This window comes from Akebia trifoliata, chromosome 12 (assembly GCF_017979445.1).
Source record: "Akebia trifoliata isolate Shusen 1 chromosome 12, ASM1797944v1, whole genome shotgun sequence".
In the NCBI taxonomy this organism is placed as follows: domain Eukaryota; kingdom Viridiplantae; phylum Streptophyta; class Magnoliopsida; order Ranunculales; family Lardizabalaceae; genus Akebia; species Akebia trifoliata.
In genome coordinates this window covers 26,221,680-26,293,768 of record NC_141386.1, presented here as the reverse complement: position 1 = coordinate 26,293,768, position 72,089 = coordinate 26,221,680, and the positions used below count along the sequence as shown (strand labels likewise).

At 34.9% G+C, this 72,089-nt stretch overlaps 4 protein-coding genes across 6 annotated transcripts in view; 2 read left to right on the top strand and 2 right to left on the bottom strand.

Moving 5' to 3' along the window:
* Nucleotides 1–4,151, bottom strand: part of LOC147389176 (aquaporin NIP6-1-like) — a 5,300-nt gene extending 1,149 nt beyond the window's left edge. The window contains exons 1-5 of one of the 2 annotated variants that reach the window (XM_086419038.1): nt 3,305–4,151; nt 2,780–3,004; nt 2,499–2,693; nt 2,172–2,233; nt 470–1,193 (exon numbers count right to left, since the gene is read on the bottom strand). In XM_086419038.1, the coding sequence (XP_086275164.1) occupies nt 1,142–1,193; nt 2,172–2,233; nt 2,499–2,693; nt 2,780–3,004; nt 3,305–3,529 (759 nt within the window). In that variant the 5' untranslated portion in view covers nt 3,530–4,151 and the 3' untranslated portion in view covers nt 470–1,141. Of the gene's footprint in view, nt 1–469; nt 1,194–2,171; nt 2,234–2,498; nt 2,694–2,779; nt 3,005–3,304 lie in introns of those variants that run through there. The other variant, XM_086419037.1, reaches the window with a different exon arrangement.
* Nucleotides 4,152–14,924: 10,773 nt separating this feature from the next.
* Nucleotides 14,925–16,388, bottom strand: LOC147389175 (RTF2 RING-finger protein). The gene has a single exon (XM_086418415.1). It carries the CDS (start codon nt 16,264–16,266, stop codon nt 15,133–15,135), a length of 1,134 nt encoding a protein of 377 aa, XP_086274541.1. The 5' UTR covers nt 16,267–16,388; the 3' UTR covers nt 14,925–15,132.
* An 11,816-nt stretch (nt 16,389–28,204) lies between these two features.
* On the top strand, nt 28,205–53,097 carry CLPB4 (casein lytic proteinase B4). The gene is made up of 10 exons (XM_086419949.1): nt 28,205–28,601; nt 38,338–38,556; nt 38,633–38,870; nt 39,452–39,647; nt 47,051–47,105; nt 47,447–47,597; nt 49,127–49,435; nt 50,001–50,266; nt 50,476–51,405; nt 52,418–53,097. The coding sequence occupies exons 1-10, from the start codon at nt 28,335–28,337 to the stop codon at nt 52,724–52,726; spliced, it is 2,940 nt and encodes a 979-aa protein (XP_086276075.1). The 5' UTR covers nt 28,205–28,334; the 3' UTR covers nt 52,727–53,097.
* A 3,053-nt stretch (nt 53,098–56,150) lies between these two features.
* On the top strand, nt 56,151–63,684 carry LOC147389173 (small ribosomal subunit protein eS12-like). Of its 2 annotated transcripts, none has more exons than XM_086418441.1 (5): nt 56,151–56,260; nt 57,038–57,085; nt 62,643–62,925; nt 63,123–63,188; nt 63,298–63,684. In XM_086418441.1, the coding sequence occupies exons 2-5, from the start codon at nt 57,078–57,080 to the stop codon at nt 63,355–63,357; spliced, it is 417 nt and encodes a 138-aa protein (XP_086274567.1). In that variant the 5' UTR covers nt 56,151–56,260; nt 57,038–57,077; the 3' UTR covers nt 63,358–63,684. The 2 variants fall into 2 exon arrangements, with proteins under 2 accessions (XP_086274567.1, XP_086274565.1); XM_086418439.1 differs by lacking the exon at nt 56,151–56,260 and adding an exon at nt 58,091–58,229.
* The last annotated feature ends 8,405 nt before the right edge of the window (nt 63,685–72,089 follow it).

Below are 72,089 nucleotides of genomic sequence, written 5' to 3'. Positions count from 1 at the left end.
CAATAACTTTATTGCACATGATCCGAACTAAAGTTGATTAGATTATCAAAATTCCTAGTCGAAAATAAATGTTGAATTTTTTTTTGTTTTTATCCGTCCAGGCTGGGTTTGGTACTGTTTGTAGGGTTGATTTTAGTTTTTCTATCCCACAAACCTTTCTTTTTTCCCCCCAAAAAAATGCTAAACTGATTTACTGTGACACTACACTGTGCATTGTGTTGATATAGAGGTGTGCAAAGGACCATAGATTTTTTCCTTGATATACGAGTGAGAAGCATCTATAGTTCCTTGCACGCTCGCACGTCAATGCAGTCTTGTAGGAAGTTAGTATAGACACAGGCAGAGCTAGTAAAGAGTTGGTGGGGGCAATTGCTCCTACAAAACTTTGAAACACCCTTGTATTTTCAACTAATTACAGGTCCCATTTGTCCCCACTCCCTCACCTCTCTCCCCATTTGCCCCCACACCCTCACCTCTCTCCAATTTTTGCCCCAATAGAATTTTGAGACACCCCTATATTTTCAACTAATTACATGTTCCATTTGTCTTCATTCCCTCACTTCTCTACCCATTTGCCCTTACACCTTCACTTCCCTCCAATTTTGCTCCCATAAAACTTTAAGACACCCCTATATTTTCAATTAATCACATGCCCCATTTGTCCCCATTCCCTCACCTCTCTTCCCATTTGCCCTTACACCCTCATTTCCCTCCAATTTCTACCCCAACACAATTTTGAGACACCCCTATATTTTCAACTAATTATGTGCCCCATTTGTCTCCACCCCCTCACCTCTTCAATTTCTTGTTGATGACATTATCTCTTGACCTGGACTTCTCAAATATTAATTGGAAATGATTTAAATATCATTTTCTTCAATTTCTAATTAAAAACCTCTTAATTTCTCCTTAAAACCATTCATCTTCACTAAACAACTAACTATAGTTTACCCCCACTGCAGGAAAATCCTAGCTCTACCCTTGAATATAGAACAGCTCTTTTTCCATAAAAAAAATTAGTATTTGGTATGCACTCAACGACATCCAAATGCTGCAAATTACATAATTAAAAGAAAAAAATTTTGCTCTCAGAATGTGGGATCCACCAATCACATGAGTTTACTTGTATTAAATGACACTCCTAATTTATAAAATTACCCTCATTAGACTTGCCATGGCACGAGCTAGAGAGTCTGTGAGCAATGTAACAAGAAATTATGTGAGAAAAACATCACTCAAACTAGAAGGGCAAAAGTCGAACCTTTTGGAATAGCTTTCGGATCTAGCTTCTATGAGAATGTGTAAAAATAAAATAAAAAATCATGAAAATAACCGTAACTTGAAAAATCATGCTCTTACCCATGTGTATCTAGGGATGACTTATCAAACTTTTGATAAAGACATCTTTTAATGTTTTCCGACGAAGGAATATTTTAACATGAGTTGAGAGCTTTGTCACATCAATCTCTTGATTCGGCATTTAAGGTAAAAAATTTGTAGACCCTTAGAATTGTCTACAGTCATACACTGGTATAAGAAGCTATGTTTGACGGGTCCAATCTTATAGATCTATAAGATGATTGTAACCACCTGATCTGGACTGATCAGGGGCGGATTTACAGTGGGGGCAGTGGGGGCAATTGCCCCCACAAGAATTTCTAAAATCCATAGGGAGGCATTAATAATTTTCAATTTTTTTTTAACATTCTACTGCTTTGCCCCCACAGAAGTTTTGAAATTTTTTTTATTTATAATTTGCCCCCACAAAATTTTTTAACATTCTACTACTTTGCCCCATAGAAAATCAGAAAATTTTTCTATTTGTAATTTGCCCCACGAAAACAAAATCCTGGCTCCACCCCTGGGACTGATGGTTACAATGGATCAAGAAGGTTAATCTTTGACCTAAGTGGGCGCCATCAAATGGAAGATTCATCAATCATCATTAAAAAATAAAATTATTCACACAAAAGTCAATCTAAAATTTATCTTAGATCAACAAATCACACAAACTCACTTGTATTGAGGGGATTTTCAAATTATAGAATTACCCTCATTAGATTTTGTGGGATTTGAGATTCTGTGAGATTTCGAATTGACTCTTTTGTGAGTCAAAAATCTCTTTCTCTCAAATTATCATAAGGGTAAAATTGAATTTTAAAATGTTATACCCTGCAATTAGTATGTTGAGCATGACAGTGGCTCCAACAGCAATCCCAGCTAACTCTCCCACCTGCATGCAAAGAAAGACTCGTATGTCATTGTCGACTAATATTTCAGTTTAATTACCAAAATGCCCCTGCCTACACAATTCATGGAGAAAAAACTAGGTCTAATGGAATGGGGACACTAGAAGTGTGTGCACCATCAGCCTGTGATTGTGAGATCCACCTTTAAGTGGACCCCATCAACGCATGACAATTTGGAATAATCTAGAGAAAAAGTCAATAGATCTAATGGCTATGTTAGCTCAGTTGAGGGTGCTTAGAGATACTCACTGCTCTAGTGTCGGTGGCCACTGCTGTGACAACAAACATGAGGTTAAATGAGATGATGAACTCCAAAGTAAAAGCCTGACCATAACTTCCAGAAGGAACAGTAACTCCACCACCCATGAAAGGATGGAAAATTTCCTTGAGTGCAAATGAAGCACATAGAGAAGCCATCACCTGTGCTCCAATGTACATGGGTACCTGCCAAGTGGAACCCACTGTCATTCTAGAAGCTTCTAGAAGGATCTAGAATCACACAGACAAACACACACAAATTGATACATTACTTGTTTCCATGGGAAGTGTTTGAGAGCTGCAAAGGCAATGGTGACAGATGGGTTGAGATGGGCTCCTGAGATGTGGCCAGTAGAGAGTATGACTATCATGACAGCAAGACCGGTAGAGGCGGCGAGGCCGAGAAGTGTTTCGGATCCTTGTGTCTTTTGGTTCACAATTCCTGTGGCTGTCCCTGCAAAGATTAGTATGAATGTGCCTATGAACTCTGCTCCCACCTGATTTTACCACAAACCCATCAAGAAACACACATTATAGAGAAATGGGTCAGTTTTCATTTTCAAGATCTTCATATAAGAACCCATGAAAAAGTACATATAATAGACTACAAATGGGTCAGTTTTCAAGATCTTGATATAAGAAGATATAATAGAGAATTGGGTCAATTTTCATTTTCAAGGTCTTGGTATATGAATATGGGCAAAATCACATAAACTAACAATAAATAGAAGAAGAGACTCAAAAAAAATTTACAAAAATTCTTAGAGAAATTCTAGATCTACGTGTGTGTTGTTTACCTTTCGAGCAAGTGAGACCGGCGGTTGAGGCAAGGCACAGATTGTGGAACCCAAGCTTCCTTCTTCCATGGTCCATGGTTCTACACTGAAACATTTACAGCTCTTAAGAAGTGATCTTCTAACATACCCACTTCTCTCTGTCTTGAACCCACCAAAGAGAGGAGCCCCAGGTGTGCCTGGGGTGGCAGGAGTAGAAGGAGCTGATGCAACATCTTCAGACTCCATGATCACTCCAAAACAAATGGAACTAAAATAACAAAGCTTAGGCTTTAGTCTCTTATTTGTCTTTCTTTCTTTTACTATGAAGCGTAGTGAGCTTTTACAGTTATATAAGGTGTTTGACTTGAGAATCCCAAGAAAAAAAAAAAGGAGAGAAGAGAAAGTGGCTAGAACTGTGTGATGGGTGTGAGGGAGGTACTGAAAAGTGGTTGGTGGGGGCTGTTTCTGAGAAAAAGCTATTGCATTTGGGGAGTTTGAAAGATGCCTTACCTAGGAGACATGAATCGTGGTTTTCATGTCTTTGCCACTAAGTTTATACTCAATGCCGTCTCATGACTTCCCCCAATAATAGACTATACCACTCTCACCATCTTCGTCATCATCATTGTGAAGGTCAGTTTTCCACATAACCCATCCATTGTACAAGTGTCACTTTGAGATAGATTATCATGACCAATGGTCAAAGTTAGCAAATTCAATGATCAGACAGCAATATTGATCAAACCAAGAGATATTACCTTGATTGAAGACACTTCAACCCTTAATAGATCGAGACACTACTCGTGGTGTGTGTCTTACCAGTATTCTTCGCGTTGTCGCAGAGTTTGGCGCAGGGACATATTAGAGCTTTGGAGCAGGGTGGGCATTGTAGAGGATAAAATAATTATGATACTTGACACGTGTCACATATGTGTTGATTTGTGTCAAAAATCAACTAGTGAATCATCTCCTTGTGTTGTGCTTAGACTATCTATTATATATGTTGTGCTTAGACTATTTAATAGCCTCTTCTACTAATGTCCTCACTATCGTCATCTCTCGAAAATATTGAACTTATCATGTGGTAAGGTAAAGATGAAAAAAAAAAAACTATATCCTAAAAAATATGCAAATAATTTCTACTTTTTAACATGAGAGCTGCTATTGCCACACCAACTTTTACTAATGTCATATCAAATCCTAAAGAATTGTACATAGTTGGTGTGGCATTACTAAAAGTTGTTGTGGCGATAGTAAACCTCTTTAACATTGAAGAGACAAGAGGGTATCTCTCAACTTTTATGTTTTTATCAAGAGATTCTAACGCCACCCCAAAATTTATGTTAATTCTTTGGTGATTTACATATGAATTGGGGTGGCATTAGCAGAAGCTGTTGTGGCAATAGAATCTCTCTTTTTTGCCGGTATATGTTTTTATAACAAACAGTAAAACATCTTTTCATCTTAAAATATTTTTAATTACATAAGATATTAAGAACTAATGAGCATTAATCAATTGATGCATTGAAAATAGGCTGATAAGTGGACTAACATGCCTCGTGGAACCAAAGTACTCTAAAATGAATTCAACATTAATATATTTTTCCAATGTGAGGATGAGTTTTTAATAAAGTTTGGATCTTATTGTACTCTATAGTAGGGTTTGACTAAAGGGTATTCTATAAAAGAAAAAAAAAAGGTGTAAATTCTTAAATAATTATAAAAAATTTCAATATTTTCGAAGTGTTGTTAATGTTGACAAAATTATCATATAATGTTGACAATTTGATAATATTTTGTCAACATTATTTGGTAGTTGTGTCAACACATGTAACACTTTCATTGTTTTTGAAAGCTTCAATAATTATTCCGGAATTTACCCAAAGAAAAAGGCTGAATATTTTGCAAAATTTATTGAAACAGTTATATTTTTTAATATTTACAAAAATGATAATTATTTATTTATTTTTATCAGAACAATTATATATTTTATGGTTACATTAATTTACTATTTACCCTTCTTGAGAACCTGCATCCAACTGAAGGAAATAAAGGTTAATTCAATCGAATTGTCCTTAAGAAAACTGTACATCAAAACAAAACAAAAAAAATTGTTAAATAAATAAATAGAAAATCAGATATATGATGATGATTTTCATAAATATGATTTAATTCAATAATTTTGAATAAAATATATAACTCTTCTTAAATAAATATAGGCCCATCCAACCCAGACTAAAGCATAATTACATTTTATAAGAATGAAGATCTAAATTTCATGGTAGTTTCTTGCTATAATTAATGTTATAAAATTGATTGAGAAAGATCATTCAGAGTTGGCACAGATTCTCGATCTAATGTGAACTGGAATGGCTTTTCTCCTCTCTCTCTCTCTCTCTTGTGCTTTTAATGCTCTTTTCTTGGTAGGATTAGCAAAAAGTAAGTTGATGGTTACAGGTTATAGGTAGGTAGAAACTTGCTTTAATCACATGGTCATGTTATTCTAAAGGATTGGGATCCGTTGACTCATGAAATGATACGAAATCTTGACTATTAAAACATGAAATCCAACGGTGGGTTGTATCTTAGGAATATTTGATATATCCTTGAGATACATGTTTTATCCTCACCATTGGATTTCATGTTTTAATTATGTGTCATTTTTACTCTGGTCTTGACTATAGATTGGATTGTCAGTAGGTCGGCCCAGGTCGAGTTCGGGCCTCAAAACTTTAGAATAAACCTGACTCATCCACTGGTCATGCCAGGCCAAATAAAAATGTCTTGGTCGAACACCAACCCACACGTGACGTGATCAGACTGTCCATACATCGGCCTAGCTCTCGAGCCCAAGCCCATTCATATACTGTAATCAAGCCCGAACCCATTTAGTAATAGTAAATGGGCTTTTTAACACAAACCAGGCTCAGTCCACGTCAAGTGGGGTAAACACCTGACCCATTGACAGCCCATAAATGAATGATGACCAAATGCTGAAATGAATGGGGATTCATCTTTCTCCGTAAGAAAACTATTGATTGTCCTAGTCCATAGAATAATACTTTATTTAAGTGGTGGACCCCATCTAAATTCTAAATAATAATAATAATAAATAATATTAAAATGATAATTTGGTCAAAATGCCTTTTTCATTTGAGGAGACCTAATCTATGAATATAAATTTTATCATTTTATGGGTCCAAGAAGTTAGAAGTTAATCAACTCTAACCCATTTGATCAACTGGACCCTAACTTAAGAGTAGCCATGTGACGAGTCTAAATCCATGGACAGGTTGGGCCTAGATTTAGGATCTACATACCTCATCTCCAACTTTATTGCACACGTGGCATGCCCTCAAACAAAAGGTCGGCTATTGGCTTTTTCTTAATGTATAGCATTTTATACTTGTACAAGGAAGATGGGATCCACTTCTAATACAGCTTAGGCCCAGAGAGAGAGAGAGAGGCCATATAATTCATACTGACACATAGGTTCTCCACGAGGAGATATAAAAAGTAGTTGATTTTTCTTGGTCATCAGTACCGAGAAGCAAGAGCGTTTTTCAGATCCAAATTATAATTTGGCAAATATTTGAGTGGCCAAGAAAATTCGTGCTAATGCTTCCTTCAATTCTTATGTAAGGAGGGTCATTTGGGCACAATCCATCTTACAGAATCCATTTTTAACCAAATGATAATTCTAAGTAGGGGTGTCAATGGATAGTCGAAATCCAAATTCAAATTTGAATTCAAAAAATCAGATATTATCCAAAATTTTCGCATATCGAATTCGAATTCGGATGTCATTTTAAAATTCGAATGAGTTTCGGATACAAATTTGGATATTGCGATATCCGATTCGATAATATCCACTCTAATATAATATATGTATTATGTATTTATGTTTTACAATAAAATATATATATATATATATGTTATTATATATTCTTATTATATAACAAAAAAAAAAAATTTTAACTTTATCTTCTCCCAACCACTTTAATGGCTAAAACGTGAAGAACCAATCAACGGTGGGTTTCGATTGAACTTCGTAACCACACTTTAATCTCAAAAAAAAAAAAAAAAAAAAACATTTAATAATGCCCTAATTCTATGTTTCTCCTTTTACCCCCCTTTATAACACATGTTCAATCAATTTCAATAGGCGTTTACTATTATGATTAGAATTGGCACCCCAATTTTTACTTATTCTCACTCATTCATAATTGGGGTGTAATCAGAGCTTAAAATGGTATGGATTTTATCTGAAATCTGAGTGATCCGAATCCAAATTTTAAGGGTTTGATTTCATTAAGTATATTCGAATCTAAATATGATTCAAATATGGGTTGATGTTTCTTGACCTGAGTTGAATTTAGATCGGATACGATTCCATCCCAATATCTACCAAGATCCAAATGATATATTACTTTGCAAGTTGTATTGTTATATTTTTTAAATCATTTTTCATCAACCAAAGTGTAATAGTCAAGGCCTCTTTTCAAAATAAAAAAAGAACCATTTCAATAGTATGGGTGTTATTGTGCCTCTTAACACGACCATGGAAGTAATGAAAAAGAATAAGTTCTGTAGTTGGACCATCTGCTCTATCCGTTCGATTTTCGCTTCTCTAGAGAAGATGAGACGCTAAAAATGAAAGTGTTCGCAACGCATACCGAAAGGATACCAATTAAGCCGACCATTAATGACTAGTTCGAACACCAGGAGCGGTCTGATCCCTTATTTGATAAGACCGCTCAACAAAAAATGGAACAAAATCAAACTGAAAAGGTTCAAAAATTCATTCGCACATTGGCGATTGATGATGTGAATTCGACAGGTCATCTCACCTTCCTACAGGTTCCCTTACTTGACACACCAACCACGCCCCTTCCCTTTCCCTAGCCTGATGATCCCTTCATTTGTCTTATGGCTGTAGTAGCCTTTGGTTTTGACGTAGCCCTATTGCTTGCTCAACCAGAGGATATGAAACAGAGCTAACTTGACCAACCCTTTCTCTTCACCCAAGGCAAGCGAAGGCTATCAGTCAAAGTACACTTACTAAAGAAATAGGGGAGGTTGTGTAACAAAGAGATGAGTTTGTTCTGATAGGCATCAAGGATATGCAATAGAAGAGAGGAGATGAAATCACTTTACCAAAGGTGAAGGAGATAAGATCACTTTGTTCCAATAGGGACGACGAGTCAATGTAATATGAGGTTCCATTCCCAGGTTCAACATCCTTCCTTGGATCCTATGCGCTAGGATTGACAGTCCTCAATTACATCAACCCTCCATATTCTAAAAATCAAGCAAGTATCGGGAATGTCATTCAGCCGCTCCAGCCACCTTTTGCACTTTGATGAATGAGCTCAATTACATCGACCCTCAATAGCATTTCCTGAAGTAGCATCTCCATTCGAATCTGAATCGTAAGCTAAATCAGAAGCCATTTCAGGTGTTGAATCTTAATTAAGAAGAGTTTCATCCGCCAAAGACTACGCATCTGGAGACGTATCAAAGGAATAGACACAAGAGAACATTGAGAGTAGCTGAGCTCTAAGGAACAAAGGGTCAATGTAATTGAGTCTAGACTTACAAAATACCCTATATTTTCTGCAGATCCAGATGCGGGAGAAACTGGAACTGCTGGTTCGAATGCTTCTTTGTATGTTTCAGCAGACTACGCTTCTTCCCTAACGTCCACCAACATTCCCAACTGCTCTGAATGGGTTCATCTAGACCACTAGGGATAGGATAAATATCCCTGCGTCTAAAGAACACACCCGCGCAGTCAATCAATCCCAAATTGGTTGACCAATCAGACAGATTAGGAGAGCTTACTTCCGCCGTCATGACCCTAAACCAGTCATACGGAGCAGCTAACTCCGCTAAAAACGCTTTCCAAGCGTTCTTCCCCCATCTACCTGAACCCGAATTAGGGACTGAGGATCAAGTTGGCCTCCAGCTCCAACCTATCAGTTCAAGTCACCAGATATATGTGGGAACAACATTTCTGGCTTTGAGCCGAGACCAAAACAGCAGAAACCTAACTAAACCTGGACTGCTTTGCTGAAACTAGTTCTAGTTAAATATTTTAAGAAGTTAAAATGGTGGTAAGCATATAACTCTTTATTAGAAACCTACCAGCAAGAAAAGCTAATGCTGAATATCTCCAAGGGCTACCCAAGACAAAAGAGTACTGTCTAGAGCCCCTAGGCTAATGACAAATCCAATTTTTCCTGAAGGTTCTTCCCATGAGAGACTTGTTGCCAACAAAACTTGTCCCCCTTGTAAAGTTTTATGTTACCCTAGCTTTTTAATCCAGGACCAATTGCAAATTGTTCAAGAATCCTACACAAGATCTTACCACCATAACCACTACAAAATCCACCTCATGGACAAGCAACTCTCTCCGGCCCACAAGGATAGAATCGTCCAAGAATTGAAAATATGCCTTTCAAGATGGTATTTCTCTCTCACGGCAGGGTTCCCAAGTTATCACTTCCTTAACAAAGCCATGCTAAGAATCTCAAAGGGGCCATCGATTTCAGCTTATAAATAAATTCCTTCCAAGGTATCAGCTCATGCTCCACTTCTGCACCCCAAATTTTTTAAAGAATTCTTTCTAGTTAATCCATCTGTCAGTAACTTATACTCCATAACTAATCAATCCGAGTATGATTAACTTTGCAAAGTTATTTCCCCAAGGCACCAAAAACTTCACCATGGTAATCGATTCTCCATTTTTAACATAATGGCACCCAAACAATTAGCAGTTAGACTACCCCCCAGCTTGCATTAAACTACAAGATTATCCTGGCTTAAATGGTAAAACCACGGTTACCTAAGTCTACAACCCCCTCCTTTTCACATCCCCCATCAAACCTCTGCTAGCTTAACTAACTCGATCATTAAATAGTTGGGTAATACGTTTACGTATCATTAAAAATATATATATAGTTGGGTAACACATAAACTAGTAATAATCATAACTCACCCAATAAAAGGATACTCAGCCATGGAAGTGGAGAACATCAAAACGAAAAGCTTTGCAATAAGAGTTAAAAATGATGATCATGGGTCAATCAGAATAACAGTTGTACGAAAATCACCCCCACACACCCACTTAACACGTGAAAAATAAAGGAAGAAAAACTGCAAGAAAGAGAGGAGAATAAAAGGAAAGGCGTGCACACTAACACTTACATACATGCACAAAACGCACAAGGGCATACGTTCCAAGTTAAAGTATCAAAACAAGGAACCTACGAAGTAGGTACTTTCAAACAGAGGGATGTGCTGCTGACTGAAGAAGATAAGAATAGTTTCCACCATAGTTTCTGCAGAATATGTCATACTTGACAATGATCCCTGTTCAACTCAATTGCTAGTTTAGGGCAACCATTAAAAGCATCCATCAACCAACAAAAATAGCACCATCCACCCACTAAAAGGATTATCACTACCTAAAGGAGGCCATTGAATTTCAGAAAAAACATGCAAAGCAGAACCCAACCGACTAGAAGCCTTGTCTTACCAAAGAAATCTGCGGATCTTGTCTACCATTTGGCACTGAGGAAAGTAATGCTCAAAAAATCTAAATTTTGTACTTTGTAATTTCGTGCAATAGCCAATGACTATGTTAGATGTGGAAATGCATGATAAAGGCAAAATTGTCTTGGCAAATTAAGATGTTCCAGGCAAGAACAACTATGCTGGATGAATGGAGAAATATAGTAGTATCGATATAGAAGAGTATACAAAGCTGCACCAACCATTTTCTATTGAGACATCAAACTTAAAGAGTCACACTATGAAATAGAAGTCTGATGGAATAAATATTTTAAAAACAACAAAATATGAATGTCAATTATTGAGGCAATCTTCTTACTAGTAGGACAAATGATCGAGAAATTTGGAGAGAAGAGGAAGAATATCTAAACAGTTTGTTCATATAAGGAAATCATACAATATGGTACCTAGAGAGTTAGTGTAGCAGGTGCTATTTTTTTATCAAGACATGAGGGAGAGTGGCATGTGGTAAACAAACATTGGTAAAGGAGTTCCCAGTTATAGTAGATTTACACCAAGTATCAACCCTGATTCAGTATTTTTTTTTTTTTTTTTTTTTTAATAAGTTTAGAATTTCATTAATCTAAAAGCTGGAGGATGAGAGGGCCTCCGAAATACCCAAAACATACGCACACACACACAAAACCTAAAGAAAGTGAGAGAAGGGAAAACAAAACCAAAAACCACCCCATAACTAAGGGCGCCTACATAGAATAAAGCTCGACCCAAACACAAAATCCTTGAAGAACACCCCTTCAAAATCTTTATTCAACTTTTACCAATAGAAAAAAAGAATCAGAATCTCCAAAATCACTTCTCTAGTCAACTGCTCCTTTCCCTGAAAAATCCACTTGTTCCATTCCTTCCAAATACCCAACCAATGACAATAGAAAGTATTGCCCAGAGGTATCTCTTCCTGCTAGAAAAAATATTATGATTCCACCCTACAACGAGAGACTCAACAGACAAAGGGAATTCCCAGTCTATCTAGAAAAGAGAGAGAAAATGTACCCAAATCTCTGAAGCAAAGACAATGGATTACGATATGATTACTTGATTCTCCACTATATTTGCAAAGAAGACAGAGATTAGGACCATGAAACCCCATTTTCACAAGATTTTCCCAAGTTCGGATCTTATCAAGGGAAGCCAACCAAATAAAGAATGAAATTTTCAACAGAACCAAAGACGACCAAATAGGCAAAATCATAAAACTTCAAACAAAAGGGCATTATGGAACTCCCGCAGAAAATTTTCTATCCTTATTTCTACTACACTCTGTCCTATCTTGCTCATTGATCGCCAAATGGTAAGAATTGAGAAGGTCTAGGAGAATTGCTACCTCGATAATCTCCCAATCGTTGAAATTTCTTCTAAAACCCAAAGTCCCAGTCGAGATCATTCCCATTGAGAGTCGTACAATTTTTAACTGTCTGATTCTACTTCAAAAAAGCTACATACAACAAACAGAACTGCAATGATAGAGGAGAATCCCCACACCAATTGTCTTCCTAAAACCAAACCTTATCACCCTAGATCTAATCTCTCTATTGAACAGGCTAGACATCCTCAAGATACCTTATCCCTTGATTCTGTATTTTTTGATGTAGCTACCAATGAAATAACAATTCACAATCAAGGAGGGTCACTTGGTGTTTTGTTTATAGATGACATAATTTACTGATGAGACTAAGAGAGTGTATAGGCTTTAATATGAGTAGAACCAAGCCAGGTACGTGGGGTGCAATATTCGGATAAATAGAAAGAACGTAAAAGTACAAAAATTGATGGGCAAGAATATCCTTAAACGAATAATTTTGTATCCAAAATCCTTAATGATAAAGAAAGATTCAGGAAGATGTTTCTTTTCTGATCAACATTGGGTGGAAAAAATAGAGATGCGCTTCAAGAGTGTCATGTGACCAAATCTACCAATTAAACTAAAAGAAAACTTTTACAAGACAGCAATTAGACCAGGTATGTTTAGTCGAGCAACATGCTTGGAAATCAAGAACAAGCATGTTCACACAAAGTGTGAAACTTTTGAGGTCAATTGAGTAAGAAGAAAAAAATGCATTCATGAAAATGTAAGAGGCCCAATCGGAAATAAGATAAGAGAAAGTCAATTGAGATAGTTTGGTCGTGCAATGAAACCCGATGAAAAAACAAGGAATGTACAAGTTGAAGGTTTTAAAGAAGGAAAGAGAAGGAGTGGAATAAGACGTTGAGAACATATTGAAGACTTTTCCATTAACTAAAGATATGGATTTACAAACAATTGAACAAGTTACAAAATTCATTCATCCAAAACTAGTTACATGGGATAAGGCTTTGGTGATTATGGTATGATTACCATGATCGTATTTTTTTATAGAGAAATTGAAGAAGCCATACAAGGGTTTTATAATGTCTACAAATACAGTACGTAAGTTAAGTAATTATATGATACTGATACCTGTGAGAATTCAGATCTTTCCAGCTCAACTCGCATCGTAATTCCTGAATTTCTACGTCAATCAATATTGAGGAAAGGAAGTCTTCAAATCACAGACTCAAAGGAACTAGTACCCATTTTCTCCATTCCAGGGCCTTAAGAGCTTAATCTTCAGTCATAACTTATGCAACATCCTTTTTCTCCATTAAGTTGTGTTTCAATGGAAGAATGTCAATCTACAATTACATAGTCTTTCTTTCTAGAAGTGTTTTTTTTTTTCCATTCGGAAACATATATTCCATTAGAAACATGCAACCAACAATCCTTTAATATAATCCCCCTTAGCATAATCATCCAGGGAGAAGGGATTGAGGAGCTTCCTCTCCCTCAAATCAAAGGGTAGATACAGCTTGCATAAAACACCCCTTTGTTTCAAAGAGAGGAGGACGGGTTATTCACATCTCATTTGATGGTCAACGGCGAATTGAAAGCTAGGCAGTGGTAATTCTACCCCCCAGGGAAAAATAGAGATGTCTCCTACGTTACCCATAATATATGGAAGTATCGACATAATTTCATTGTCATTCGGTCTGAATGTTACATGAAGGGCATAAGTCAGATGACGGAACGGGGAGACCTAAGATGTAGAAGATCAAAACATGAGTGATTCGGCAAATTTGGATTCCTATATATCCAGAGAGATTTCACGAAATGGCAGATCTATTCACTCTATCAACAACCGAGCCAGATCCGATATATCATAAGGGATTTTCTTTTTCTATTGATTCTTACGGATTGGATCAAAAAAAAAATTCTTGAATGAGGTATTCAACCATACACCTCAGCCTAAGGCAACAAAATGCATTTTAATCAACAAAAGTTTGAAACACCTTAAAAAACTATCACTATTATTGGCTTACTCATGACACAAAATCTATAGGCATGGGATGGGAGTTGGGACAGCCATTGGTTAAAACGAAACACAAGTTGACTTCCGCATAACAAATTCCAATGTAGAGAAAACATTAAGTGGTTGGACATTTCCCTATAACCTTTTGAAAAAATTTCTGAAAGAGATTCAAATTTTGAATGTGAACAAAAAATTGTACTTAAAAATATTGAAAATTCCTGGCAATTGTGAAGTATCAATATTGAAAATTCCTGGCAAAGTGTAAAGTACCAATTTTCTATAGCAAGAGGGTATGGTATCGCCTCCACTTCCTCTTTGGAAAAAAGTTGAGTTCTTTGGAAATGTTGGTTGACTAACTCATTGAAGAAACATATCAACACAATTCGATATTAGATAAATTTTTCAAAGCTAGATTTTATTCTTTGATTTCCTTTTTCTATTTGAAGCTAATATATGGGTCTTTACATCATAAAAGAAGTTGAAAAAAAAGGAGGATTGGCAGCATATATCATTCACATATCTTTTCCTTTCTTTTTCGATTTTCATTTCCCATTATTTCTTTTTTTCCCATTGTGATTTATTTTGCTTCTTTGGCCCATTCATAGAATGTGTCTTTTATCAAGGACCAGAACAAAAAAACTCTACAGCTTCCCTGAAGCTGACATTTCTCTTATTCATGGAACCCATATGAATAAAAATAAAATAAAAATAAAAACAGAATATAAGATAACAGAAGACTATCCAATTAAATCAAATATTGTACATAGGAAAACAATTATCGTTTTGGTAAAAAGTTGAACTCTTACTACTCAAGAGCCAAAGTAACAAGCAGGAAGGCAATTAGGACAAATCAACACAGCATTAGACAATGTAATAGAAGAATATTTCTCCAAAGAGGCATTATTACACCATCATAAACCTTACCATCAATCAGTTCCTACCAAGGGGAAGAGATCTGCAAGAATAAGTCTCCTTGAACCCAGATTTCCTCGACGAAGTGAATATAGAAGCATAAACTTCCTTCGTAGCATTAGGTGGAGCTATATCTGTTGCTTTAAACCGCTTCACCGAACCGTTATTCGTCCCCTTAACAACAGCACCCGCATTTAAGATCTTCCCATTTCCTTCAGTTCTAACCAAACCCTTCTCCACTTCTTTGTCATCTACACCATGTTTTGTACCACTTAACCGCGAAGATTCCAAACCATTAATCCCCAATTCTCCGTTCTTGACCTTCTTCTCTTTCTTCTCCCTCAATTTCGCCTTCTCCAATTCCATTCTCTCTCTCAAAACCTTCACTTCCTCCTCACTCCCATTAATCACAATTTTATCAGATTCTAACAATTCTTGATGACAAACCAAACACCCTGACGATTTAACTTCTTTCAAGGCCTTTGCACTCAAAATATGCCCGCATCTCCTCAAAGCAAAGAACTTGTACTTCCCATTAAACTCAAGTCCGGTAATTGGGCATTGAAACCTCGTATCGAAAGTAACATCATCGTCAGATTTCATCCCGGGTATCTCCGAAAGTTGAATTGGGATCATATCCTTCAAACCCTTAATATGCCCAAATGCTCTCGGCAATTTCTTCCCCAACAACGCCTCCACAAGTGGTTCCTTATTAAACACATTTCCGAGTCGATCGACAACACAAGGAGGTCTAAGAGGCTCGAACGAGAGCGAACAAGTTGTCCATCTCGATAACCTAGTTTCGTTCGGATCGATTTTATCGGGTTTCTTAATGGCGTACATATTGAGGTAACAATCACGAGATTCAGCACCAGTTGCACCACCATCGCCACCACCACCAAGAACCCTAATTCGGAGAACTAGGTCAGAGAAAGGAAGGATTTTGGAATCGAGAAGGGTGGAGGAATCATGGAGGGGTTTTCCTTGGAAGGTGAAGTAGAGGGAATCGAGGATTTGAGAAGGTGTGGTTTGTGGAAGAAGGGATGATTTGATATGGTGAAGAGTGTCATTAGGGTTTGAGATTATGGATCGAGATGGGATTCCAAGTTCTTGAGACCGAACAAAGATTTGCAGGTTGTTGTGGGAATCCATGATTAGGGTTTAATCGACTCGCTCTTCGCAACGAATTCAACCTTTGTTCTTCCTTCGCCGCGCTTTATTTCTTGATAATTGATATGCCCTTCTCTCTACGTCGAGTCATAGAGAGGCTCTGTTTGCACAAACCGACATGGCTAATTGTAGAAAAATAATTTCTAACTCTCCCACGTGGCAAACACGTTCATACTCTCCCCACGTGGTTGTTCATACAATCATAGAGTGTTTTCCTCTAGATACTCAACCGCACACTTTCTAGAGATAGTATCCCGAGAAAAAATCTATGATTTTTTGCACAACCACGTGGAAAGAGTATATGTTATATCAGAGAAGGGAGTCCGAAAATCAAGAGTGCTTATTATATCCACCTTTAAGTTAAAATTGTAATAAAAATTGAAATTACATTTGTACCCTTCTACATATATATTGATTGCACCCATCATAATCTACCAAACAAAAAACTCATTTCTTTCCCGAATTTCTTTTCAAGTTTTCTTATTCTTATCTCTTTGAAATGTATTTTACTTTTTTCATTCAATCATTGAGAAAAACTAAAACAAAAAAAACACACACACAAAAAAACGCTATTAAAATCTCTAAAATAATAATTTTGAATTGAAGAACTTGAAAAAAATTTGACAAATTTTATTCGGTAAATTCAGATCAAATTTGTTTTATCAAATTCGGTATGTACCTATTGAATATTACATGTAAGATCAAAGTTTAAAACCCTCGTTCAAACTTGTTTAAATGCAAAGAAGAAGAAAGTAAAAAAAATAAATTAGAGAAAAAGAGGAAAAGAAGAAGGTTTGATAGGCAATTGGTGGGTGCAGTGAACAATAGACGAAGAAAAAGGACTTAGGTGTGTGCAATAAAACATTTGGTCTTTAAGGTGGGTATCACAAGTAAGTAGGTGCAATTGGGCATTTTGATGTGTGCAAATAGAACCACCCTTATATATATACTAGAGTTCGCTCGTGCGAGCATTCTCTTTAGGATTAAGGGGGGTAAAAATGGAAAAAATAAAAATAAATACAAAGATATTATTAAAAAGAATTAGGTTAAAGGGTAAAAGATATAATATAAAAAACAACAATAAACTAGGTTAAAAAAATAAAGAAATATATAAAGTTAAAGGGATGAAAATGAACGACAATAAAGTAGACTCCACAAAATTTATTGTTGGATGAGATGTTTATCCTAATTGGAAGGATATTTATCCCTCACAAAAGTAGGTCTTACAGCTGTATTTATTATATAAAATTAAAGGGGTATTAATAAAAATAAAAATAAAAACTTTGAGATGGAAGGAAGTAAAAGAGAAAAAATGGCAAAGTTAGAGGGATATTATTGAAAAAAGGAAGGAAGAGAGTAAAATTAATAAAGTTTAAAAAGGATTAATAGGGTAAAAATGGAAGAAAAAAAATATAATTGAGGGGTGTTATTAAAAAAATATTAAGGATAAGGGTAAAAGATGAAAAATAATAAGGTGGGTTAAAAAAGTAAAAGAGGAAATATAGTATAGTTAGAGGGGGTGAGAGATGAGATAAGTGGTTGGATGTTTATCCTAGACTTGTCTCCTACAAAATAGGCCTTACAATTATGTTTTATTATATAAATATATTTGTGGTATCTTTGTTTTGGAGTGTCACACCAAGTTTTTCTTATAGTGCCTCAACATAAAAATTAGGAAAAATTACTTAAAGGATCCTAGCAAAGGAATTTCTTTTTATTGGTCCCTTAGTTTTAGGGCTTTTCTTAATAATCCATTTAGTAAAAAAGATAATATAAAAAAAATGGAAAATTCTAATTTGCCCATGAGCCTCACTCCCAATATTTTTCATGATTGAAACACCAAATGTGCCCTGACCGTTCAAACTCATTATTTTCATTAAAAAGAAATGGATTTTTGGCATTCCAATGGAATTTCGAAGACTTCATTCCGACAAAAAAGTTTTGAGAAGGAAGAAAAGTCATTTTAAGGGCGTTTTGAAATATATATATAAACTAGGGTTTTTAAAAAATTTGCTTCGTTTTTTATGAAAATCGATCAATGATGGTTCTTTTGACTTGAAATCATTTAGACAAGTCATTATATCAAGTTTTTAGTCGATCTTTCCATGTATCTTATTCGAAAAAACTTGAAAAACAAAAAAATATATGGGTTTTACCAACGTTGGGTTCACCAATTGTTAAATTTGTCAAATTCAATAATAAAAATTGTCGAACTTGACAATAGAAAGTGGTGAACTTAACAATAAATATAAAGTGATGAGCCCGCCAGTAATAAACTAATAAGTAGTGAGCTTGACCATGAAAATGTTGACCTTGACAGTAAATAAACAGTGGTGAGCTCGAAGATAATGGGGGATCATTAATAATTAATAAATAAAAAGTTTACTAAGTGGATTATCAAGTTACCTCTCAAAATTCAAGGACTATTTAGAAAGAAATCCCTCTATTGGGGTCCTTGAAGTAATTTTTCTAAAAATTATATGGATTTCAAATTTCAACAAGGTGGAGCACTTTGTTTTTATTTTTACTCTTTAAATTTAATTATTTCTCTCCCTTCAATTAAAATTTTAAGTTAAGTTTGAAGGGGAAATAAAAAAGAAAACCAAAATTTCCAAATATACAAAAAAATGTCAACGATATGCAATCAGTGTTCTTCAAATAATCTTCTTTAAATTAAGGAAAAAATGGTAGTTAATTGATTCTTTTTATTTATCACAAGCTTCTCCTTCTAACCTCACTCCTAGGTCTGAATCTATCTACCTGAACCCTAAAAATAAAAATAAAAAACATCATTTTTTATTTATAAGTAAATCAGCAATATTCATTAAAAATGGAAAGGAAGGTCGGCCAAGATGACCTACCATACGAAAATAGATACGAAGAAACTAGTTTCTTGTAATACAACATAACTCATCCCATCTCCCTACAAAATCCTTGAAGAAGACACCTCTAAGCTCCTTACAAGCTTTGGACCACAAAAACAAAAGATTGAGGATTGAGAAATGATGTCCGTGGACTCCACATACTTTCCTTCAAAGATTTTGCAATAATTTCGTTCATTCCACATATCCAAACAAATTGTAAAATGTGTGATGCTCTAAAGCACCATTTTTTTACCTCGAGTAATGAATTCCAAATTGCTAGTCAAGACTCAAAAAGAACTCACACGAAACTATGAGGGCACCCCGAGACCAAACCTCATGAACCACCCTACACTACAACAAGATGTGATCAGTTGGCTTTGTATCCCTCAAGCAACAACATAAAAGTTTCCCCTAGAAAAAACCCTTACCATCTATAAGTCAATTGTTTGGATTCTGCCAAAACTGTAGTCCAAATGAAGAAGCCTACCTTATAAGGTACTTTTGGCCCCCAAATAGCAACCTCCACGAACATGGGTGCCCCATCACTAAGGAGAGATCGATAGAAGGAACTAAGCAAGAACAACCCATTCTTACTCTTTTCCCATAATCGTGTATCATTTATCTCTGCATCAAATGGATAAGAACTAGTGCAACTAATCAATCATCTACCTGCTTTGATTTTCCATTCATTGAAAGCCCTTTGAAAATCAATGTCTTACATCTAAGACTTGTCAACCCATTGCTTTAAAGGAAGACACTTCTTAGTGGAAATTGAATATAACATTGGAAACTCCTCCATGAGAGGCTCATGACCACACCAACTGTCCTCCCAAAACCTTATCATGTCCCATTTACCCAACATAAACCTCGTCTTTATCCTAAAAATTGGGAGAACTTTTATGACACCTGCACATGTTATTCAATTTTCTCTAATTTTTCAATCAATCTCCTTTCAACAACGGTTCAAGGAATTGATCAGACTCTGTATCTAGATTCTAAGAATGTGAGGTCTGAAAAGGAATTTGAGAAATGGGCACTAAGTGGCTTTGGTGGATTTGGAGAGGGTGAAAGAGAATCTAAAATTAGGGTTAGGGTCGGTTTGACTTGTTCAAAATTTTGTGGGGCTACAGTTTGATTTGGAATTTTGAAGGGGTAAAGAAATAAAAAACACGTGTTTTGAACATTTATCCACCTAGGAACTATTGCATGAACTCTACATCATCCCAATCTATTTAAGCTAGTTTTCTAAGGATGTGATCCTCGTAACCAATAAAATCTTCTTGAAGGGGTTATTCAATGGAAGCACAATATCATGAACTTCAAATATCTACACTAAACACAAGGATTCTATCACCAAGTACAAAAGAAAGCCTTCCAAAAAGCTTACCTTCATGGATATTCACAAATTGTTGATTTGTTATAGTAGTTTGAACCACGATACAATTCTTTTCTCGTGGTAATGGAGTTTAATTAATTTTCATGCATCATTGTTGGATAATCTAATGGTGATATTTGAAGATGAGGAAAAGAAGAAGGTTAGATTAGAGGAAGGAAATCCGAATGAAATTTAAATCTTTGTAGGATAATTTGATGATGGTACTTGAGGATGAGGAATGAAAAAAAGGTTAGGTTTGAGGGAGGAACTCAAAATAGAATTTAAATCATTGTTGGATAATATGATGGTACTTGAGGATGAGGAAAAAAAGAATATTAGGTTTGAGGAAGGAACTTCGAATGGAATTTAGATAGCACCATTCCAAATCATGTATGATTTGTTCATCTTTAAACCCTTAACTTAAATTCTACAAGGTGAGGTTGAAAATGATTTAAGTGTAAGATGTTGCAATTCCTTAAATTTAATCCTTAATTTTGTTTTGTTTCATAGTTGTTTATTTATTTCCCTTTTGGTGAAACTTGAAGCTAAAAAGCTTATTTCCTCTTTTGTGTGTATATAAAAGTCAAAAGATTCTTTTTGCTTTTTTTTTTCTTAAGAGTTGTAGAGATAACTTTTAAAGTCTTTAGTCTGCATTGATTAGAAATGAAAGTTGTGTTCAACTAATAAAGGAATTCATTATACCTATTGCTTGAATGTGAGTGAGGAATAAAGTAGTCATCGTATGCACATGGGGGACCCGAGCGAAAGTGAACTACAACACATTGAGTTTAGGCCCAATCCCTCAGAAAACCTTAATGTGCATGTTGCGCACACGCCTGCAATATCATACACGCGTGCGCCAGACTGGGCTTGGTTGAATTGGGTCTCTTTTTACTCAAAATTTTGTCAATAAGCTTATTCAAATCTCAATCGTTGATTTCTTGAGTCGTTTTAAGAGTTATTGTGATTATCCTCCAATCTTTAGAGACGAGCCAATTAAGACCCAAACATTTTTCTTTTTACTCCATTTAACCGTTGGGCATTTAATGTATAAAAGGAGAATGTGCCCTAGTGTTGTAGATACACAAAAATACAATGTTTTTATATCTCCTTTCCTCTCTTTTGTTTTCCATCGTTCTTGTAGATTATGCACAAATTGATTTTATCAAGTTTGTTGAAAATCTATAATTTTCAAGTGCATGATTAACGAATTTGTGACTACTGAATCTTAGAAACCAACCACCTGAGACCGACTACACTATGACTATCATCCTAAGGAGAGATATTAGTTTTAAGGACGACAACCTCTCTATGCCTTAGTTACTCAATCAAACTAATAAGTTCTTTCTAATTCTTTTTATTGTCTTTTGTATAGCCTACTCTGATTGAAGATCTATACTAGTTCCAACATAAGACATCTATCATATAAACAATGTATCACAAGGTTTAACTCATAATACAAATTCTTCAATAAACAAATCATATTATGGGACCTTTTATTTATTTATTTTAATTACAAATAAGAGCAACAAGATTTGGAGACTTGAAAAGTAAGGGATACAAAGAAAGAAGAGAAAGAAAGTCTTATATCTCGCTTTTCTTCTTTCGTTGTAGGTAGACTTGAACCCACAACCCAAGTGATATCACACGATTATTTTGTCACTTAACATTAACACTTTGTAAACAACTTGTTAGTTAAAAATAAGTGAGATGATTTAAGTAGCATTCATGACTATTGATGTATATTTTTTGTCCCCTTTTTTTTTTTTTTCTTTTCTTATTTTGATTAAAACAATAAGTCATTTTTAGTCTACCTTTTCATCATTTTTAAGTTTGTTCCCATGTAAAAAGAGAGGGATTTTTCTTGCTGGCGAATAGGTAGATTTCATGACTTTTAAAAAGGTTCTTCAAATTCAATGTGTTTGTGTGTGTGTGTGAGAGAGAGAGAGAGAGAGGAATTGAGTTTTGGAATTTTTGTTAATTTCATAGAATACGGCATGTGTAAACGCCTAGGTATCAAAAGAGTTTATTTGAAATTTAAAGTATTAATTAAAAGATTTTTGAAAATTACACAGTGAAAAGAATATTTTTGTGATTTTAAAAATTAACCAGCCTGATTGTAGGTGGTTGGATGCAATTTTCTTGATTTTTGACAAAAATAACTTTGATTATACTAAGATTTTAAATTAAAGGTGGGAGCATTTGTGAGATCCAAAATTTGGTGTCAATCCACTTTCACGGCTCTTCTCACATTATAATAATAAAGATAAATCATTTCTATTATTATCTAAACCAATTTTTGGGCGTAATCGAAATTTAGAATCAAAAGCAAATGCCCCCTCAACCAAAGACGACTCATAGGATATTGGAAATAAAAAAAGGAAAATGACTCTTAAGGTAAGATTTTTTTTAATATACGGACTTTAAAGGCTCCGGTCAAACAATATGGACCATTAAAGGCCTTTTCTTTCTTTGAAACGCAAGCCTTCGAAAGTTATTGTCAAATTTCCGCCATGACTTGTAGTGTAAAATACCCAAAATATCCTTATTAATTTATAGATCTTAAATTAGTAATCTGTATTCAATAACCTAAAAAACTAAAATGCGTCTTTAACCCACCAAGAGACGTCTTTTCCATTGAAATAGTAGACAAAATCGAGAAATTTCATTCAGCATTGGTCTTGATCCAAGGTTATGAAAATGAACAGCTACGGCCCACCAAACTTCAAAATTTAAAATTAAAATTAAATAGTGAAAAATAAGAGATTGGGATCCCAATTTTTATATTTTACACCTCTATTTTCTTAAATTATTTATCACACTCCAATTAATGATTAAAATAGACTCTTCAAACATTTTGAAGGTTAGGTTCTGGTGCTAATGTCAACATTATAACTCCCATTCAACCAATTTGAGAGTTGCTTACAATTATGATTAGGATCATATAAAATAAAAAAATAAAATAAAAATTAGTGAAGAGAGAGAGAGAGAGCTCTATTGGCATTCCAACTTTCACTTGTTTTCAACTATTCATTTATTTTCTTCATTTTTAATTGGGGTGTAATAAGTAAAAATTGGGGTGCCAATAGCATCTATGAAAAATAATCATTTTAAAGTTTTTTTTTTTTTTTTTTTTTTCAAAAGTGTTTAAAATTTTGTCCTCAATGTCTCTGTGGATTCCAAAAGGTAAGCTCAGTGATCCTTAATAAACCTTACTTTTAATTTATCCTTAAATACTTTACAAATTAGAAAGAAAGAAAAATTACCCTTACAACTCTCTCCCTATCTCTCACTCACACACACACACACATCTTCTAGTTTCCAACCGTAGAAAACGTGTTGCTAGGTTAAAGGAGATTAAAAAACTCAAATTTTCTTTTCTAGATGAAATCAAATTTATATCTTCAAGTTTATCAAGAATAAAATGAATTTTTATATAAGATATTTATAAATTATTTCTAGTAAAAGGTAGATACAATCTTTTAATAATTCATTAATCATTTAAGTTAGAGAACCTATCAATTCATTACGTCAACCTAACATGTATTATTGTATCTAAAACCAGGCATCTATCAAAACAAATTAAAGTAAGATTTAAAAAGAAATTAGTTAAAGAGCTTGAGAAACAATTCCATCAAAACTTGAAATTGGAATGTCATCCTTGTTACGTGGTTAAGTTTGATGCAAATTTTTTTTATTATTAAAAAAATAGGTAATGACTAATAAAAATTCCTACAAAACCAATATTCTACCCTAAAAAAATATAATTCAATTAAAAATAAATCAAGAAAATTATTACAAAAGGGACTTCAAGACAAAATAAATAACATATAATAAGTTTTTAAATAAAACCTATTCAAATACGCTTTTAAATTGAAGCTCAACATGTAAGACGATTATATCCTTCTTCATGACATCAACTAGAATGTATTGACCTTTTGTCAATTTCTTGTAACTCAATACGTCCCTTCTTCAGACGACGAGTACATGGAGGTTGTATGTTGCTTTCCAAAGTGTATTTGATCCAATCACCATCTAATTGAGGTATGTCATGAGTCCACATAGGTCATAAGTGATATGAATATATCATCTACATAAGGATAAACAACACGGTGTACCTTAAAAAATACAGCACATGCATGTATGCACATAATACTAGTAAACATCCAATCATAACATAAGCATCATATCTTGTAGATTCACACAATGGTATATTGATCATCCATGTACCTCAAATTCAAATTGTTATGCTTGATAAGCCTCCAAACTCTCACTCTATTTTGTATCTTTTCTTATCTTCATATCAATTAAGGGACCAACTACAACACTCTATTGTTCTTCACGCTGCTTATTTATCAAATCCATCATTTTAATTCTAATCTTATCAATAAGTCATAAAATTTGCATGTCACAAGCTTCTATAATCCATTTGTCATATGATTATGCATGATTTTATGTTAGCAAATCGTAACGCCTAATCAGGAACTTGCAATTAGCCCAAATGTTCATGTGATTGATTCATCACGTAGTCATATGCCTTATGTGATATTAACTTAATCTCATTCAATGTTTTTTGGAAGTCCGCCTCAAACCTCGAATAAGCTGCTTTACTAAGTAAGTTCTTCAGGGATTGTCGAACAGGCTTTGGTAAGTGATATACTATTAAGTGTTACATAAAATTTTGTACCTAATGACGATAACAATGTGAGTGAAATTTGGACTTAAAAGTATCTTCCACAACTCGAATTGTATTTTGGTTCCTTTCAGAAACATATATGATATCTTGATTGTCATTCAATGTTATCTTTTAGATTCAATAGAAACCACTTCCAATCTTTATATATCTCTGAGCTAACAACAGAAAATACTATGGGAAATATGCCATTGTAGGCATCGACAACCGTTGTTGCAAGTAGTGTCCCTTTGAATTATGCCTTCAAAAATATTCCATCGATAAATAAAATAGAATGACAATCAGATCGAAAATCCCGGTGAGATGTATGGAATGCTACAAATAATTAATTGGTGAAAATGTAAGTCCTTGGTGAATGTATAAATAGTTATGGACTCAGGGTTGGACTCCATTATCCCATTACAATGCCATGGTAAGCGCTTATATGAGTCCTTGGCTGTTACACGAATTTCATTATTTGCAAGTTTTTTCCTCTCCATGTTTGTTTATAAGTTAATGGTGAAATCTCGAAAAAAAAATCTTTCATTATTTCCATAAGTGCATAGGGTGGGGTATCTATGACTTTGTTGCTCACAATACTAGCAATCAACTTCTTCGAGATCTTGAACTGTACAGTGACATTATCTTCTGCATTGTGTGTGTGCACACTCTTGAATTTGTAGACAATGAATCTATTTGTTGCATTAATTTTGCTGGCAAATACCTTCCAATCACATCCCTCAATAAAGCACTTTACCTTATACGTTCTCTATTATTCTTAATGTAGACATAGGTAAATCGATGAGCAATAAAGAACTTCTTTAGTGTTAATAAAAAATCTTCAGCGCTTTCAAAGAATTGCTCGTCACTTTCAATTCCTTATTCCTATAGGTGGATAATAGTAATTTTGTTCTACTAGTAACTTGATTTGAGCTAGTTGCCATATTCATAAATATTTAATGCAATTTGTACAAGCGATAAAGCATATTCAATGAACAGACTAAAAAATCTTAAAAATGATTTCTTTTTTTTGGAAAATAAAATTACAAATTAGGAAAATACTAGCCTCAAACATTAAGGATTTCCAAGAAAAATGTATCCCGAGAAAAAGTTGTCTTAATCCTTAGAAGATCATTTTTTATTCTTAAATAATATGTATTTTTCATTTTATCCTACCTTCTTCTTGATGGAAGCCTCTAAGAAATTCCTCGTAACATTTAGAATATATTTTGTATTTTAAAATTTTATTATTTTAAAGAGAAAATAATAATTCTTCATTCTATTATATTGATTCTATTTATTAAAACCCACATCTTAACCCACCAATATAAGGTAAATGAGTCTTTTAAAAGGTGGAGATAATTTCGAACTTTTCTATCACACCTGAGATAAGTGGAGAGATGTGGTTGTCCCATTGATCAGGACAACTTGTTTACATTGTTTTTTGGAATCCCACAGTTTGCTTTTGAAAAGCCTCAACTATTGTTTTCCTTAAGCTTTGGGAAGAAACGTAGTAAGATTAGTCACAAGAAGATTGAAAGATAACGATCCCTAAACCCAATTCATGGAACACAACAATTTTGTGTGGGCCATAATGACAAAGTCGGGGTTCGAGAAAGAGAAAACTTCGAAAAAAGTCGACAAAAGATCAATAAAATCTGAAAAACATTGGATAAATTAAAAAATAAAAATAAAATTTCAAGTTTAAGAATGTAAAATAAAATATGTATTTCACATAAATGATAAATTAACAAGGCTAAAAATAAAAATAAACTGTTTTTTTTTTCTCTTTGAAAAAATCGATAATTAAATCACACTACTAATCATGATTTTTTCAAAAACTTCATGATGCTTTAAAAAATCATAATTTAATCGACAACATTAAAAACAATGATTTAATGGTGATTTTTTTCTAAAAATTACAGATTTTTGTGACTGTAATAAGGACTCACAACATATAGAAAAATGAAGAACAACAATAAAAAAAAGGAGTAATATTCATACCTATTTGGATTTCAAGGATTTCAATGAGAGACTAGTGCTTGAAGAAATTTTCAGATTTTGTCTCTACTTCAATGGAGAAGATGTCTTTTGGTTGTGTTAAAGATGCGTTTAAGTTTTTTCAGGTTATTGAATATAGATTACTAATTTTAGATCTATTAATTACTAACGACAGTATTTATGTCGAAAGAAAATTTCGAATTTTGTTTTTCACTGTGATTCTCACAGCATTGATGTGATAGCCATACATGTATTTCCTCGAGATATGAGTAAAAAGCATCTACGATTAGTGCATACTTCCACGTCAAAAAATGTGTGGATCAATGTAAATTCCAATGTCACCCCCACATCAGTCATCAATAAATGGAAAAAGAAAAAAAATAAAAAATGCTGAGAATATTTAAATTGACATTATTTCACACATTGTTGACATGGATATGTACAGAATCATAGATGCTTTTCATCAAGATAAGATAAGAGTGAGAAAAATTTATGATATATGTGCACACCAATGTGTGAAATAATGTCAATTTCAATGTTATTTCAGTCGCGACAAAAAAAAATAGAGTGCTGATTTAATAGTTCAGTCTGAAAAAATAACTCAAAAACTCATCCACTCGACATGTACAAAGAATCATAGAATTTTTGTTTTGGAATACAAACTGCACATCTCTAGGAACATGTGCAGGTTTGTATCCCTAGGCAAAAACTCCACCATTCTTTGCAGAGACAGTCGATGAGTTTTTGAGCTATTCTGTCCGGTTAAATTAATAAATTATTAAAAAATAAAATAAAAATAAAACGATGATTTTCTATCTAGAAAGTCATCTTGAGAGTCTTCGCTCGGAGGACGAGAACCAATGGGTTCGTATCCATGCCACGTCGACCGAGTATTGTACGAGTGCAGATTTCCTAATTCCTCAAAAATATATTAGGCATACTGTACACCTGGAATATAGAGGGCCCCCACTCCAGATGGTTCCAGAAACTTCTGTTAATTTCTAGTGGCGCTAGAGCTACACCAGTACATTAACCGCCAACAATTCAAACGGTCCTTTACCCTTTCTCCAAGCTTCCTCTTCTCATTTTGAAAACCCTAAAACCTCCAATCTGTAACATCTCTCTCTCTTTCTCAGCCATGGCTAGTCGTACGGCCAAGCTTACAAGGTCAGCCTATGTAGCGGCGAATGTACGAAAGACTATTCGCCATTATCATCATCCTAGGCCCCTACTGTCTCGCGCCGCTGAACTTTCCAGAACGAATTCAGTTGGATCGATTAGTGGAACCAAAGATGGAATTTCTTCGATCATGTCTTTCCATGGTGGTGTTGAGAAAAGTTTCCAAAAACGTCAGTTTCATTCTTCTACTCCATTGTACTCCACCTCCGGATCCTCCGCTGCTCAGGTTCGCTATTTTTTTCTCTTCTGATTTGATGGAGAAATTCGAAATTTTGATTCCATAGATTAGTTCTTCTAAGTTTCAAGATTGTGTTTTGTTAATTTTCAAAAAAGAAAAAGAAAAAGAAAAAGAAAAAGAAAAAAGGATTGGGTTTTGTAAACCATTTTATATTGTCTCGTACAATCACAGAAACTGCATTTGATTTGCATAATCGAGTGTAAGAGTGGTTGATGATGAACCTAGAATTAAGTAAACTAAAATCTAATTGAAAGCTAGTGCAGAGTAAAGGTAACCGAATGCGAGGGAAATTTATGGGTTGATTTTGTGGTTGAATTGTTAAGGTTCGATCGTAACATTGCATGGAAAAATGGACCTATTTATTATATGATTTTTGTGTGGGTATGAGCATGTCTAATTCACCTAATTTATGAGGCTAAAGATCAAAGCCATAATTTGACATTTGTTCGTAGAAGAGCAGTGCCTAAACATCCAAAGACATGTCAAGGAAAATGAGCATTTTTAATTCTCTGAATTCTATAGCATCAAATGGGTGTGTGTTCTTGTATAATCTTGAATTTTATCAAATTTTTTTTAATGTAGACTACGTGAACCTTGGGTGCACCAACCGAAGTAAAGATTAAAGTATGGCTATTGTACTAGAGATGGATATGAACTAATGGTTGTAGTGGTCGTATGGCAACTTTGTGGAGGTCACGGTCCAACATTTTAAATGAATAAGTGCTCATTTTTGTTAATAAGCACTTCCATTAAAATGAAGTAATGAACCAAGAAAATAAAACTAAACCTAGCCAAGATATCAAGGTGACCTGTTTGGGAAGATAAAATGAAAAGCCAAAAGACAATACACCACATCCCTCAAGAACTCCGATTACTGCAAGCATGGCAAACCAACCAACCAACCAAAAACAACCCAACCCTTACATGTCCCCATACATGATCAAGTCCACCAAGATACAACAAGAGTTAATAATCAGTTGGGAAATGGTCTAGTATATTTATAACACAGGGAGAAGAAATGGTATGATAGCTTTATAGTCTCACTACAATGAATCAGGAGGTGAATAGTCTTTTCATCACTTATTTTGTATATAACACAAAAGGCAACAATATTTTTTCCATGAGCAATTAAGTGGTCAATTGTTTAGATTTTATTTGAATAGTTGACCAAACAAATATGGGCATTCTAGATGGAATTTTTGAGCCTCAAATGAATGAACCTAGGAAGGGCGATGCTTGGGAATGGTAAATATGGCATAAAATGACTTGACCATGAGTTATCCCTTTTGTCTCTTCTCCGCACATGAATATCCTTACTACCACGAAGTTAGGGTTGTTATTATGGAAGTAAGTAGATTACGCACATAATCCAACTCCCAATTATTAAGGTTCCCCTTCATCTTATATTTTCTCCACACATTAATATACTCATTACCTGGGAAATAGGGTTATTAGTTGTTGAAACAAGTAGGATGGTCACAAATCCGCCTTCCAACTATTAAGGTTCTCTCCATCCTGTATTTTATCCACACGTGAATATCCTCATTTCTAGGGGGGAAAAGGGTTATTAGTTGTTGAAACAAGTAGATTATGAATGATACCCACCTCTCAATTAAATAGGTCCCTTCTAAAGCACCCAGGTTCCAAAAGAGATCATTGTTTGACCATGAGTCCATGACCAAACCATAAGGCTTTGGATTGACTAATTTTTTATATTGAGAATATATTAGGGAATTGAGACTTTAGTGCAACTTTTCTACACCATAGGTTTTCTAGAAAATGAACGTTAGTATCATTGCTTGCTTTGAAGCTAATCTTGTTCAACTTTTGTGTGCCATTTGGAAGCCTCTTTAAACCCCACATACAGGTTTCTAATCTTTTCACAAACCAATGCTATTAAGCTCAAACTTTTCAATGAAGATTTTCTTCTAAAGGCTTGAATGATCCAATCCAAAATTTGAGCCTTCCCACATTGAGTCCCATATGATGCACTAGTAGGAGGAGACGACATTGACAAGGTGATTGTGACCATTTTGTCGAATTTGATGGTTTTTAAGTAGTTCATGAATCCTAACTTGGACACATGATTGTAATCCTTTTACATTTTCAACAATATAACCTTGATCTGTGCTTACTTTTAATGGATACATGAATGATACCAACTTGTTACGTCCCCTCTGGGGACACGAACTAACACATCATATATCGGTTAAATTTTTAATAGAAATGACACATGACCCAATAATGAGGCAAAACAAATTTAAGTTAAATGTACCAAATCCGCAAGGAATATCAAAACTCAGAGGGCAGTACTATATTAACAATTTTAGTATTTACCATCAAAATACATAAGTTCTGGGATTTACACACTTCCAAAAAATTTCAAAACAAATTACCCCTTATGTTTTTCTATAAATACTTATTTACAAAAACTAATACTACTCCTTGACCTTCACTATAATCCATAATTTTGTTGTCAATCTATCGACCTATCCTCATGTTCTTCCAGAGTCACCCAACACACATAACCCAACAACCTCCTCATCAGTTATACTCTCAAAACACCTTCTGGCAAAGTCCTCCAAAGCATAAATCCAAGCTTGCATCTTGGCTTTTCGTTTTAGGAATGAAAATGTATACTTAGATCCTGTAATTAAGGGGTAGAATGGGTGAGTAACAAGTATGTTACCTAGTAGAAAAGGAACATAGTATTGATTGTAAGTAATCATGCTAAAGACATATCATTCGGGATCCATTATCAATATATGGTCATAAATACGTTAATAAAGTTCATCACATTATAATGTGGTTTATCGACAAATCCAAATAATTGTATAATATTACACAATTTACCATAATTAGTTATACAATTCATCAGAACAATTTACCTCGACTCTCTAAGACTAAATACTCTTTTAATTCTCTTAAATCCATATTATTTGTTTCTCCCTAGCTTTCGTTGTTACAATCTGTAGTTAGTGACCAATTTTTTTGATTCAGATATCTAGACTTTTAGCTTCCAGTATTCTCATAACATAAATAAAATTTCATAACTTGTCACCAAAAATAAAACACATCCACATCATTGGCGTTATATTGCTGGCAAGTACGGTGTTGTATACCGATAAGTACTACGGATTTCACAACTAAATTCCGCCTCAGTTGGGGATACCAAGTTTGCCAATGAGGGATTGCAACGTTATTACTTGATTCTATGGTCGACCTGACCGTAAATAGTTCGCCCTTTGCTAGGCTCAGGTTGGCCGTTGACTAGTGTCCCAAAATCACGAGGATTTTCTATACGGAGGTCAGTTAGTTGACTATTATAAACTTCCCACGATTACGAGGACTAGCCGTCTTCGTCTTGCCTATCAGGTTAGCATGTGAAATCCAAGGTACACTACCTTATATACTCACTTTCCTTTCTCATTATAATCCAAAATAAAATAAATACATCCCAGGTACTCTTAACCCAAATATAAAACAACGGGTACTCCCTAGCTCAATAGTAAACGAACATTGGACACTTTCTCACCCAAAACTAAATGATCATGGGTACAAATTGATCCCAACTAATACCTCTGTTACTTCCTTCAACGTAGGATCCCTTATCGTAAGTAACCTGTAAGTAACCTAACACACTTAATGATTCTCAGATTTGATAACATCTAAACCATCTTCAAATAATTGGGACCCTCTTGACCTAATCCTAAATAATTTTTGACATTTACTAAATTTTCTGATTCACATTTACCATTTTGTTCTCAAATTTGAGTTCGAGGTTAATTTTTCGGTACGACGCATTCCTTACAGTTCCTTAGATCGAATTCATAATCTTATCAATATCACCTAGTTAAACTAGACTTAATACTCATTACAACACATAGAAGTTAATAACTTTTTCTGAAAATAAGTGGCTATGCAATGTATCATTTTGCATTTTTATGTAAAACTGATTAATCGAAAACAAACAGTAATTTTCACAAAATAAATTTGGAAAACACGTAATCACATCACATTTGTGTTTTAAAATTGCTATTTAAATGATTCCATGTGATCTAGGGATCCGTATGGGTCCCTCGCACGGCCTTAGAAAAAATGTCAAGTCCGTTTACTAGATACCGTAAGGAATACATCGTACCAAGAAATTAACCTCGAACTCAAATTTGAGGATAAAATGGTAAATGCCAATCAGGAAAATTTAGTAAATTTCAAAAATTATTCAGGATTAGGTCAAGAATGTCCCAATCATTTGAAAATGGTATTAGATGTTATCAAATCTGAGAATCATTAAGTGCAACAGGTTACTTACAATAAGGGATCTTACATTGAAGGAAGTAACACAAGTATTAGTTGGGATCAGTTAGTACCGGGATCGTTTACTTTTGGGGAGAAAGTGCCCGATGTTCGTTTATTTTTAGACCATGGAGTACCTGTTGTTTTATGTTTGGGTCAGGGGTACCCGAGATATGTTTATTTTATTTTAGATTATAATGAGAAAGGAAAGTGAGTGTATAAGGTAGTGTACCTTGGATTTCACATTCTAGCTTGATAACCAAGATGAAGACAACTGGTCCCTGTGATTGTGGGAAGTTTGTAGTAGTCGATTGATTGACCTCCGCAAAGGTCTCCATGGGACCCTGGTCAACGGCCAACCTGAGCAAGGCAAAGGGTGAATTACTTGTGATCAGATCGATCATAGAATCAGGCAATAATGTTGCATTCCGCATCGACAAACTTAGATCCTCGACTGAGGCGGAATTCAGTCGTGAAATCTATGGTACTTATAGGTATATACAACACCGTACTTGCTGGCATTATAACGTCAGTGTTGTGGATGTGTTTTATTTTTGGTGATGAGTTATGAAATTTTATTTATGTTCTGAGAATACCGGAAGCTAAGAGTCTAGATATCTGAACCGAAAAAATTGGTCACTAACTATGGATTGCAACAATGAAAGTTGTTGAGAAACAAGTAATATTTAGTCTTAGAGAATTAATAAAGTATTTAGTCTTAGAGAGTCGAGGTAAATTGTTTTGATGAATTGTATAATCAATTATGGTAAATTGTGTAATATTATACAATTATTCGGATTTGTCGATAAACCACATTATAATGTGATGAACTTTCTTTACGTATTTATGACCGTATATTGATAATGGATCCCGTATAATATGTCTTTAGCATGATTACCCATTCATCTTACAATCATTACTATGTTCATTTTCTATTGGGTAACATACCTGTTACTCACCCATTCTACCCCTTAGTTGTAGAATCTAAGTATACATTTCCATTCTCAAAAAGAAAAGTGAAGAGGCCAGTTTGGATTGATGCTCTGGAGGACTTCGCCAGAAGGTGTTTTGAGAGTATAACTGATGAGGAGGTTGTTGGGTACGTGTGTTGGGTGACTCTGGAAGAATAGGATGATGGGTTGGTAGATATGACAACAAAATTATGGATTATAGTGGAGGTCTAGGAGTAGTATTAGTTTTTGTAAATAAGTATGTATAGAAAAACATAATGGGTAATATGTTTTGGAAAATTTTGGAAGTGTGTAAATCCCAGAACTTATGCATTTTGATGGTAAATACTAAAATTGTGAATATATTACTGCCTTCTGAGTTTTGATATTCCTTGCGGATTTGGTACACTTAACTTAAATTTGTTTTACCTCATTATTGGGTCTCGTGTCATTTCTATAACAAAGTTAACTGAGATATGACGTGTCAGGTCGTGTCCCCGGACTGGGCATCACAATGAATGGTATTAGTATGGGATTTGGAAATTTTCAATGTAGTTTAATGGGGATTTGATGATATAATATGGGAACACAACAACTTAGAAACAATTATGCAGCTTTAACCTTAGGCTTTTTTTTTCTCCCTGTTTTTTTTTTTCTTTGAATTTTCTAAATTTCCTGTTGCTGACTTATTCCAAAAGCTTGACTTGGTGACTTTGCTCCCAACTAGCCAATTGATATTTGTGTTTCTTATCATTTTGCAAGTTTCTCAAGGTCTTTTCAATACTTTTGCAGTCAATAGCATAAATAAAACGACGAAGTACAACGCAACATTAGGCTAACTCCTTTTGGTAAGAAGTAAGAAACATCCTTTGTCCTTAGAGTGAGATCTAGTTTTCCACGAGGTCATTCTCCTATTAACCTTTTCAATGACCGTGTTCCAAATAGTGCTGGTTTTATGATAAGCCCTAGGTGGAGCCCAAGATATGCATTGGGAGGATTTGGGAAAATCCTCCATCTTACTACTTCAAAACTAAGCAAGCATCACACAATATTTGTCCCTCCTACCATAAACAATTTGTGCTTATTCAAATTCACAACCATATTGAGACTGCTTTGAAACAACAGAACAGATAGCTTTTGATCTGAGAATGATTTAAGTACCTAAAAATAGAACACATACGACCTTGCAATTATTTAAGTTGCCAATGAAGATAGAAGTATTAAGATATCTACACCAAATTGCAAATGAGTGATCTTTGAACATCCTTTTCTCACCTTAAAATCCTAGGAGTACATGCTTTCTCCCAACTCACCAAGTGATGTTTATGTGATTCCTCATTATCATTCGACAACAAGTTCCTTTAGGTCTGTTCAATACTTCTTGCAGAATATACACAATACACTATGATACTAGGCAAATAATCCTTTATAATTATCATTAGTTTTTACTTTCTAGAGAGATTTTGTTTATCATTAGGTCCTTTCCTTTATAAGTATCATTTTTTTTACTTTATAGAGAGATTTTGTTTATCATCAGGACAATACTTTGTAAAAGATTGGGCCCCAACTATTCATGTCAATTATGTAGTTGTCACTATTGATGACATTGAATAAACATTTTGGTAAGGTTTTTGATGTAAAGGACTCGGTCCACTCAAGTACTTCTTTGACATAGAAGTGGCCACTCCCACTATTGGGATAGTGGTCTCTTAGGAGAAGTACATTGTTGATTTGCTTGAGAAATTGGACAAGTTGGGATCTAGGCTTGCTGATTCTGCAATGATCCAAATCATAGTGAACACCAAGGATGGTGAGCCATCATGATTAGTAAAATCTGCATTCACCACAGAGTTGTCATTTAGCTGGTGTGTACAGGATTCTTAGATACTTGTAGTCTAGTCTTGGCAGAAACATCTTGTTTAGTGATCATGGTCATTTCGATGTGGAGATCCTCAGTAATGCAAACTGTGCGGGGATCCTCTACTATAGGATATCCTTGGTTCAAAATATCGGAATGTATCGGCTGACACATATTGATTTTGGTGGAGACCGATATAAAACATTGAATGTTTTGGGAACGTATCAGTCGAGAAAATATCAGGTTTTTCATTGGTCGAAACAACCATTTGATATGAAATTTTAAACCTTGAGGATATCTACTATAGGATATTGCAATGTTAGGCACCTTGTCACTTAAAAGAGTAAGAAGCAAAATGTGGTTGCTCGCTTAAGCTTAAGCGCAGAAGCCAAATACGAAGCCATGAACCATGTCTAGGGATGTCAATGGGTCAACTCCTGTTCATTCCTAAGGTACTGAGAAGCTACAATCAGAATTCAGGACCATCGTATTTTTTCGATTCTGCTTCTTGTCGGTTTCAATTCTAAGACAAGTGGTACCAGAACCGTAAAAAATTGTGGCTATCCATGGATTTTGGTTTTTAAGAATCAGATAAGACAAAATCTTTTGAGTGATGGTAGCATTTCATGTGCAAGCTTTTTTTCTATCACAAAAATGAGAAAATCTCTTCTACAAATTATCACAAAGCTTTTTTCTTTAAAGAACTGAACACACCATCTATAAAAACATCAACAACATAATTACAATTATTCTATTAAAAATATGAGTTAAAATTTTTCCAATAACTAAAATTCATGTTCTCTACAGGTAATGAACTTCTAGGATGAGATGACCCATTTTTATGCTGGATTACATGGTTTATATGGAAACTTGAAGGATTTTATAGAATATCTATTAATTTTGATGGGTAGTGAAACCTTCAACCATTTATAATATGAAAGGAAATGAGAAAATATATCGATTCTGGGTATCTGTGGGTACCTGTCGGGTGAAACGAAATCAGTTTTGGTTTCTATTGTTTTTATTCCTTTTAGACTTCACTCGAATCAAGTTCATTCTGGTAGATGTGTGTATAAAAGCCGTGGGGAAGGCAAGAGTATGAGAATTTTTATCCAAGTTGGACATGATTGATATCTATGCACCAATTTGAGAGAAACGTTGAAGGGTATTTCTGTCAGATCTACATTTCTTTTTAAAAATCTTTTCTTGAAAATGTATAATGGTAAGCTTGGCTAATGTTATCTTCTCTTGAAAGGGTATATTTGTGACTTTAGCTGTCGTTTATATAAGAGGTACATCCTCTTTTCTACTTTTTCTTTTTCTTACACCTACATCAAAAACTCCACTTCATCCCCCCACCCCCTCCTTTTTTTTGATAACTGAAATTTTATTAATAAGACGACAAGGTGTCCGCAAAGCAAAGAAACAGAACTACAATCTACTGCTAAGAACATTATCCCACCTAAAAAGAAATCTTCAAAAAACAACCCTGCAAAATCCTTGAACTGTTTTTCACCAAACAAACAACAAACCAAAGATATTAAAAATTAATTCCTGCAAAGGACTTTCCTTCGCATCAAACAAGTGCTCATTCCCCCTTTCCATGCCAGAGGAAGGTAGTGAACATGGTTTGACCAATGTGGAGGTGTGGAGCAAGGCATAAACCTCATTAGCATAATTTGTTAAGCCTTCATCAATACTAAAAACTAATAAATAGTATGATGAATTTAACAAGAGAGAATACTAATTAGAATTTTTTTTTTCAAAGCTGATCCCTATTATATGGGGAAAGAAATGTTTTGCTAATGTTAGTTAATCTATTATAGCTTATTCTTACTTGAATAACTGCTAAAGAGGAGAGGGGATGAGACAAAAGTTATAATCAACTCTTTAAGCTACTACTAGTCGTCACCACTAGCATATGTACACACGGTGCACACCTTTAGCACCAAGGCTAACAAACATATCAAAGTTGTGGGAATCTGTCTTTTTTTTGAAACCTTGTGGATGAAACTTGAACCTAACAAGTTTGCGCAATTTTTACTAATGCAAAGTGCATTTTGGGAGAGCCCCAGTCCAAGATGAGCCTCAAGGCATAGGCTTAAATGCCTATCTAAATACTAGTCTCAACCAAACTATTGAGGCCATTTAATTTATATTTTCTTTCACATGCCTTTCTACATTTACGTCTCATGCAACACAAACACGTTATTCATTATGCCCCGACTAACCCTGCCATGGTTGAATATCCATGCAGGAAAAGACTCCCCAAGGGGTGATGATGGGTACAAGGGAAGTCTTGTAAGAAATTGGGCTGCTTGCAAAAATAATAGTCCATTTTGGATAATGATTTTACTCATTTACTTTATTTTCTTATCCTGCCACCTCAACTCATTGGGATGAGACATTGCACGTGCTTCTAAAAATATCTTGAGATTTTTGTGCATTCCAAAATTTCCTTCATTTATCTTTTTATTATGAACCATATTCTCTTTGTTGACTAATTTACGTCTCTTTTAAGATGGCCTCTTACCTTGTAAGTTGCACTCATGATTTAGGAGTAGATTTTATTTTGGAATCATTTTATTTACCGTTCTTTGAGTCTGTTTGTTATAATCAGATTAATCAGTCAGAGTTCACTGAGATGGCATGGGACGGAATTGTTGGTGCTGTTGATGCAGCCCGGCTTAGTAAGCAACAAATTGTTGAATCCGAGCATTTAATGAAAGCTCTTTTGGAGCAAAAAGATGGTTTGGCTCGTAGAATATTCACAAAGGCAGGGATCAGCAATACCTCGGTGTTGCAGGCTACGGATGACTTCATTAACGAACAACCTAAGGTACGTGGGTTAATTGATTGAAATGCCAGCAGTCTTTCGGTAGGGAAAAAAGTTGGTAATTTATTTCTTGTAACAGGTGGTAGGTGACACTAGTGGGCCCATATTGGGTACACATCTCATTGCTCTCTTGGAAAATGCCAAGAAGTATAAGAAAGAGTATGGTGATGAATTCTTGTCAGTGGAGCACCTGTTGTTAGCCATCAGTTCAGATAAGAGGTTTGGTAAGCAGTTACTCAAGAATCTCCAACTCGGAGAGAAGGAGTTGAAGGAGGCCATTGAAGCTGTTCGTGGAAATCAAAGAGTTACTGATCAAAGTATGAAGCATCCCTTGTATGTTTTTTTACTTTGTTTGCTCAAATTAGTGCATTAATTTAGTTTATGGTCATGGTAACTTTTGTTAGACATGTGGACCATTTATCTGGTGATTGTTTAAGTGAAGTATATTGCTTCTTATTATTGTTTGAGTATTTATGCTATTAGGTTTATAATAAGTTCTCATGAATTTCTGTATAATAATAACTGGGTTTCCCAGGGAGTTCCTTGATTTGAAGGGATTGTGATTAGTTCAGATGTGTACGTACTAAAAATTGATCTCTGATTTCAGGTTATGGACCATGACATAAAATTCTACTTTTTTTCCTTTTTCATTTGATTTCTAAGGTATTTCAACTCAAAAATATTTGGAGCAGATGATAAAATTAGTTCTTGTTTGTTGCTCCAAGCCCTGAGTTGATTTCTGTTATTGCCATTTTCCCAGACGATATTTCTGAATTCCTCTCATTAGTTTGTAAACTGCATGTCAGGGTTTTCTGCATATATGTCTTTCTAGCTGCGGTTTTTCCTCTTTTTTTCTCTACTTAATGCAATCTCATGCACATTGTTTTTCTGACTGTAGATCCTGAAGGAAAATACGAGGCATTAGACAAATACGGGAGTGACTTGACAGAACTTGCTAGACGTGGTAAATTGGATCCTGTTATAGGCCGGGATGATGAAATTCGACGTTGTATCCAGATATTATCTAGGAGAACTAAAAACAATCCTGTTATCATTGGTGAGCCTGGTGTTGGAAAAACTGCAATTGCAGAGGGGTAAGTTCTTCCATTTGACAGAATTTCAGTAGGTTTTGTTATGTGCCCAAAAAAACTGGGTTTATTTTGGAGATTCTCGTGGTTTAATATTGCACATTGTAGATTGAGGTTGATGAATTGCTTGTATCTGAAATTTATTCACCCATTTCAATTGTGATCGACCAATTAGCAAGGCCCGTTTAATTTGACAATTGGTGTGCGACTTCTTTTGGTTATTAATGGGAGGGAATATCCTTAATATAGACTATGGTAAAAAATATCAAGTTGGCCCATGTTCCTTTAGTCTCTTTGTAGGATACTTGGCCTAAGTGTGACCTATTAGTCCATAAGTCTGTACTGTGACAGGGTGGTTGTTGCTCACCCGTCATGATCGTACGAGGTCACAATTCACCCCACACGATCATCTGGGGTGAACAAGAATTGGGGATCAAAAGCTTACATAAAGTTTCTTTCATATATTCATTTCTCTCTCCTGCTACATCATATTTGGGAGTTTTACTTGGTTTATTTATTTCATTTTTGACATTACTTAGTGTTAGTTTTGTTGAGTGTTGTTGTGTTATCTTGCCTCCGTTCCGAGGTGTCACGTGCTCACATATCGTGCCCTAGTTCGACCTGTGACCTTCTTATATTCAAAGTTGCGCTCTCCTGATCGTCTTTTGGGGTAAATGGTTGTCAACATGGTATCATAGTGCTAGGTTCGTATAGGTCACAAATTCAATTCCTTCCACCCTTATGGGTGAGGGGTAGTGTTGAGTGTATATTTTCCTTCATTCTCGGGTGTGTAATACCCTTGTTAACCCCTGTGACCTTCTTATATTCATAGTTGCGCCTTCCCCATTGTACCAGTCTTTTGGAGTAATTGGTTGGTTAATATGGTATCAGAGTGCTAGGTTCGTGTAGGTCACGGGTTCTGAGTCTCCTCGAAGGAATTTTCCACCCTTGGGTGAGGGGGAGTGTTGAGTGTTGTGTTATCCGCATCTGCTCCCGGGTGTCACGTGCTCACGTATTGGACCCTAGTTCGACCTGTCACCTTATATTCATAGTTGCGCCTTCCCCATTGTATCAATCTTTTGGGGTAAATGGTTGTCAACATGATATCAAAGCGCTAGGTTCGTATAGGTGTTTAAATCTTTCCATCCTTATGAGTGAGGGGGAGTGTTGAGTGTATATTTTCCTCCACTCTCAGGTGTGTCATACCTAGGGGTGGAGTTCTACATAGGGCCGAGTGGGGGCTATAGCCCCCACTGAACTTTGGGAAAAAAAAATACACAAGTTGAGCTGTTTAAAAAAAAAAAAAAAGCTTTATAGCGACGGATTTTTCCTCCTCCATATGGACCTCTACACTATTCCACAACATACATTTAGTGCCAGCCTTGTTTGTTATATATTTAAAAATAAATAAAAATAAATAGTGTTATAGAGGCGGACTTTTCCATCCGCTATAGACCTTATACATTTTCAAAAGAATAAATTATTAAATCTATATACAAGTGTTACTATAGAGTGAATATTTTAAAAAATAAATAGAATATGAACTATGGAAATTTGTATTAAAGATCTATGTTTCTACTTGGTCCACCTCCGTATTGGTGGGCTTTATATGGCTAATGATTCGTCATATTTTATGGTTGAACTTGTTAAAAATCTATGATTTTGTGACTAAATTGGTATTAAAATTTATAGTGCATTAGACTGATATACAACTCTTCCTGATATGTTGATAATATTTGAAGTATCAACAGTTTCACAATCCATCTCCTACGTGTGATAAGGCTCCAAATGAGGTCATTGAACACTCCAATTAAGCTAAGACACAACTTCAAAACCAACATTGTAAAAGACAATCAATAGAAAAAACAACTAGGTCAAGTCTTTCTACCCGGAAGGAACTAGTTCGAAATAGAGAGAGAAGATTAAAAATTGATTAATTAGCCCTAATTAGGCTATCTAAGAATTACATAAGATAACTAAAGAAGGGAAAAGACTAAAATAACCCTACAGACTTATTTAACACTCCCCCTCAAGTTGGTGCGTGGATATCAACAATACCCAACTTGGACAAGACATCTTCAAAGGAAGTTTTACTTACACCTTTAGTAAGAACATCAGCAAGTTGTTGAGAGGTAGGAACAAAGGAAGTACAAATCTGTCCAGAAACTATATTTTCTCTAATGAAATGACGATCAACTTCTATGTGCTTCCTTCTGTCATGCTGAACCGGATTTGCAGCTATGTTAATAGTTGATTTATTATCGCAATATAGTAAGAAGGGGACCGGCACAGGAAGACATAAATCAGCTAGTAAGATTTTGAGCCACAACAACTCGCATACTCCAAGTGCCATAGTTCTATATTCTGACTCAGCACTTGACCGAGAAACCACATCCTACTTCTTACTACGCCAAGTTACCAAGTTACCACTAACTTTAGTACAATACCCAGAAGTAGACTTTCTATCAGTCACTGAACCAGCATAATCTGCATCTGTCCATGCCTCAATGCGAAGATGACCATGATTGTTGAATAAAATACCTTGACCAGGACATCCTTTAAGGTATCTAAGAATACGATAAACAGCAGCAAGATGAGATGTTCGAGGCGAGTGCATAAACTGACTTACAACACTAACACCATAGGCAATGTCAGGGCGAGTCATAGACAAATAGATCAACTTTCCCACAAGATGCTGATATTGGCCAATATCTAACACACACTCCCCCTCAGAATCAGTCAACCTGTAATTCTACTCAATAGGAGTATCAGCTGGACGAGATCCAAGCTGACCAGAGGCACTGAGTAAATCAAGAACATATTTACGCTGAGAAATAAATATATTAGACTGGGACCGGGCAACCTCAATACCCAGAAAATAACGAAGATGGCCAAGGTCCTTAATCTCAAATTGATGTCTTAAGAAAGTTTTGACCTCAGTAAGGCCATCGATATCATCTCCAGTAAGAACAATATCATCCACATACACAATCAGAGCAATAGTTTTGCCTTGGGAGTGACGCAAAAACAATGTGTGATCAGCAGAACTTTGATGGAAACCAAACTGATGCATGGCCTTAGTGAAGTGCTCAGACCAAGCACAAGGAGACTATTTCAGACCATAAAGGGACCGGCGAAGATGACAAACATGTGCAAGAGAAGTAGAAGGAAGAAACCTAGGAGATTGGACCATATAGACTTCTTCCTGAAGATCACCATTGAGAAAAGCATTTTTGACATCTAACTGAAAGAGCGGCCATCCTCGGATAGCAGTAACAGAAAGGAGAACACGAATGGTGGTCATCTTGGCAACCGGAGCAAAAGTTTCCTGATAATCAATCCCATAAGTCTTAGCATAACCTTTGGCCACCAGACGGGCCTTATAACGAGCAATGGAACCGTCCGGATTATGCTTAAGCGTGAAGATCCAGCGACAACCCACAACTTTCCGTCCAGGCGGAAGAGGAATAATTTTTCAAGTTTGAGTCTTTTTAAGAGCAATCAAGTCATCAATCATAGCTGCACGCCACTCAGGATGAGCAATAGCATCTGCAACAATAGTAGGAAGAGAAACAGTGGAAATAGAAGCAAGAAAACTCCAATAGGAGGGTGATAGTGCAGAATCAGATATATAATTTGAAATGAGATAAGTACAAGTGCGCTTACCCTTACGAGTGGCAATAGGACGATCATTACAGGGAACAGACGGAGGCGGAGCTGGTGGTGAGGAGGCGAGCTGGTCGGACATAGAAGTGATGGTAGTATCACGGGGACGTCGAGAGTAAACCTGCAATGGAGGAGAGGACAAACTTACGGGGGGTGGAGGTTGTTTGTCCGCCCCTGTGAAATAACCGATCTTCCCTTTTCCACCAATGAACATTTCAACCGATCGTGCCCATAAAAGATAGTTAGGACCATCTAATTTCACGGTAGTGATTTGAATGCCGGGAAAGTCGGTTGAATGAGACGGAAAACCACTCGACCCATTACTAGTACCAATGATCGAGGAAGAGGATGACTCAGAGGCCATCAAATAATCCGAGTACTTTGGTTTGAAGAGAGTTCAAGAAGATGAGAGCACAACTCCCTAGGATAAAGTGATCGCAACACCCTAAAGGTGACAATGCACGATCAAAAGAGTTACAAGGGTTGATTAAATACTGTTGTGGGTGACCCAATTAATCATTACCGCAAGTATAGGTAATCAATGAGCAAGATAAGTGGGAGAACAACCTCAAACAACACTCTAATGTGGTCGAAAAAACTTCGTAGGTGTTCAAAACACTGCCGGCACCCTCATATAACCACTACATGAGTTAAACAATTAAAAACACTGCCACCTGATGTGTCGTACAGGTCAGAACAACAACTTGCTGTGTTGAAAAAACTTAAACAAACCACCTGTTGTGATCGCAGATGTCCAGGTTGCTCCGATAGGTGTCGCACGACTTCAATACAGCCACCAAAGGCGTCGTACGACTTCAATACAGCCACCAGAGGCGTCACACGACTTCACTACAACCACTAACGGCGTCGCACGACTTCACTACAGCCACCAGAGGCGTCGTACGACTTCACTACAGCCACTAGAGGTGTTGCACGACTTAAACAGCATCGTTGCTGTGAATATAGCCTGATCGCAGGCTTTGAATCAAGTTGACTCCCTATCGCATGGGGTTTTCAGCAACAAATAACCCTCGTAGGGGTGATATAGGTTGAAGACGAGTGATGTAGGGTTTTTGTTTCCAAGGAAGAATGAGTCGATTGAGTTTGTAGAGGAAGAAGGAGTTCGATAGAGATTCAGATCGCAGGCTCTGATTCCAAGTTCGAAATAGAGAGAGAAGATTAAAAATTGATTAATTAGCCCTAATTAGGCTATATAAGAATTACATAAGATAACTAAAGAAGGGAAAAGACTAAAATAACCCTACAGACTTATTTAACAGAACTTGACTATGAAACATGAGTGAGAGGCGAGTCTCAATAATAGGCCCATTACCTCTAAAGACTGTCAACAGACATGTGTTTTTTTTTCAACAACGGGAAAGCCCATGTCGGCTGCCTCCTGCATTAGTTCAAGTATATGGGAAGGTGGTGAAGTATCCCAAGCATTCTCCCTCATATCCTTTAATAGTAAAAACATTACTCACCTAGATTATTAGATAGCATCAGGTTTAGGTAATGACTTTTCCAACTATAGACGAAGACTTTTCATCTTCGTCATCATCATCATCATACCTATCCATTGCAAATTCATAGTTCATCATACCCATATTGTCAAAAGTTTCTAATAAAATGGCCTTAGAATGGAGGGTTGAGAAATAAGTCATTGAATTATTGGGCTAGTTTGATCATGCAAATTTTCAATTATACAAGCCAAGTTTTTTTAGGTGTTCAATAAATTTGATTACTTGTAACATGATTTCTTCTATTACAAATGAGACTTATCAAATGGTCTCGATGAATGTCACAATAGTTCAAAATTCTCAGCACTTTCAAATTATTAAGATAGAACATTACAATTTAACTGAAAACAACACAAAATATTGAAACATTTTAGTCGAAACCATTCCACAAGCCGATGACGTTGATCAACAATTGAATATGCCATCACCACCTTCTATTTTAATGTAGTTATCATTCTCTTATGATTCTCTATTTTCCATTTTATTTGGATTTAATTTGCAAGGAGTCTTCTTAGTGTCTCACATTCTTCACTTACAGTAACACGTTTTATATTTTTGCTTATCAATAAGCAATAAGTAAGACCCTATATCATTACACACTATTATAATATATAGTGATATGTTTATGGAAGTGTTTGAGATCTCTACATGAATATTGTTTCTTTTGCTTGGGTTGGTAGATTTGTGTAGTTAGGAATTACAAGAGCTTTTAAATTATTGAAAGTTTGATTTTACCATTTTTTTAGATAGGATGATCTAGATTTTGTTTCTCAATTCTACTTTAACTAGGAGTGGATTAAGATATTTTGTCAAACCATTGGGGGCAAACTTTAGGAAAATCTAGAAGTCTTTATCAACAAATACAACCGTCATAATTATCCACTGGTCAACCATTATTTACAACAACAATCCCAACATTGGGGTAGAAGGAAATTGAAATTATCGGTCAACCATCACTTAGACCCCACTGATAGAAAATCTTGGTTCCCCTTGGTCATACCCCAATTAAAGCCTTGTGACCCTCTTATATTCATGGTTCTCCCCTTCTCCAATCGATCGGTCTTTTGGAGTAGTTGGTTGGTTAACATGGTATCAGAGCGCTAGGTTTGTATAGGTCATGGTTTCGAGTCTCCTCGAAGGAATTTCCCACCCTATGGGTGAGGGGGAGTGTTGAGTGTTGTGTTATCTGCCTCTACTCCTGGGTGCCACGTGCTCACGTATTGTGCCCCAGTTCGACCTATGATTCTCTTATAGTCATAGTTGTGCCTTCCCCATCAGATCGGTCTTGTGGAGTAGTTGTTTGGTTAACAAGTTTTTTTGTCTTTTTGTTGATTGATTGTAGAGTTGTCTAGTTCCTAGTATGAGTATTGTGATTTTGTGGGGTATCATAGCGCCCTTTATACTAAGTGGAGCATCTACAAGGAATAAAAAACAAAGTTTAATTATGAAGATGTGGGTAAAGCTATGAAGCCAATTGTACTACATCTTCAAGAAAATATGACATGGATGTATAATTTTATTGTAATTTCTAATATGTAACGAACTCATCATCATTGAAGGCTTATTTCAAAGATTTGGTCAGATAAACAAGTCATGTTCCTAATTCTGTCCAAACCTACATCTTCTATTATTTATGTTTGTTCGTATCCTGTTCAAGCCATGTTATTTTGGGCCTTTCTCTCACAATATTAGCGCCTTCAACTTGCATATTCCTTCCAACTGGAAACACGAAGATTGGATGGGCTCTACTTTAATATTGATATAAGCTTCTTAAATTATCCAAAGGCATGCTGATGGTGGAGTTTCAAATAAGCCATACTTGTGAATTCTACTTTTACTTGAGTTTTTTGCTATACTAAAATTGTTTGTATCAAGTAGTTTATTAACCAATCTTCATGATCATCATCAGAGCCTTATCCTAAAAATTGGTTGGCTGAATGAATCCTGTTCATTCAATTCTGTTTAAATCCTTAATTTGTTAACATGTCTCAACCATTAATACTTTTTGGATATGGAGTATGGACAATCATATTCAATAAGTAGGTACCATAGAGGCATGGACTTAATCTTATCATCACGTCATAGCTTCCTGTTTGGATATGCCAATAAGGATACCTGTTTTATAGCAAATCTTGATGCTTTGGATATTTGTGTTCATCTCCTTGTGTTTGAGATACATTTTATCTGATGTTTTGTGCTACTAAAATTTTAATCATTTTGCAGATTAGCTCAACGAATTGTACGTGGAGATGTTCCCGAGCCTCTATTAAATCGGAAGGTTGTGAATTTTTCTTCATTTTTAAAGTAAATTATGTTCTTCTGAAAGTAAAATTGCAGTGGTAGGATTGAGTATGTTCATATGGTTATAATTACAAGGAAGTATCTCTGTAGTCAAGGTGAGCGCCTTAGTGTGCCTCAAGGCAGAGTGCAGCTAAGGTGCCTTAATACATGTGAGGCAAGGAAGTTTAAGTGAGGCGCACCAAGGCACTCGCCTTGATTGTGCCTTAGTCAAGGCGCAAGGCACACACCAGTGGATGCAAACTTGAGGTTTAGTTTAAGTATTTAGCTTTTTTTTTTAATCTTGTATTTATGTTTGATCTTGTGTAACTTTTTGTGCAGTTGATCTCACTGGATATGGGTTCATTAATTGCTGGTGCTAAATTCCGTGGAGATTTTGAGGAAAGACTGAAAGCTGTCCTGAAGGAAGTCACTGCTTCCAATGGGCAGATAATTTTATTTATTGATGAGATCCACACTGTTGTTGGTGCAGGTTTGTGTTATTGGCATGATAATTTTTTAGTTTGATTCTTAGTTTTCAGTAGCATGAATTGATTAACAGATCCAGCATGGTTACCAGTAACACTAGCCAATTTAGCTTTGTACACATTAGCTAATGTTAATCGAAAAGTCGGCATCATGATTCTGTGCCACGGACTTTCTTCTTTCACCTTTAGAATTTCAATTAGCAAGCTTAGTTTATAAGTTGTTGATTTTTTTTTTTCATGTTAAATGGAAGTATTTCACTCATTTTACTTAGTTTTGGAAAAAGAGACTGACACACTTCTCTCTCTCTCATTAGTTTTTTTTATTTTTATTTTTATGTATCTAAGAAGAGAGTTTATGGAATTTGACCCCTATTTGTTATTTTTTGGGTCCTTTGGAAGGGAGTAGAATGAGCGAGTTCTTTATGGAAAGGAGCTCTCGGGTCAGGAAGTTGTCATAAAAATTGTAGCTCTTATTTTCTTTTGGTGCAAGCTCTTCAAAGAGTTTAGGAGGTGTGTTTTTTTTTTTTTTTGATGGGAGAATTTGTAGGAGAAAATTGGGCATGAATGCTACCAAATGAAGAATAACTTAAATTTTACTGGTCAGTTGGAGAAAGACTAAAAAACGAAAAGATCTATGCATGCACCGAGTGGTTGTATATCTTCATTTTTTTCCCAAGAAGTTTCTCCTCTTCAACATGTCAAGAGCAAATCACAAAGAATTTTTTGATGATATAATTGATGTAGGATATCTACCTGATATAGGACCAAGACAATTCTAGCTAAAGAGTCTTAAGTTGTTTCCTAATTCTACTAGGATTTGTTTCTATTTTCTAGTTCTATGCAGATTTATATTTTCTAATTCTAGGAGGATTTCAAATTTATAGTTACTGTAGGAGTACTATTCCTTGTTAGTTTCTAATTTGTTTTTAAGTTTCTTTTTTTTTTTTTTGTTGTCTAAATTCATTTTTATTTTTTAGGCTATAATTAGACGTACTTAGAAGTGTCCAAATTGAGTTATATAATAGGACGAGAAAGTTACTATTATGTTATAATAGATAGATTAGAAAAGTAGACTTTTTTAGTATTCTAAAAGGCTTCTAAGTTGTTATGATGCAGTTATCTATATAAGGAGTGCCAAAGAAGAAATTCAACAATTCAATACATATCAATTCAATTCTCTTTAGTTAATTAATTTCTAGTTCTTTGTTTTATCTTCTTCGAGCTATTGTTTGTTTATCAATTAAATCTGTTGATTCACATGCTTCTGCTACGTCAATAAACCTACTTTAAAATGTTGGCAACTAAACCATATTGATTCAGGTACAATTTGGACCCATTTTCTTGCAGGTACAGCCTCCAATATGTCTCTGACAATACTCCTCCTTCCCAAATGATCTCTCATGATAAATGGATTGTCTTTAATTTTGCGTGATAGATACCTAATGATGGTCCATTAACTTGTCTAACATATTCTTGTATTTCTATTTGCTGTTGTTTGTTGACAATGGTGGTTTCTCATTGACAATGAATAAAGGGGCTACGAGTGGAGCAATGGATGCTGGAAACTTGTTAAAACCAATGCTTGGTAGAGGTGAGCTCCGTTGTATAGGCGCAACCACATTGACTGAGTATAGGAAATACATTGAAAAAGACCCTGCACTTGAGCGTCGATTCCAGCAGGTGTTCTGTGATCAACCATCTGTAGAAGATACAATTTCTATTCTTCGTGGATTGCGTGAACGTTATGAGCTTCATCACGGTGTTAAAATATCGGACAGTGCCCTTGTTGCAGCTGCCGTACTTGCAGACCGATACATCACAGAGCGGTTTTTGCCTGACAAAGGTAAATGGTGGTGTAATAATTTGCAAATTGTGTGTTTAGTTCCCATGAAGAACACACTATATGGCCTGCATGTGAGTCAAATTTTGACCATTTGGTCAATGCACCACCTCTTGGAGGACAATTTTTTACCAATATTCTTGGATGGAATATTTTATTCCTATTCATGTCCTTTTTCGTCTTTTCCTATTTATTATTTATCTCATATAAATAGGATTGAAGGAATAAAGAAACATAACTTTGCTCTGAGATTATTTTTCTCTCCTCTCTCTTTCTTTCCAAAACGCTAGATTGAATTTGTGGATGGTATCAAAGCCTATTGCGTTCAGGAGAGATCAAGAATCGAAGAGAAAAGTTATCTTTCTTTATTCCTTCAATCCTATTTATATGAGATACATAATAAATAGGGAAGGATAAAAAAGGAACAAAATATGTGATCATGGATTCAAAATCACCTCTCTTTTTATTTTCATCTTTTGTGGGAAGTTTTGACCATGCTAATCCAGATTATGAATCTGAACTTATTGTGCAACTAAGAAACATTTTTATTTTATGTTGTTTCCTGTAGCCATTGATCTTGTTGATGAAGCAGCTGCAAAGCTGAAAATGGAAATCACGTCAAAGCCAACTGAGTTAGATGAGATAGATAGAGCTATTCTAAAGTTGGAGATGGAGAAATTATCCCTGAAAAATGACACTGATAAAGCATCCAAAGAACGACTAAGCAAGCTAGAAAGTGATCTAGCTTTGCTTAAAGAAAAGCAGAAAAAACTTACAGAACTTTGGGAAAATGAGAAGTCTTTCATGACTCGAATTCGATCAATAAAGGAGGAGGTAGCTTTCTTGCAGCTCAACACAGAATTTATCAACGTTACTGAAGAGAGCTTCTATTGCTACACCAACTTTTACTAATGCCACCCAAGATGTGTGTCAATTGTGGTGGTGTTAGAAAAAGTTGGTGTGGCAATAGAATCTCTCTTATTGAATTATCTTCATAATTTTTTATATCTAACTAATTCATCTCTGAAAATTTTCTTTTGCAGATTGATAGAGTCAACCTAGAGATGGAGGCCGCTGAACGTGAGTACGACTTGAATCGTGCTGCTGAACTCAAGTATGGAACCCTAATGTCTCTTCAACGCCAGCTGGAAGAGGCAGAACAGAAACTTGCCGAGTTCCGGAAATCTGGCCATTCATTACTTCGAGAAGAGGTCACCGACCTTGATATTGCAGAAATTGTAAGCAAGTGGACTGGTATTCCATTATCAAACCTACAGCAATCCGAGAGGGACAAACTTGTCATGCTAGAACAGGTCCTCCACGAAAGGGTTATAGGTCAGGATATGGCAGTCAAATCTGTGGCTGATGCAATCCGGCGTTCAAGGGCGGGTCTCTCGGATCCGAACCGACCCATAGCAAGTTTCATGTTCATGGGTCCAACTGGTGTCGGTAAGACTGAACTTGCTAAAGCTCTTGCAACTTACCTTTTCAACACGGAGAAGGCACTCGTAAGGATTGACATGAGTGAGTATATGGAAAAGCACGCGGTTTCACGTTTGGTTGGTGCTCCACCCGGTTATGTTGGTTATGAAGAAGGTGGACAATTGACCGAAGTAGTCCGTCGGAGACCATATTCTGTTGTTTTGTTTGATGAGATTGAGAAGGCACACCATGATGTGTTCAACATTCTATTGCAACTGTTGGATGATGGAAGGATAACTGATTCGCAAGGCAGGACTGTTAGTTTTACGAATTGCGTCGTGATAATGACTTCGAATATTGGGTCTCACTATATATTGGACACACTTCTAAAAGCAGAGGGAACAAAGGAGGTGGTGTATGATCTGATGAAGAGGCAGGTTGTGGAGTTGGCGAGGCAAACATTTCGCCCAGAGTTTATGAATCGTATTGACGAGTACATTGTTTTCCAGCCACTGGATTCTAAAGAAATCAGCCGGATTGCGGAGATACAGGTAATCAATCTTCCTGAAAAAATTAGAGAGCTGCTATCAGCACCCCAACTTTTACACTCCAATTAAAAATAAATAAAATAAGTGAATGGTTGAGAATAAGTAAAAGTTGGATTGCCAATAGAAGCTCTCTCATTTTTTTTATTTTTTTTGCTAGATTTCTAATTTTTGGGTTTAGGGTTTTTTTATAGCCTAATCATAATTGTAAACAACTATTGAAATTGTTTGAATGAGTGTTATAATGTTTTGTAATGTTGAAATTATAATTTGAGCCAAACCTTTGTAATGTTTGAAAGGGTGTGTTTTAATCTTTAATTGGGGAGTGAAATAATTTAAGAAATTGGAGTGTAACAAGTAAAAGTTGGGGTGCCGATAGCAGCTTAAAAACATTATGTAATAACCATATATATATATATGGGAAGCATTCAGATGCCCTAAAGAGAGCCAAACATTTATCAAAATAGGGGTTAGAAGTTTTGGAATGAGCTTATTTTTGGTGGTGAAGATCTTTATGGTGAAGAGATCATTCTCACAAAAAATCAGCTCATTTTGAAACTTCTAATCGTGGTTTACAAGTTGAAGAATCGTGGACCGTCCAATTTTTGTAAGCCAGTTTTGATGGGGTTAGAAGTTTCAGAATAGGCTGATTTTTGACGAGGGTGATCTCATCATAGAGATCATCCTCACAAACAATCAGCCCATTCAAAAACTTCTAACCCCTATTTTGAAAAAAAAAATTGGTACAATGTTTGGCTCTCTTTAGGGCCTCCGAACGCCACCCTATATATATATATATATATATATATATATATATATATATATATATATATATATATATTAGTTATCTTTGTTACCTTGTCAAGCTTCTGTTTTTCATCCATGGAGGAATTTATGTTACCCTACCCTTGCCTATGTGTTTTCATGAGCTCATTTATAGGAAAGGTTTCTCTTTGGATGTTATGGTATTTTGATTTGCTGACCAGAGTATTTCATGATTATTATATTTCCATGGCAGTTGAACCGGCTGAAAGAGAGGCTTAAACAAAAGAAGATTGATCTCCATTACACGAAGGAAGCTGTTGAACTGCTGGGTAAATTGGGCTTTGATCCGAACTTTGGAGCGAGGCCAGTTAAGAGGGTGATACAACAGATGGTTGAGAATGAAATCGCGGTAGGTGTGTTGAGGGGAGATTTCAAGGAAGAAGACTCTATCCTTGTTGATGCTAATGTTTCTCCATCAGCCAAAGAACTTCCTCCACATAAGAAGTTGATCATCAAAAAACTTGAAAGTTCTTCCATGGAAGCAATGGTGGCCAACGACTAACCTTACATTGCAGAGGTAAATTTTGTGTGTTTATTTGGGAATAATAATTATATCTCAATTATGTTTGCTTGATTTACGGGTTTTGGCTTACTGGGGAGCACACTCCTTATTTCAGCAACCCTTCAGCAATTTTAATGAGTAAAGTCGCACAGATGGTTTGGAAAACATATTCCAGTTGAATAGATGCTTTCTTTGCTTTGTTTAAGTGTAGAAATGTTGATTGATCTTGTGCTTGTGTTGGTGTTCTTTTTTGTAAATTCATAGTGGTGGATGTGAAATTCGAGCATTTTGTCTGGCCACAAAACAGATATGGGTCATGCAAAGACTCGGTGACTTGGTACACATGCTTAAATTGTGAAAGATTTTGATCATTGATGGCTTTCAAATAACCCGTCTTGTAGGTTAGAGCCCATGGTTTTAAAACTCAATTTGATGTCTCGTCATCTATGAACGAGACCGAGTTGTCTCGGATGAGTTTTCTGATTAGTTTGAGTCGGCTCATTCAACAATGAGACAAATGATCTATGGTTTTAAATCTCATCCGATACATTTTGACTTGTCTATCCGTCACGTTGGTGGACGATTCCGAGATGTATCGGAGTCATCTTGGTTGGATGAGATTTTAAAACTATGGGTCAGCCAATCAGTAGATTGAGCTTTACCTGCCATCCAATCCAATCTGTATGTTAGAACAAGGGACGTGTGGTCACTGATATCAATGGTCCCGAAGGTCGAGGAGCCCTTGATGTTACTCCCCACTTCGGTATGGTTAAAAATAAAACAAATACACTCTTACTTCTTCTAAGCTTTTTAAGGGGGCAATCTGTGACAAAAAACGATTAAGAGAGAACAATAATTCATAATTTTGAAGATACAAAATGTTGTTTTTGATCTATTTTGATGATTTGTGAGAATAAATAACTCATAACTTTGAAGATTTAATTGTAATGTTTGGTCCTAGTGTCCATTTAATCGCTATAATATATTCATTGACCTTGATGGTTAAACCATCGATCTTGATGATTTTGTTTTTTTAGTTGATGTTGGATGTACTTTCCTCGATGCCCAAATTGCAATACTAACAAATTTTTTTTTTAAATTACTTTCATAACTAGTTGTTTTAGTGAGAGAGATATGATGTACAAAAGAGTCGAGATGGATGAATAATTACTCGGGAACACTTGAAAAAAGCTCATGATCCGAGGGTTCCCACCACCACCACAAAGTACACAGCAAAGTGGTGAAGTCTCGGCAAAATAAAATGTTTCCAACTTTGAAAAAGAGAGAAAACAGATCTTGGTGAAAAGTTTATTATGAATTGAAAACCTTGATCAATGATCTAAGGTTTAAACTCTTATTAAATAGAAACTTGTTACATGTGGTAACTCCATAATCCCATCCTAACGAAACTAAGATAATGATTCGGTACAACTTGAAACACTTTAATACTATACAACATAAACTAATGCTTTAACATCCTCCCACAATTACATGTTCTATTGATTGATTAAGGAATGTGAGATTGATTACATAATATCAATGCCCTTTAATTGTAATTGGTGTAGATCACCACTGATATATATATATATATATATATATTTTTACGAATCTAATTGCTAATTGCATGTCTTTGACTCTGAGACACAGGTATTCTTGATTTTTGCTTGAGTGAGAAGATGAATGACATGCCTAAGTGTGCAGAAGACAAGGAGGATTTCACTCAACTCAAAAGGACCTCTAAGGTCATGATCAATTTAGGCAAAGATTGAAATCCGATCGATATTAATCTGAATATATATTTAAATTCAATTGGTCTCTAATGGACTATACATGGACTCAAAGTTGACATTTTCAAAGGGATCGATCATTGACGATGGCTTTCATGGGCCTTTAAAAGAGAATGGGTCATAATGGGCCAAAAGTTTGTTTCAACCAATTTGGTTAGAACCAAATGGGACATCTTTGAAGACAAAATGAAATTGAGCATAAGTAAATCAAAAAGCAGGGAAATTTAGACAGACAGCATAAGTGAAATGAGTTCTATTAGTGAATGATTGTGAGGAGATGGGCCCAATGCTTTATAAAATAAGTCTTAGGCTAATGGACACCGTTGGCAATGTTGATGGAATTGGCAATAAAGATAGTCAACATAAATTGTTGACCCTGATGACGATGGAGCATAGTTGGCAATGTAGGGAAAAGTCCGACCAATGAACTTTACAACCAAAATCTTCTCCCATTTACAATGAATGCTGTATAGGAAATGCTCTCTCTCTCTCACTCTAACAAGTCACCACTCCATTGCGATTTATATGCTAGTAGGCATTATTAAAGGCCTGATTCGGATTTAATGAGTTGAAATGTTTGAGCCTGATCCTACTTTTTACGGGCTCATTAGGGGTGCAACTTGGTCTGGTTCAAATCGAGAACCAAACCAAATCAATAGCTTTGGGGTGGTTTGGAACAAATTGCTGTTTGGTTTTGAGTTACAAAAATAGAAAATCGATCAATTTGATTCGATTCTTGGATCAAACTTGTATAAAATCAAACAAAACCGAGAACCGAACTCTTATGCAATAAATAAATATATATGTATGTAATAATTATTATCAATTATTTTAGGAGTTAGGACATAGATTAATGATCTTTTATGGATAAACTAACGACTTTTTATAGATAGATTAATGATTTATTGTATTCAATTTTATGTTTATTTTTTCATTAAACTATGTTACTTATAATTTATAGAATATTGGCAACTCATAGAACCGAACTGAACCAACCTGACTTTAGTTTGATTTTATTCCAATGGAATTTGGTTCAGTTCTAGTTCTTATTTAGTGGAACTGACTTGTGTCGGTTCGGTTCCAATCTGACCTCAAATTGAACCAAGTTGCACCCCTAGGGCTCATGACCTTTTTTTTTGCCGATCTTGGATGGGCTGGGTTCACGAGCTCAATTGCCACCCCTAAGGAATATTATGGATGATGGTCATGATCTTAAAAATCTCGTGATCCAATTCAGATCCATATTAAATGTAGTTGGATCAAATCCTTGTCAATTTTATTTTAATAACTAAATCTCTTAGTTGGATTTGAGTTAGATGTAATCATGTACTAGATATGAATCTAGGTCTTGGAACCGATCGGATTCTCATAGAAAATAAATAAATTGGATTTTCCTCAAAACCTCTGGATTTTACCTGAACCTTGTTAACATAATAACATATTAGATTACTTTTCAGAATCGGGTCAGAGAGAATATGGACCCAGTCCGAAGTTCCATCAAACTTTTTTGATCCAAATTGGATCGGATCTAAATTAACCCATTCCAATATCGGATTCAGACGTGATTCGTTTTTTGGATCCAATCGCGGTTAATATTGGTAATTTCGTCAAAATAAAGGGATATTTAAGTAATTTGGTAGGATCTAGGGTTTTATGTCTCAAACTCTCAATCTCTGGCTTACAAAAACCAGATACACTCTTTCGCCTCCACAAAAGCAGAGTTCAGCGTTGGTACTCCATCACCAAAGTGAGAACTGTTTCTTCCTAATCTCCCGGTTTAATCTTTTCTTTGATTTTCTATTTTTGATTTTATTGTAGTTTTGATCGTTAGATTTAGGACTTGTTCGATTCTTTCTAATTGCGAATTTAGGTCTAATTTTCTATTCAGTTGCTTATTGATTCTTAAGATCAGGAACCTCTGAAGTTTCTTCTTGGTTCTGATTAAGTTCCATGTTTTTTATGCTCTCTGGAAACTAATTTTTGTTTGGATTAGTTCAAAATGTTACTAGATATAGTTAACTTACAGATTGTTTATAGATTTGAGGTTTTTGTTTTTTTTTTTTCAGAGAATTGTTTGTACAGAAATGCAGATTGTGTCTGTTCTTGTGTGATAGCAATCTAAACTAAAGTGTTGATGGTTGAGGGTTTGTGGGTTGAGTCACTCAATTGTTATTTAAAGCTTGGTGTTGGGAAAGGGAGCATAGCAGAATTACCAATCTACACAATGTTTTTTTTATTTATTTAATTTCCATATATTCTTCTATATTGCTCCACATTAGCTGTAATAAAATTTCCATATATTTTTCAACATGGCTTGTTGCATATGAAATGTCTACATGTATTACTACATGCAATTGTTTTAAAAATGCTTAATACACCTCCTTTCTAGTTTAATAAAAATGCTGCAAGTTACTGTCTACATAGAGAAATTGCAGTATTTGGAATGCTTTATTGGACTTGTAATATATAGTTTCTTTTTGTAGAATGTTTTCTCTGGCCTAACCATTTTTCTTTCCTCTCATAGCATCTAAGGAGCTGTTGAATTTGAAGTTCAAGTAAAAAGAATGTCTGGGTATGCAAATATTTCACTTGTTTTTTATTTTATTTTATATTATGGATAATTATTATGACTTCTGTTTCTTGAGGTTCCCACCTTTTGAAGCTCAGGAATTTTTGTTTTTAATGGTTATATGTGCACCATAGGAGGTGAAATGTCAATCATGAAATTGCAAAATATTTTCCTAGTCATTTATTTCTGTCTTGTCAGTATATATAATGTCATTTAAAATTTTCTATTTGGTAATTAGATAAAAGCTCATATGAGATATTTAGAGTATACTTATTTTTTTTTCCTTGAAATGAATCTCAGTCTTTATGCTTTGTATTTTATGTTTATAAAAGAGAGAAGTCTTATGCTCAAAAGGATTAGATGTTGAATCAGCTTTGTGTTGAGAAAGCAACGCCCGGGAAGGTGAAACAACCTGATGCTTGGGAAATTTTATAAAAAACATAGATCCATCAAAGATATTGAAATGGATGCATGTATATAGCATCAAAAAGAGGTTTTTTTTCCTTTCTTTAATTTTTTTTCTTGCTCAAAGGAATAGCATACTCTTGTTCTTTTGTTTGCAGTATATCAGATAGTCTGACCAGCTTTTAGTAAAAAAATTTTGAAAGATGGGGGGCTAGTCATTTATTAGTGTCAATGTTTAATTTGATTGTTATGGTGAAATTGAATGGGTGATCGTAGTGTTGGAGGCTTGAACTTATCTGAGGGTAAATTGGGAGTTTGAACAGTTATTGGCTTTTTACAAAATTATTGAGTTTGATCCATGAGATCTGATGCTTCATTGTGGTCCTACAAATTATGAATGAAACAGTTCCCTTTAAATGTAGATGTAAACTTTGGGAAGTTGTAATGAATATATATGATATTGATGGTTTGGTGAAGGCCATAATCCCTATCCTTTAAGAGATTTGAGCAGGAACATTCTCTTTGGAGCTTGTTGGAAATGGGTTGAACTTGGTACTTTTGAGCTTTTTTAGATAATTTTATATTAAAATTGAATTGATGCAGTAGCATTAAGTTTGTTAAGTTGCAAGCATTTGGTACTTGGAGGTGGGGTGCAAGATCTTGACTTAAGGCTTGAGCATTGAGCCTTTGGGGTGATAATCGGCTCATCAGAAAAGAAAATGGTGTCATCTACTCATTGGAGGTGAGTAATGATAATCGGCCAATTATCTTTATTCAAGAAAGAGTGCTGATAATGTAATGCCCTTTTTGGTGCACGCCCCCTAACGTGGATGTTAAGTTTTCATTGCCGTGTCGGCACTTAAGTTATAAAAAACGAAGAGAGTAAAAGTTTAAGAGCAACTCTAACATATTCTTTAAACTTGACATTCTCTTTATTATAAAGAGTCATATCACAAAAATTTGGTCCAATAGACTCTTTACTAACAAATGTTAAAGTAATGAACATGGAAATCAAGACAACGACTTACTACATGTAACGAGGTCCTTTGGTTTGTTGTCATTAAAAATATAAGATAAAAACATAAAAATACTTTCCTTACTAATTTAGTAAGATTTCAAATCTTACTAAGGGTCGTTGGGCCCACATGGATTATCACATTGACAATCGATCACCACATCCTTCTAGATTTTATGGAAAAACACATATTCATAAAAAGATATTTAATTTTTTTAAAATTTTTTGAGCTTGATCCAAGATGTTGAAATGGACGGCTATTGAACTTCCAAAACTTAAAAGTTATAAATCAACGGTGAAAAATATATATTTTTTTCAAAATTCATAGAATTTCTTTCTCTACAAGCTTGTGGCATCAGATCATGTTTTTGGATTCCAAAATGTGAGGTCTCGGCTCTTATTAAGATTTGAGTCAATTTTCAACAAATGAAAGATTTGTTGAGTTTATTGGAGCGCCTAACAAATTTTGGACTAGCTAAACTAACATTTGTCAGATTTTGACAAAATATGCTCTTTATTTGTAAAGAGCATTGTTGGAGATGCTCTAATAGGTTTTCACATGTGGGGTGAATGACATCAACAATGTGAGAGTTTCTCTCTCCTGCCCATAGTGAAAAAAAAAACTTGCTGATCTGATCACCTTGTGACATTCAAAAACATGATCCGATGAAATGAGGTTGTAGAGGATAAAATTTTATGAAGTTAAATTTTTTTTAAAAATAGTATGTTTTACTGTTGAATTTTATTTTTAAATTTGGGTGCAAGGTAGCCGTTTGTTTTCAACACCTTGGATCAAGCTCGAAAAACAATTTTTTTTAAATATCTTTATGATTATGAATATTTTCATGAAATCTAGAAGGTTGTGTTGTTGGATTGTCAATGTGATAATCAATGAATATATATATATATAACTTAAGTGCTAGTGTGGCAATGAAAACTTGGTATCCACGTCAGGGCGTGTGCCAAAAAGGGCGTAATATTATTAGTATTCTTCAAAGAACCATGTAAGTGAGTCATTTTATTAGCTGTCATTTTATTAAGGATTCCTACGTATGACGTATAAGAATGGAGATAGAAAATCCCCTTGCCTTAATCTTCTAGATCTTTATAGAAAAAGTCTGGAAACCCATAAAAGAGCACATGAAAGAAGTCACATAGATGCAAGGTTTGATCCATTTCCCCTATTTATCGTCAAATACTTTTTTTTTTTTTTATCGCAACAAATGCCACAAGAAGATTTATACCAATAAAAAAGATCATGTATACAAACATGATCGGTGTTTATGAAATGATGACATGTTGTTTGTGGACTCACTAAATAATGTTCATGATACTGGGGATGGGGAATGAGATTTCAATTTTGGAGAGCAAACCCTCTTGAAGTATTTTTACACTCTCTAGAGATGTTAGAGTTGAAAGGGTACAAGATTAGACTCATTTGACCTTTGAATTGATCACTGAAATCAAAAGATACAAATGAAAAGGAGCGCAACTAGAGAGAAGAATGCATTATAATAGTGATTTTTTTAAATGTAAATTCTAGTTGTGAAAGTATGTGGAATTCATTGATGAGAAAGGGTTTAAAGATAATTGGAAGAAATTAAAAAACTGAAATAAGAAATCAAGACATGTGGAAGTTTATTGATTGAGGAAGGAATGAATATGGATGTGCACCAACAATGTTGCGGTAGATGGTGCAAGATTGTAGCCAATTGGTCTGGAGAACTCGAAAATCTACACATTTCATAAGAATTGACATTCTTCAAGATGAAGTACATTTCACGTGAAATTTGTATAACTAAGATTGTGGAATTTTGATTGTTCATTTTTTACCATTGATGGTGAGAGTGAGGCCGGTATCCCTGCTTGATCAAGAGGATGAAAGGGAAAACAAGATTGGAAATGTCAAGAACATAGTAAGAAAACAAGCTATGAAGATACATACTCAGATGAAAGAATCACATTTGTGAAGTGGTAAAGTTTGTGCTTGATACAACCGTAGACTTGGGATCAAAACTTTGGCTTTAAGAACCTTTAGAAAAAAAGTTGCGTTCCTAAGTAGGAGTTTTGACCTAAACAGAAATTTCATTGGTGAAATAGGATTAAAGCTGTCGAGCTCAACGTTTGGCTAAGGTGGCATTTGAGATGATGGCGATATGATTGGGAGACAAACTTAGTTTCACACAGGATATGATCATGGAATTGAGACCATTTTCCATTACCAAGAATAAGCATTATACGTGTTTGTTCAATATACATGAGTACACTGTAATGTGTCGAGATCATACTATTTTTTGCTCAATTGACCTCCAAATTGCATGATTTCCATATCTTCATGACAATGAGAGCAATCCTCCCTTAGGAGCTACCCTCAGGGATTTATCCCATAAATTACATGGTGCTTGTGGGGGAAGGGGACTGCACGTGCCCTGAGGATTAGTCGGGTGCTCTAAGAGGTCTCGATATCTCAGTTCCAAGAAAAATGAGAGCAAGGTCATTTTTCATACATATTCTAAAGAATATTCTTGATTTGGACATTTGTGCAATGTCATCCTAAATGTGTGTGCCTCTGAATTGCACGTTTAATGTCACTGAAATTGAAGGATTAAGAAGAAAGCAAGGAGAAAATTGAGAAAATAGGGTATGCATCGTAATGATGAGAACAATAATGAATTAGTGGGAACTCACTCGGTGATGCTGTAGTAGAACTAGCAATGACTATTACTCTACATTGACAATTTTGTTGTGGAGGGTGCAAGATTATGGCCAGCTGACTGGGAAAGCAATAATGAATTAGTGGAACTCATGCAGAGGTGTGCTTCAAGCCTAGGGGCTGAGCTAGTAAGGAGTTGGTGAGGGCAATTACCCCCATAGAACTTTGAGACACCCCTATATTTTCAACTAATTACATGCCCCATTTGTCCCCACTCCCTCACCTCTCTTCCCATTTGCCTCCACACCCTCACCTCCCTCCAATTCCTTCCCCCCCCCCCCCCCCCCTCTTCAGTTTTTTGTTGATGACATTGCCTCTTGACTGGGCCGTCTCATATACTAATTGGAAATTACCTAAATATCCTTTTCTTCAACTTCTAATAAAAAAAACCTCTGAATTTCTCCCTAAAACCATTCATCTTCAAGTTCTTCAACCATACAACTAACCATAGTTTGCCCCCACTACAAGAAAATCCTGGTTTTGCCCTTGCCCAAGCCCTTCTATTTAGGTAGAAACAATTTCAACATGATCTTCAAAACTTGGCTATTGAGCCACTTGATTGGGAATAATTGTCATTGTTGACATTTCCAAAGCTTGGCATGAGTACACCATGGTTGTGAAGTCATTGAAAATGAAAATATGAATTTCCTAGGACATCATATTTTTTTGGAACCGAGGTATCCATGCCTCTCAGAGCACTTGACTAATCCTCGGGGCACGTGCAGTCCCCTCCCCCCACACATACCAGTTAATTTCTGGAATAAATCCTTGAGGGTGGCCCCTAATGGTGGATTTCAAACTCTTGACCCTTGCTTCTTGAGGCGTGGTCTTTGCCATCTCACCAATCCTTGGATGGTTTAGGATATGATATTATTTATCAAGTAACTAATACGTTTGATTTTCATCAAGAATTGGTTGGTTTTTAGTGTATGGTATTGTATTGAATTAGCAATCATGGACCCCTTCCTACACTCGTGTTCTAAAATCTCTCTTGGAGATCATTGTATGTAAGATGAGATTCGATTTCGGAGTTGTTCTTGTGAGAGAAAGTAAAGAGAGGGACCCACCACCCAAAGGTACTACTTTGTCGGTCACTGGTGGCTACCCCTAATTTTGCTCAAGAAAGACTGATTTCCTACCACGACTTATGGTCTTTTAGGGGCTTGATATGTGCATCAAATAAATAAATATCACTTTTCCAGGTTTTGGTGTGAATATTTTGTTTAATTGCTATTTGAGAAGTGCAAGCAAGTTGGTTGATTACCAAGTTAGGCAAGGATTTTGGACATCCTCTGTTATTTTCTTCTGATCCTTTACATTCCTTAAATTTTCAAGAATTAATCATATCTTAAAAGAACTTTTCTAAAAAAAAATCCAAAAAAAAAAGAAATATTTTTTATTCACTTGCTATTATCTACTTTCTACAGTGAAGATGTTGCAGTTGAGACTCCTAGTCCTGCTCTAGGTGAGCCCATGGACATCATGACAGCACTACAGCTTGTGCTGAAGAAATCATTGGCTCATGATGGGCTTGCTCGGGGGCTTCACGAGGGTGCCAAGGTGATCGAGAAACATGCTGCACAGCTATGTGTACTTGCAGAGGACTGCAACCAGCCGGACTATGTTAAACTGGTCAGAGCACTTTGTGCTGACCACAATGTTAGCTTGATATCAGTTCCTAGTGCTAAAACTCTTGGCGAGTGGGCCGGCGTAAGTATAACTGTTATCGAATATTTTTTATTTTATTTTTACTCAACAAAAAAAAAAAAATTCATACTCATGTATTAGTTGGTTTTTAATGGGTTGTAACATTTTTATTATAAACATTTGTTCTAATGATCGATGCTTTATTGTAGAAATTTTTTGTCTTAGGTTTAATGGGTTGTTTTATGCGTTCCACCATACAGTTGTGCAAGATTGATTCAGAGGGAAAGGCAAGGAAGGTGGTGGGTTGTTCCTGCATTGTTGTGAAGGTAATAAGACTTGAAGTAACATTCTTCATGTTCCCTTCGCCGCCAGTTTTCCCTTTCTAATGTATCTTTTTTTGTTGTTGACTTTTTCGATTTTCTTTTTGGTTTGCAGGATTATGGAGAAGAATCTGAGGGCCTTCATATTGTCCAAGAGTACGTGAAATCCCACTGAATGCCAGGAGTTATTTGATCAGGTTCTGATTTGGAGTCTTGATTATTGAGACCTTTTTACTGGTGTTTTTGGATTTTGAGGAAAGCTTCCATTAAGAATTTTTGAGATTTGTTTGGTTATTTCAATACTTAATTTAGAACATAAAAAAATTGGTATCAACTTTGTAGTAGTTTATGTAGGCTTTTATAATAGTGAAGTTGGTTCTACCTGTGGCCTATGATTCCTTTTCTTTGAACTTTCAAATGGAAATCTAGGGCATGTTTGGTGTCAAAGTAATCAGAGGTACTTATATAAAGGTGTAATCTCATCAATGGGGTTCTCTTCTTATGTTCATCTTGTTTCTGTATTTTTCATTTCTATTACCTCAGCCAAGGAATTGGGTAGTTGCACATGAGAGGAAGATTAAAAGAAAAAAAATGATATATGGTAAGAAAAATGAATCAAGCACCTTGATTCAAGACGTGATCTCTGACAAGGGTTAGAGGATGAAATAAGATTTCATGTTTGTCACCCAAATAGTTAGGATAAAAGAGTAAAAGATGATCTGATTTTGACCAATGTTCAAGTTTGACATGATCAATGCAAAGAATATGATGCAGTCTAAGAGAACTTTCTAGGATTGATTATCAATCCTACAATATTAAGCCATTGAGACTAACTCATTAGAAATGACACCATCACTGATTTTGAAGTTGTTTGTTCTTGATATTCAAGAGGAGTTTGATCGAATTTAGGAAGAGTCGATGGTCCATTTCAATGCGTATACGGCATCACACAATACATTAAGTGCGAGTTAAATGGTGTTGAGTATGTGATGTATTAAGGGGGAGGGACGAGTCAAAAGTTGAAACAAAGATGGGAAAACAAGTTTTTGTTTTTTTTCCTTTTGATGACGGGGTGTCCAGAGTCATAGGCTTGACTAGAAGAGGTGAAGCAACTAACCTCTTATAGTATCATATCTCGCCCAAATCCTTCAGATGATCCCACCAATCACACATATGATGTACGTCAAGATAAATTCATGTGGGGGCCAATCAGGTGGCTTGAACTCAGCACTACGCCCAACACTTGGTTGGTTTATGTTCCAAATGTTCTTGGTTGGTTTATGTTCGAAATGTTTTTAATATATCATATTCTTTTATTTATTTATTTTGATGATACGGCTGTTTTGGATCTGTCAACTGGCCTCTTAGAACATCATATCTCACCCAAATCCTCGGGCCATATGACACCCCACACAAATGACACTTATTAGGTAAACCGGATAAAATCATTCTGGGTAGGGCTGTCAATGGATCGGGTGGGTTGGGCTTAAGAAATAAAATCTTAGTTCAAGCCCGGTCCACATATATAACCCATCTACCGACATTCAGGCCTTTTCGGGCCGGGCCAAACACATTTTAAACTAATTTTTATTGTATAAAAGCATACTAAATAACAATTAATTCATCAAAATAATATTTTATTATTAGATTTGACTAAATTAATTGCATTTTCTACAATAATATTTTATGGGCATCATCATTAATTTATAAAAAAATATTATGCAACAGCCCAGGCCACCTAACGGGTCTATATTCAAAACCCAAACGTATAAGAAAACAAGTTTAGTCCGGCCCGATAACTAAATGGAGTAAATTACTAAACCCAACCCGGCCCATTGTCAGCTCTACTTGTGGGTTTCCAACGAAGGGGCTTGAACTCAAGTCCTTTTTCTTTTTGGAGGGAGGCGTTGACTCCTATACCCAACACTCTGGTTTATATCGCCAGCGTATTATTTAGGGAAATTTAGTCTTACACCCTATAAAATTTGTAAAATTAGTGGTACCCCCAACAAAATCAAAATGAGGTTTGCCCCTCTTGACTTTCGCTGAACCAGTCAAATTGTTAATAAATATGCCAGTCTCTTAACAGAGATCATAAAATATCCAAAATTCCCTCATGTGTTGAAATTATGTCCTTTGATTTAAACAACCTAAATGTGTTTCATCTAATCGTTGTAAACATGATGAAAACCCTAATTGTTTTCAATCCTATTTTTCATCGATTTAAACCTAAATATTATTTTTTTGAAGCAAAATCTCATCATTTTCAACACATTTTCATCATAATTTCATCGTGTTCATCTCAATCTCATCATTTTCATCTCCAACCTAAAGGTATTTATTGACCCCAATCCTCAGAATCTTCACATGGAAAACACTGGAAAAAAAATAATCGAGAGAAAAAGAGGAAACAATGAAGAAAATGAATATAGTAATACCCCTATCCTGTAAATATGAATATTAGTTCAAACTCCCCCACACGCATAGTAAAAAAACGGAAACAACTCTTTGCCTTTTTTTTTTCCTCGCAAAAAGTTGTGTCTTGATATCAAAATGGTAAAAAAAGCTCACCACAAAGTCTAAATTTTCATTGATTGCATGAAATATGAAATCTTTAACTCGATCTAACCTAAAGTCAAAATCGAAATCAAAGCTTTAATGGTAGGTATTTGAAACAATGACTCTAACGAATATAATCATAACAATCACGACAATAATCCAACAATAACCCTCGCTTCAATAGATGCGATAATGGAAACAACTCAAACTTCATGTTCTTAAAGAAGATGAAGTTGGGATTTTACCTTTCAATTAAACGGTTTAAATGCATTCAATCTAACAGTGTAAATCAGATTAGAATATAAAGATTTGTCAAGTGAAGAGCATTTTGATAATTTAAACGCTATAAGGATAATTTTGGTATTCAAACTTTAGACCATCAATTAAACAAACGTCAGTAACGATTTGATCAAGTCAACAGAAGTCAAGGGGGCTTACTTCATCTTGCATTTCGGGGGATAGGGAATCACTAATTTTGTCAATTTTATAATGGGTAAGACTAAATTTACCTATTATTTATATAGTTTCCTAGACTAATCCTTAGTTTAGGGGTTAGTTTTAATTTGGTTGTTAGGTGTTGGGTATTTGTTTGGATGTGTATCAAAGCATCTAACGCATCAAATCAAATTCTATATAAAAATAATATAAAATATGGAATTTAAAAATTATCTCTTCTAAAGTACTTTTGTGGAGCACATTAGAATCAAGTGATTCCTCCAAAGAAGATTCGAGTGATTCCCTTAAAGACGGTTTAGTGATTTTGACCTACTTTGATTGATTGAAATGTTTTTGGAATATTGATCTTTTTTGTATGGATCTTCAATACAAATTATAGTTCCTTCTTTCCTTTTATTATCCCAACAATTTCTATCATTTTCCGTCTATTTCATTCCATCGTTCTCTACCAATATTTTATACCATAAAATTAAAAAAAAAAACCTATTGGATGCAAACATTACAACAGTCCTCAATAAACACACCTCTTGTAAACAAGTGTGATGCTGATTTTTAAAAGGGCCTTTCAGCTTTGAAACCCTATAGTCCGATTGTTATTGGTCGATTATGGTCCAATGGGTAGCTTCGTGAATGAGACAGTTTGGATTTGGTTATTGTATGAACAAAATTTATATACTAGTCCCTAAATTCTCTCAAATTTATAAATAATTCTTTTTATTTTTTATTTAATAGTAAAAAGGATCCCTGAGACTACTAATGGGCCTTATACCTCTAAATTGGGCTTGTTTATTGTAAATTGCCTTTTATGGCATGAACTTAGATAAAATCTATTGTCCCTTCCTTGTCTAAGTGATAAAAATCATATTATGGGTCCACACACCTGTAAGTTGGGTTAATACATGATCAAATCATCAAAGCCCACAAATGGGTTTGATAAATTATTAAACAACTTGATCGTATGCCCTATAATTATAAAATGGGTTAAACCTACTAAGAAGAGTTTTTTTTTTTTTTAATCTTTAAATCATTTCATTAAAGTCCTTTAAGTTAGAGGTAAAATTGAAAAGTCACTCCTACCTGATTTTATAAATACCAAAGCCTAGGCATTCATAAGGGGATCTTAGATCATTTTCTTTCAGAAGACAGAAGCTCTCTAACACTTTTAGAGATAAAGAAAAACTCTTCGAGAGAGACCTGGATTTTGATTCAAGAGAAGATCAAGCCCAAAAACCTTTCTTCGAAAGTTAAGAAATCATTTTCAATCGATAAAGCTCGAATTTCTGAGAGAAAAAAAATCTACAAAAACCTCTGTAAAGAATCAATTATAAAAAACAATCATCTACACGTCAAAAGTCGCTTTCTCAACCGATCACGCACAAAGCCCGGTGAGAAGAAAGCTACACACACATACATACGTCATCATCACTATTTTTGCACTTAACTGTTAATCAGAATATAACAATGGGGTTTGTACTCTCATTTTCATGAAAATCAATATAAAATCATTTACAATCTTATTTCACGAATCATGAGGTAGATTTGAGGAATTTGCTATCAACAATCATCATTAAAATCTTATCCCTAAAAATTGGGGTTGATTAAGCGATTATATTCATTTAATTATGGGAAAAAGCAATTGTCTTCTTTTTTTTAGAAGTGTGTTCATATCTGTTACCACTACCTCAATCCACATTCTTTCGGATCTTCCTTTATTTCATTTAGAATCTTCAACTTGTACGATCCTTCTAATTGGGATTATAACTGATTTTTGTTGTACTTGGCCTTATGACGAATGTGTATAATTCTATTAAGTTTATATGAAAAATGAGTCAATAAGATACCTGTAATAAGAAACTTATTGTAGTAACTAGTAAGATGTGAAGTCCAAAATCCTTCCAAACATGTAGTAAATGTTTAATCAAATAAGTTAAGTCTAATAAAAGAAAATGCATCACCCACTAGGGCTGCAACCTGGGCGGGTTGGCTCAAACTCAACCCGATTGATGGGCAAGCTTGAGCTAATTTATGTAGAAGATGAGTTGAGCTTGGATTAGAATATCTCAACCTGATTTCAATTTGGATTGAGGGTACAAGCAATCCAACTCAACCCAAAGCCGATGCTATTTACTAATATATAAATATTTTTATTTTAATTATAGATTTTTTAATTCCATCTTATTATTATGACTTGTAGACAATTGATTACTATTAATGTGAACTTTGGTTTAGTATGATTTTGTCTAAATATTTTCTCTAAATGATGGATTTGAAGGTTATACACAATTTTATTTACTTGTAATTTTCTTTTTCATGTTGTATATCTTTTTAAAAAATATAACTAATCAAAATGAAATTAGGGCTATTCAACAAGCCCAACCCAACCAAATCGTCCAAAATTATCTTACTCAGGCGAACCCGAACTCAACCGAATTTTAGAAGATCGAGCTCAAGTTGAGTTTGGGTTAGTGATCTTAGGCCCGATGGTCGGATTAAGTTGAGCTCGGGTTGGGGGTTCTGCTTACTTGGGTTGAGCCTGGATTTACCCTCCAACCTGTCCAAGTAGTGGCCCTATTAACTACAAATATAACTCATACTAATGAAAAAGGGTAAATAAAAAATCCAACGGCTAGGATAAATGTTAGGGATGGATGACATATTCTCGGGATACATGTATTATCCCAACCATTGGATTTCGTGTTAATTTACATGGTTGGGATTTTGAGTGAGCATATGAGTTCCTTTTCAATGAGTCTACAGATCCAATCCTTAAAAATACAGTTTTTATTTTGTTATTTTCAAAAAGAAAATGAAATTAAATACAACCACATAAATTAGGCTGAGTTTCTAACTTGATGCGCGCTTTTACTACTCTATTGGTCGAGTTTCGAATTTGACATATTATTGATTGGAATGAGTTTTAAAAGTGAATCAAATCGAAATGCAGTCAAGTAGATTTAGTTGGATTTCAAATCCATGAGTTTTAAAACTATGGTTTTGAAAAAAATCTTCCCAGCAAGGAGACCAACAAGAGGTACAGAACATGGATAAGGAAATGCATAAGGTGGAAGTAAAGGGAATTCGATTTTTTTTATGTTACATACAATTAATAAAACCCATTTACAAAAATAGAATATTAAAATAAAATGATTTTTAAATTTTAATCTAAATTAGTTATAATGTAGCTAAGGTAGTTATTTAGAAAAAAAAAACTAAAATAATATTTTATTTTAATTATATGTTATTTTATTTTAAAATAATATAGAATGATTATATTAGTATTTATAATAATAATATAAAATGGTAGTTGTATAAGATTTTCTTTTCTTTTCTTTTCTTTTCTTTAATAATAGTATTTATATTAGAAAAAAATAATGATTCATAGATAATAATGAAATGGTAGTTCTATAACAGATAACATGATGCGAGGGGAATTACAATTGCAGCAGTATTGTTACCATTTTTTTTTCTACGAAAAATGATGCAACGATCCTTTTAATTTTAAAAATCGTCAGAGATTGAGATGACTCTTATTTATTTTAGTATTATTCGTGAAGGAGATAAGATGCCTTACTTGCAATCTATCTACTTCTTCCTTTTCTTCTCTTTTTTGTTTTATAGATCTAGAAAACCACTCATTTTATTCATGATAACAATAACAAGATCTCGATCAATATCAAGAGTGAGGCAAGATAGAAAAATGATGAGTTATACATGAATCAAATAATTAAAAATCCTCTTTGGATGTTTATATCTAACAAAAATGAAGGTAAAATAGGGTTGACAATGATCTGATCCGAAAAATATGAAAAATCAAATTTTAGGATTGGATTGAAATATATCCTATTCCGCTTTGAAAAAATACGATCTAAAAAAGATTTTTATAATATTTTATTATTTATATAAAGTACAAAAATGAATGCAAAAATAACTTGAAAAGTGATGGAACCTTTATATTTGTAATTGAAAAGTGGAAATTTTGAATTTTATATTATTTTATAATTTTAAAAATTTTTAAACATTAATAATTTAAAAATAAGACATGTGTTCGGATCGAGGGCATGATTAATTTTTATTTGGATGGGTATGAGAGTGGTACTGCTCCGGTACCGAGCCGATCCGTTGGCAGTCGTAGGGCACAGCATCCATGGGACCAGTGGAAAAAGTAGCTTTTTTTTGTCTAAATAAAATAATCCAGCCATGCATGTACCAAGATTACTTTATGGCACATAGCTTTTATGGACTGTGTGTGTTCTCCAACACAACTAACAAAGATGCACTGATTTGATTGATTGGACCCATGAGGCCCACCAACAAGATAAGAAATGTAGATTCCTTGTAATTATAGTATCATTGGATTGAGTGGGGTCCGTACTTTATTTTTAATATTTAATTAGTCAAAATCAAGTTGTCTCATTCTCTCACGTAATAAATTAATAAATAAATAAATAAACTCATGTCCCCTAAAGTAGTAGGAAAAAAAAAAAACAAATTATTTTGAAGTTTTATTCGATGGGAAGTAGGGCTGTCAATGGATCGAGTCAGATTTAAAATCCGATCCATTTTGATATGAAAACAATGGGTTAAGAAGAAGTATTTGGATTTCAATAAGGATTCAGTCTGATAAAATCCCATTTGATAATATATTGGATGAGTTTTGTATCAAACATTTAGGACCCCACAGGTAATCAATGTGATAATGTATTTAAAATATATAAATATTATATATATATATATATATATATATATATCTCTGCTTTCAATAGGTAATGTTGGGAGACGATTTATTCTATGTGGCTTAAAAGTTTTGGAATTGATCGATTTTTTGTGAGGATGATGACTATGGTGCATGATTTACAAATTCACTTTGACGTCTTGTCTTAGTCAAGGACGAGATCAAGTTATCTTGGACAAGACAATCTATTTAACTCTTTTTGAAATGATTGATTTACACATATTTAAATTAAAATAATTATAATTTTTTAATAAAATAAGATAGATTAGAAAATGTTTAATCATAAAATCATGTTTTAGTTATATGATAAGTATTTAAATTCTATAAAAAAATTTATTTTAATAAAAACTACTAAATCCAAGTTGACTCAATCGAGTTTTTCAAACTATCGTCTAAGACATCTCCTTTATCTCATGAGATGATGTGACACAATGTATATCTATATTGTAGACACCCAAATTTGACTGGGCCCTCGACGCAAAATGCCCCAAAAATCGTAAAAATTGAAATGGGCTCCGAAGCCTAAACCTACAATAATCCAATGACTTTCATCATTTATTTTTCAATAAATGGCCCAAGGCCTCTCATGTGGCCCACATACCAAATCCCTTACCATCCTTCTAAACCCAACTCAACCCAAGTCCAAGCCTATTCAACCCAATCCAAACTAAACCCATCACCTAAGCCCATCTAAATTAACCCTACCCATCAAAATACCAAAGCCCAACCTACAACCTAAAATCCAACCATTCTTTAACCCAACACATTACCCAAGCCCAATTCTCTACCCAAGCCCAACATCACAACCAATCACCTAATATGACACATGTCATTACCCCCTTCCACCTCCCTCATCCAACCAACCAACTCCATTACTTCCTTCCAAAAATTAATTCAACCCATAACTCTACCCTAACCTATCCTACCCATTCTCTCAAATCAAACACTTATAACCTATCACCCTCCCCTAATCTACTCCTATCATTTCCTACAAAACCCATCTCTACAACCTACACCTACACCCATCCTCTCAAATCAAACACTCATCATTTCCCATCAACTCATCTCCACCCTTCATTTCCACCCACTTTGACACATGTCATCATCTCCCTCACCCTCCCAAAATATCATCAACCACCCTCTTAAATCCTCCATTCTCT

What these genes read in the sequence shown, in the direction of transcription:
- LOC147389175 (XM_086418415.1), bottom strand. Translation starts at nt 16,266, where the DNA reads ATGGATTCCCACAACAACCTGCAAATCTTTGTTCGGTCTCAAGAACTT.
- CLPB4 (XM_086419949.1), top strand. Translation starts at nt 28,335, where the DNA reads ATGGCTAGTCGTACGGCCAAGCTTACAAGGTCAGCCTATGTAGCGGCG. An exon ending in GCGGTTTTTGCCTGACAAAG is followed by an intron (nt 49,436 to 50,000) that starts GTAAATGGTGGT and finishes TGTTTCCTGTAG; the next exon opens with CCATTGATCTTGTTGATGAA. An exon ending in GCCGGATTGCGGAGATACAG is followed by an intron (nt 51,406 to 52,417) that starts GTAATCAATCTT and finishes TTTCCATGGCAG; the next exon opens with TTGAACCGGCTGAAAGAGAG.
- LOC147389173 (XM_086418439.1), top strand. Translation starts at nt 58,207, where the DNA reads ATGGTGTCATCTACTCATTGGAG. An exon ending in CTCTTGGCGAGTGGGCCGGC is followed by an intron (nt 62,926 to 63,122) that starts GTAAGTATAACT and finishes TCCACCATACAG; the next exon opens with TTGTGCAAGATTGATTCAGA. An exon ending in GTTCCTGCATTGTTGTGAAG is followed by an intron (nt 63,189 to 63,297) that starts GTAATAAGACTT and finishes TTTGGTTTGCAG; the next exon opens with GATTATGGAGAAGAATCTGA.